The sequence below is a fragment of the Pseudophryne corroboree genome, chromosome 5, assembly GCF_028390025.1.
Source record: "Pseudophryne corroboree isolate aPseCor3 chromosome 5, aPseCor3.hap2, whole genome shotgun sequence".
Taxonomy (NCBI): domain Eukaryota; kingdom Metazoa; phylum Chordata; class Amphibia; order Anura; family Myobatrachidae; genus Pseudophryne; species Pseudophryne corroboree.
Genome location: NC_086448.1, coordinates 488,000,253 through 488,072,341, shown reverse-complemented (window position 1 = coordinate 488,072,341; position 72,089 = coordinate 488,000,253).

Genomic DNA, 72,089 nt, shown 5'->3' with positions numbered 1-72,089 from the left:
AAATAAAAGTCACTGGATGTAATATTCAGCAAAATAGATGCTACAGTACCAACAGCTATGAAAATTAACAGTGACATAGAGCTTCAGGGTCTAAAATAATTGTATGCATTGGGTGTCAGACATCACACAAGTTTGAACTCATTAGCCTTATATACATTTTGATAAAATTTATTAGGTGTAAGAATCAGATAGGCATAAGGGATAAAGAAAAGTGGACTGCAGCATTGGTGGTTGGTAGTTCTTCTAAATTACTGTATATTTAAGTACTGAGATGTGCGACTCGCACTTTTTGTGGTTTTGTGTTTTGGATCAGGATCCATGCTCGTGTTTTGGATCTGGATTGGTTTTGCCAAAACCACCCTTTCAGGAGTTTAGTTTTGGTTTTGGATCTGGATGATTTAAAAAAAAAACACACACAAAAACAGCTAAAATCACAGAATTTGGGGGTAATTTTAAGCCTCCAGTATTATTAACATCAATAACATTAATTTCCACTCATTTCAAGTCAATTCTGAACACCACACACCTCACAATATTGCTTTTAGGCCAAAAGGTTGCACGAGGTAGCTGGATGACTTTGCTAAGTGACAAAAGAGTGTGGCACAAACACCTGGCCCATCTAGGAGTGGCACTGCAGTGTCAGACAGGATGGCAGTTTTAAAAACTAGACCCCAAACAGCACATAATGCAAAGATAAAAAAGAGGTGCAAGATGGAACTGTCCTTTATCTCTTCCACCCACCCTTATGTTGAATAAACAGGACACGCACACTTTAACAACCAAATCATTTCAGCGCCAGGGTCTGCCACACAACTGTGGCTGAAATGATTGGTTCATTTGGACCCCCACAAAACAAGCTGGCAATGCTCCAAAGAGCAAATTATGCAAAGAAAAGAGGTGCAAGCTGGAATTGTCCTTGAGCCCTCCCACTGGGCCCTCCCACTCACCCTTATGTTGTATAAACAGGATACGCACACTTTAACAAACCAATCATTTCAGCAACAGGGTCTGCCACACGACTGTGGCTGAAATGTTTGGTTCGTTTGTGCCCCACCAAAAAAGGAAGCAATTAATCCCCACACCAAAAAAGAAGCAATTAAACTTTCCTTGCACAAACTGGCTTTACAGAGGCAAGATGTCATCCTCATCCTCATCCTCTGATTCCTCACCCCTTTCAGTGTGTACATCCTACTCCTCACAGACTATTAATTCAAATCCACTGGAATCCACCCTGCTTAATTTCTGGAGGCAATTGCTGATAAAGGTCTTCCTGGAGGAATCCATAATTCATTTTGATGAATATCATCTTCTCCACATTTTGTGGAAGTAACCTCCTACACTGACTGCTGATAAGGTTACCGACTGCACTAAACACTCTTTCAGAGTACACACTGGAGGGGGGGGGGGCAACTTAGGTACAATAAAGCCAATTTGTGCAAAGGCCTACAAATTGCCTCTTATTCCAGCCAGTATACATACGAACTGTCTGACATGCTCCACCCTTTTTTCAATGGATACAGCATCGCAACTGCCGACACACTTGGACTCTCCTTTGGGATTGTTACCATCTTAGAATGCACAGTTCTTTGCTGTGCTTTTGCCAGCTTAACTGTTAACATTTTTCTTGCAGGAGGATGAGGGCTTCCATTGTCATGTAAAGCTGAACCACTAGTCATGAACATAGGCCAGGGCCTTAGCCGTTCCTTGCCACTCTGTGTCGTAAATGGCATATTGGCAAGTTTACGTTTTTCCGCAGACCATTTAAATTTATTTTTTGAGTCATTTTACTGAACTTTGGCTTTTTGGATTTTACATGCTATCTACTATGTCATTGGGCATCGGCCTTGGCAGACGAAGTTGATGGCATTTCATCATCCATGTCATGACTAGTCGCAGCAGCTTCAGCAGTAGGAGGAAGTAGTTCTTGATCTTTCCCTATTTAATCCGCCAAATTTTTGTTCTCCATTATTTTTCTGGAGTTATATAATAATATGCGGCAAAGGGGAGCGTACCTCTACATCACACAGGGCAAACCTTGTAAAAATTAAATATTAATAATCCCTTTATTTGGAGTAAATAAAATACAGCACAGGACAGCACCACTGGACTTATACGGCAGTACCATTAGACAGGACTTATACGACAGTACCCCTGAATTTATATGGCAGTATCCCTGGACTTATACGGCACTACACCTGGACTTATACGGCAGCAGCCCATGACTTATACAGTAGTACCACTGGAGTTATACGGCAGTATCACTGGACTGGACTTATACGGTAGTACCACTGGACTTAAACGGCGGTACCCCTGGACTTAGATGGCAGTACCCCTGGATTTATATGGCAGTACCCCTGGACTTATATGGCAGTACCACTGGACTGGATTTATATGGCAGTACCACTGGACTTATACGGCAGTACCCCTGGACTGGACTTATACTCCAGTACCACTGGACTGGACTAATATGGCAGTACCACTGGACTTATATGACAGTACCTCTGGACTTATATGGCAGTACCACTTGGCTTATACAGCAGTACCACTGGACTGTACTTATACGGGAGTACCACTGGACTTATAAGGCAGTATCACTGGACTGGACTTTTTCGGCAGTACCAGTGGACTTATACGGCAGTAACACAGGACTGGACTTATATAGCAGTACCACTGGACTTATATGGCAGTACCCCAGGGCTTATACCGCAGTACCACTGGGCTGGACTTATATGGCAGTACTACTGGACTTATATGGCAGTACCACTGGACTTATATGGCAGTACCCCAGGGCTTATACCGCAGTACCACTGGGCTGGACTTATATGGCAGTACTACTGGACTTATACGGCAGTACCACTGAACTTATAGGGAAGTACCACTGGACTTACACCACACTACCACTGGACTGGACTTATACGGCAGTACCACTAGACTTATATGGCAGTACCCCTGGACTTATACGGTAATACCACTGGACTTATATGGCTGTACCCCTGGGCTTATACGGCAGTACCACTGGGCTAGACTTATACGGCAGTACTACTGGACTTATACAGCATTACCACTGAACTTATAGGGAAGTACCACTGGACTTATACCACAGTACCACTGGACTGGACTTATACGGCAGTACCACTAGACTTATACGGCAGTACCCCTGGACTTATGCAGCAGTACCACTGGACTTATATGGCAGTACCACTCAGAGCTGGCCATAGCCAATTTGGTGTCCTAGGCAAAAATTTTGCTGGTGCCCCCTAACACCACCGCTAATTCTGCATCTGACCCAGCAACACTCAGGCAGTGGGGCCCACTGGGGGGTTACCCTGTGTCCCTGGGCCAGTTCAACCCTGCGTAATGTTCCACAGTAATGCCCATAATACACATAATACCACACAGTAATGCACCTTACATATATACCCCACATTATTAATGCCCATAATACACAAAATTCCACATAATAATGCACCTTACACATATGAACCACATTAGTAATGCTAGTAGCTTTTTTTTTTAATAAAACTTACTTTTGCTTGCTGGTATGCTTGCAGTCAGTGTGTGCCCCCATGCAGCTCCCTAGATCCGTGACTGCGTTTTGTGAGATGGGGGTGGCAGGATGGGTGAGTGCTTGCACTCACACATTAAAGGGGCACCCGTACAAGGAATGTGATCTCACAGGGTATGCTGCCCTTTGCAAGCCTCATCCTTTATTTTAGCTTGCTGATTGGACGCAGATGGCAGCAAAGTCCAGATACTGCCATACTTGCTAGTCATACAAAAAGACCAGTTTCAAACATGTAGCAACTGTCCATTCTCTTCACTGTTCAGTGTGTTTGCTGGTGTCTTACTCCTGGCAACTGCATGCCCTTTATTTTACACTGTGGGAGCAATATGATCTGCTCTCCGGTCTGAAAGTCACGCTGCACTGACGTTTTATATAGAAATAGTAAAACGCAACCTACTGACCACGTTACAGTTCTGGATGGCAAGGGAATTTTATGGCATGGACTGACTGAGAAATAAAGTGTGGGGATAACACTGTCCACGTTATATCCCTGCAGACACCTGGTGTTTGCACAGGAATAAGGGACACAGGATAGCAGGGTTCCCCTCCTCCATGTGCACAAGCAGTATAGGTAATGTCAGATTTATGTGGAGCAGTCTTCCACAATACACATGTTGTATCATAAGGAGCCATCCAGTAATAACCTTATATAGTCAGTGAAAATGTCACAGGTCGAGGAAATGCAGTTACTGGGCTTCTGCTGTCTAAGGTCTCACAAGTCATGGCATTCAAGCATGTTGGAAGGAGTTCAAGGGACAGTGTGCATTCTATTTGACAAATGTAAACAGCAGTGTATACAAGTACTGATTGAATACATTTAATGAGTAACAGATAGTTTGCAGACTGTCCCTCCCATCATAAGATACTTCAGGGACATTCTTGAATGCCCCTAGATATGCTTGGATGCCCTAGGCAAATGCCTAGCCTGCCTTTAGGTAAGGCCGGCTCTGGTACCACTGGACTGGACTTATACGGCAGTACCTCTGGACATATACGGCAGTTCTCCTGGACTTATACGGCAGTTCCACTGGACTTATATGGAAGTACCACTGGACTTATATGGCAGTACCCCTGGACTTATATGGCTGTACCACTGGACTTATATGGCTGTACCACTGGACTTATACGGCAGTAACCCTGTACTTATATGGCAGTATCCCTGGACTTATACAGCTGTACCACACTGGACTTATATGGAAGTACCACTGGACTTATATGGAAGTACCACTGGACTTATATGGCAGTACCCCTGGGCTTATACGGCTGTACCCCTGGACTGATACGACAGTACCCCTGGACTTATACGGCAGTACAACTTGACTGGACTTATATGGTAGTATCACTGGACTTATACAGCAGCACCACTGGACTGAACTTATATGGCAGTACCCCTGGACTTATACGGCAGTACCACTGGACTTATATGGCATTACCACTGGACTTATACGGCAGAACCACTGGACTGGATATATATGGCAGTACCACTGGACTTATATGGCAGTACCACTGGACTTATACGTCAGTACTACTGGACTTACACAGCATTACCACTGGACTTATATGGCAGTACCCCTGGACTTATACGGCAGTACCCCTGGACTTATACGGCACTACCCCTGGACTTATACAGCAGTACCACTGGACTTATGGCAGCACAGGACACCCCCACTGGACTTATGACAGAACAGGACACCACCACTGGACTGATGCAGCACAACACAGCACCACTCAACTGGACTAATACAGCAGCACCACTGGACTTATGGTAGCACAGGACACTACCACTGGACTGATGCAGCACAAGACAGCACCACTGGACTGAAGTTATACAGCAGTACTGGACTTATGGCAGCACAGGACACCACCACTGTTACTGGACTGATGTAGCACAAGTCACCACCACTGGACTTAAGCAGCACAAGACAGCACTGGAATGACACAAAAGAGCAGGTTGCCACCCCACATGCCACACCACTTTCCCACACAGACACTGTGGAGACATATCTTGTGTGGTGCTCTGTTACCTGTACTCTATTTCTGTTATTTATTTACTGTAATGTAATGTTTTGTCCCCTGTACTGTCCTTTGTACGGCGCTGCGAAACACATGTGGCGCCTTATAAATAAAATTTAATAATAATAATAATAATAATAATAATAATATCTTCTCGCTACACTCTCCAGGACTGGAGTGAAAATGGTGATGATGCGCTGCTCCTTATATGGAATCCAAAACCCGCGAGAATCCGACAGCGGGATGATGACTTTTGCCTCGTTCTGGTTTCCGAGTCTGGTGGGAAAACCCATGCCAGGCTCGGATCCAGGCTCGGGACGTGATGTACGGTAGGGTTCCAGTCTCTGGGAACCGAACCCGCCCATCACTGGTACTGATTGATTTGTCTTTGTGCATTTCTACATCTATTTCTTTTCGTTGATTTAAGGTTTTTGTGTCTTTCCCTTTTGTGTCTGTACAGTTAGTCTGTCCTATTTTTTTTGTGTGTGACTGCTGTATACCAGGCTCTCTTTGTGGTATATTTATTGTTGTCCTTTTAATTATTATTCATATGTGAAACTACAAAATGATAAGTGATTACAAAATGATGGTCATTTTAAATATGTCTACATTAGAGGAGGAGACATAGAAGGAGGAGGTGGAGGCTGTGGCAAATGAGAAGGAACAGGAGGCAGAGGAGAAGGAGGAGGTTGTTGCAGTGGTGAAGGAGGAGGCTGTGGTGGTGTCAGAGGAGAAGATGATTGTGACAAAGGAAGTGGTGGTAATAGTGGGTGAGTAGGATGATGGTGGTGGAGGTGGAGGTGGTTGTGACTGTGATGGAGTATGTGATTGTGGCAGACAAGTATGAGCAGAGGAGGAGAATGCTAGGAGCATGCCCCTCCCCCATCCAACTAAGTTAACCATCTTCCATATGTGCTTTGGGTTTTATAGAGGGGCACAATGGTTAGCATTGCTCATTTACAGTATATAACAATGCTTTCTTTTTTAAAGTCAAATACAAAGAGGAACTAGCCTCAACAGAGGAGACATCAATTTACCCACCAAAGTACAGATGTGTCCTCATAAAACTTCCCTGAATGCGCCATGTGACATGACACACCGGGCTTGAGTGATCTGATAAGTACCATACGACTCTGTGATCTAGCATCTTTTTGTATCTTTTTACCCAAAGATGCATCTTAGTCATAAAGCATTTGGCTAGGATGCACCAGCAGACTGTGCTTTCTCATTTTATGTGACAATAGTATATCTGTGTGCAACTGAGTCTGTATACGTAGCCAGTGCTTAAAGTGGTCCTAGAGAGGTGTTGGAACTCACCCCCCACACACACACCGCCTGTGTGCCTGCAGCACATGCCACAAATAGTGGCGTGGTCTCAAAAAGAAAAGGTCATGGTCACCCAATAGTATCTTCAATTCAAATTATGCTGCACAGTAGCACAATCTTATTCACATTACACTACATAGTAGTGTCCCCTATTCATGTTATGACACACATTATTGCCCCTTATACACAAAGCCCACAGTAATAGTACCCCAAATACACGTAATGCCCACAGTAGTAGTGCCACTTATGCAATCCCCACTGTAGTGGTAGTGCCCACAGCGGTAGTGCCCCCTATATAGAGCCCATACTACTGTTGCCACTTATGCAGTGCCCCCAGTAGTAGAGGCCCTTATGTCCACAGAAGTGATGCCCCTTATAAAGTGCCCCCTATGCAATGCTCTCATTAGTAGTGCCCCCAGTAGTAATGCCCCCATGCAGTATTGCCCCCAATAGATATGCCCCCTGTAGACGTGTCCCTTTTAGTTATGCCTCTTGTAGAAATGCCCCAGTTGATATGCCCCTTTTAGTTATGGCCCTTGTAGAAATGCCCCATGTGGATATGTCACCTTTAGTTATGCCCCTTGAAGAAATGCCCCCAGTATATATGCCCCCTTTAGTTATGCCCCTTGTAAAAATGCCCCTAGTTGATATGCCCCCTTTAGTTATGCCCGTTGTAGAAATGCCCCCAGTGGATATGCCCACTTTAGCTTTGCCCCTTGTAGAAATGCCCCAGTTGATATATTCCATTTAGTTATACCCCTTGTAGAAATGCCCCCAGTTGATAAGTCCCATGTAGTTTTGCCCCTTGTAGAAATGCCCCCAGTGGATATGCCCCCTTTAGTATGCCCCTTGTAGAACTGCCCCTAATTGATATGCCCCTTGTAGAAATTCCCCAGTTGATATGCCGTCTTTAGTGATGCCCCTTGTAGAAATGCCCCCAGTGGATATGCCCACTTTAGTTATGCCCCTTGTAGAAATGTCCCCAGTTAATATGCCCCTTTAGATATGCCCCTTGTAGAAAGTCCCTATTTGATATGCCCACTTTAGTTATGCCCCTTGAAGAAATGCCCCCAGTTGATATGTGCTCTTTAGTTATGTTCCCCGTATAAATTCCCCAGTTGATATGCTCCCTTTAGTTTTGCCCCTTGTAAAAATGCCCACAGTTGATATGCCCCCTTTAGTTATACCCCTTGTAGAAATGCCCCCAGTTGATATGCCCCTTTAGTTATGCCCCTTGTAGAAATGCCCCCAGTTTATATGCCCCCTTTAGTTATGCCTAGAGATGAGCGGGTTCGGTTCGTCGAGATCCGACCCCCCCCCCCCCCCCGAACTTCACCTATTTTACACGGGTCAGAGGCAGCCTCAGATCTTCCCGCCTTGCTCTGTTAACCCAAACGCGGCCGAACATCATCATCCCGCTGTCGGATTCTCGCAAGATTCGTATTCTATATAAAGAGCCGCGCGTCGCCGCCATTTTCACTCGTGCATTGGAGATTGAACGGAGAGGACGTGGCTATGAAATCTGCCTGAATAGATCCATATCTGTGCTCAGTGTGCTGCAAATATCTGTGCTCAGTGTGCTGCAAATATCTACGTTATCTGCCTGAAAAGTTCCATATCTGTGCTCAGTGTGCTGCAATTAACTGTGTTCAGTGTGCTGCATTTTGGAGACGAATAGTATATAGTTGTACAGTACAGTAGGCCATTGTTGTATCTTGCAGCTCTGTGTCACTGCAAGTATCCATTCCATATCTGTGCTGCATTTTTGTGAGCAGTATATATAGTAGTACAGTGCAGCATTTTGGTGACCAACAGTATATAGTTGAACAGAACAGTAGGCCATTGCTGTATCTTGCAGCTCCGTGTCACTGCAAGTATCAATTCCATATCTGTGCTGCATTTTTGTGAGCAGTATATATAGTAGTACAGTGCAGCATTTTGGTGACCAACAGTATATAGTTGTACAGTACAGTAGTCCATTGCTGTATCTTGCAGCTCCGTGTCACTGCAAGCATACCTTTCAACATGACCCTCTCCAGGAGGGACAGAATGCTCTGCTTCTAGACTTCCCTCTTAATGTATGATTGTCATCACCTGTGGTGAAACATCTTTCTTATCCATTAACCTGTTCACCACAGGTACCGGCAATCATACATTAACAGAAAAGTCAAGAAGCTGAGCGTTGTGTCCCTCCTGGAGAGGGTCATGTTGGGAGGTATGCTGCAAGTATCCATTCCATATCTGTGCTGCATTTTTGTGAGCAGTATATATAGTAGTACAGTGCAGCATTTTGGTGACCAACAGTATATAGTTGTACAGTACAGTAGGCCATTGCTGTATCTTGCAGCTCAGTGTCACTGCAAGTATCCATTCCATATCTGTGCTGCATTATTGTGAGCAGTATATATAGTAGTACAGTGCAGCATTTTGGTGACCAACAGTATATAGTTGTACAGTACAGTAGGCCATTGCTGTATCTTGCAGCTCTGTGTCACTGCAAGTATCCATTCCATATCTGTGTTGCATTTTTGTGAGAAGTATATATAGTAGTACAGTGCAGCATTTTGGTGACCAACAGTAAATAGTTGTATAGTACAGTAGGCCATTGCTGTATCTTGCAGCTCCGTGTCACTGCAAGTATCAATTCCATATCTCTGCTGCATTTTTGTGAGCAGTTTATATAGTAGTACAGTGCAGCATTTTGGTGACCAACAGTATATAGTTGTACAGTACAGTAGGCCATTGCTGTATCTTGCAGCTCCGTGTCACTGCAAGTATCCATTCCATATCTCTGCTGCATTTTTGTGAGCAGTATATATAGCAGTACAGTGCAGCATTTTGGTGACCAACTGTATATAGTTGTACAGTACAGTAGGCCACTGCTGTATCTTGCAGCTCCGTGTCACTGCAAGTGTCCATTCCATACCTGTGCTGCATTTTTGTGAGCAGTATATATAGTAGTACAGTGCAGCATTTTGGTGACCAACAGTAATTAGTTGTACAGTACAGTAGGCCATTGCGTATCTTGCAGCTCTGTTTCACTGCAAGTATCCATTCCATATCTGTGCTGCATTTTTGTGAGCAGTATATATAGTGTACAGTGCAGCATTTTGGTGACCAACAGTATATAGTTGTACAGTACAGTAGGCCATTGCTGTATCTTGCAGCTCCGTGTCACTGCAAGTAGCCATTCCATATCTGTGCTGCATTTTTGTGAGCAGTATATATAGTAGTACAGTGCAGCAATTAGGTGACCAACAGTATATAGTTGTACAGTACAGTAGGCCATTTCTGTATCTTGCAGCTCCGTGTCACTGCAAGTATCCATTCCATATCTATGCTGCATTTTTGTGAGCAGTATATATAGTAGTATAGTACAGCATTTAGGTGACCAACAGTATATAGTTGTACAGTACAGTAGGCCTTTGCTGTATCTTGCAGCTCTGTGTCTGCAAGTATCCATTCCATATCTGTGCTGCATTTTTGTGAGCAGTATATATAGTGTACAGTGCAGCATTTTGGTTACCAACAGTATATAGTTGTATAGTACAGTAGGCCATTGCTATTGAGATAATAATATTACTGGCATAGAATTCCACACATTAAAAAATGGAGAACAAAAATGTGGAGGGTGAAATAGGAAAGATCAAGATCCACTTCCACCTAGTGCTGAAGCTGCTGCCACTAGTCATGGCAGAGATGATTCAATGCCATCAACGTCGTCTGCCAAGGCCAATGCCCAGTGTCATAGTAGAGAGCATGTAAAATCCAAAAAACTAAAGTTCAGTAAAAAGCCCCAAAAATCTAAATTAAAAGCTTCTGAGGAGAAGCTAAACTTGCCAATATGTCATTTACGACACGGAGTGGCAAGGAACGGCTGAGGCCCTGGCCTATGTTCATGGCTAGTGGTTCGGCTTCACATGAGGATGGAAGCACCCATTCATCCGCTAGAAAACTGAAAAGAGTTAAGATGGAAAAAGCACAGCAAAGAACTGTGCGTTCTTCTAAATCACAAATCCCCAAGGAGAGTCCAATTGTGTCGGTTGCAATGCCTGACCTTCCCAACACTGGACGGGAAGAGGTGGCTCCTTCCACCATTTGAACGCCCCCTGCAAGTGCTGGAAGGAGCACCTACAGTCCAGTTCCTGATAGTCAAATTGAAGATGTCAATGTTGAAGTACACCAGGATGAGGATATGGGTGTAGCTGGCACTGAGGAGGAAATTGACAAGGAGGATTCTGATGGTGAGGTGGTTTGTTTAAGTCAGGCACCCGGGGAGACACCTGTTGTCCATGGGATGAATATGGCCATTGACATGCCTGGTCAAATTACAAAAAAAAATCATCTCTTCGGTGTGGAATTATTTTAACAGAAATGCGGACAACAGGTGTCAAGCTCTGTGTTGCCTTTGTCAAGCTGTAATAATTAGGGGTAAGGACGTTAACCACCTAGGAACATCCTCTCTTATACGTCACCTGGAGCGCATTCATAAGAAGTCATTGACAAGTTCAAAAACTTTGGGTGACAGCGGAAGCAGTCCACTGACAACTAAATCCCTTCCTCTTGTACCCAAGCTCCTGCAAACCACACCGCCACCTCCCTCAGTGTGAATTTCCTCCTTAGACAGGAACACCAATATTCCTGCAGGCCATGTCACTGGCAAGTCTGACGAGTCCTCTCCTAGCTGGGATTCCTCCGATGGATCCTTGAGTGTAACGCCTACTGCTGCTGGCGCTGCTGTTGTTGCTGCTGGGAGTCGATCGTCATCCCAGAGGGGAAGTCAGAAAACCACTTGTACTACTTCCAGTAAGCAATTGACTGTCCAACAGTCCTTTGCGAGGAAGATGAAATATCATAGCAGTCATCCTGTTGCAAAGCGGATAACTCAGGCCTTGGCAGCTGTGTTTGTGTTAGACGTGTGTCTGGTATCCACTGTTAGTTCACAGGGACTTAGACAATTTCTTGAGGTAGTGTCCCCCCGGTATCAAATGCCATCTAGGTTCCACTTCACTAGGCAGGCGATAACGAGATTTTACAATTATTATCAGTGATTTATAATTAATTATTAATTACAGTGATCTTGCCAAATGATTCCAGTGATTTTGTCATTTTCTTCCAGTGATTTGGACCAATAATAACATTGATTAGAACGAATAATTCCTGTGATTTTGTCATTTTCTTCCAGTGATTTGGACCAATAATTCCATTGATTAGAACAAATAATTCCTGTGATTTTGTCATTTTCTTCCAGTGATTTGGACCAATAATACCATTGATTAGAACGAATAATTCCTGTGATATTGAGGTGTTTGTGTCGCTTAGCGTAGCCATCCAGAGACCACAGTGCACCTCTTATTCTCTTTTCTTTGCATCATGTGCTGTTTGGGGACAATTTTTTTAAGTGCCATCCTGTGTGACACTGCAGTGCCACTCCTAGATGGGCCAGGTGTTTGTTCCGCCCTCTTGGGTCGCTTAGCTTAGTCATCCAGCGACCTCGTTGCAAATTTTAGGACTAAAAATAATATTGTGAGGTGTGAGGTGTTCAGAATAAACTGGAAATGAGTGGAAATTATGGTTATTGAGGTTAATAATACTATAGGATCAAAATTACCCCCGAATTCTATGATTTAAGCTGTTTTTGAGGGGTTTTTGAAAAAAAACACCCGAATCCAAAACACACCCGAATCAGGGAGGTTTTGCCAAAATGCGTCCGAATCCAAAACACGGCCGCGGAACCGAATCTAAAACCAAAACACAAAACCCGAAAAAATTTCCGGTGTACATCTCTAGTTATGCCCCTTATAGAAACGCCCACAGTTGATATGCCTTTTAGTTATGCCTCTTGTAGAAATGCCTCCAGTTGATATGCCCCCCTTAAGTTTTGCCCCTCCAATAGTGCCGCTTACACACAAAAAAAACCACACAATATACTCACCTTCAGACCGCTGCAGTCCACTCCTTCCTTGCTGCCCACTCTTCGGAACTATGTGAGCGATGTCATGACGTCTCTCCCATAGCGCACATCCGCACACTGCAAAAGCTGGAAACTGGAGCTCATTAGCAAGCTCCTGCCTCTGGCTTGCAGTGTGGAGAGGGATCAGGGCGCCCGCAGGTAACACAATCTCAGTGGGCGCCCGGCATCTCCCTGCGGTGCTGGGCACATATTGGGTTAGGTGAGCCGGAGGAGGCGGAACTGCGTTCCATCTCCAAATGGAACTGACGGAACACAATTCTGCCCTATTCCAGCTCACTTTAACCTCTGTATGTAGCACACTTGTAAAAAAAGGCAGTGCTGCTGCATCATAGCACCTCATATACAGATTTAAGACTCTGTCACACCCACAGTTTACAAGGCATGGTGTAACCTTGTACATGAGTGCCCCTTTAAAAAAAAATCAGAGTTTTGGTTGGCGTCCCGCACGGTCGCGGAACTCAGACTTTGGGGCTAATTCAGAGTTGATCGCAGCTGCAAATTTGTTAGCAGTTGGGCAGAACCATGTGCACTGCAGGGGGGCAGATATAACATGTGCCGAGAGAGTTATACTTGGGTGGGTTATATTGTTTCTGTGCAGGTCTAAGTACTTGCTGCTTTATTTTTACACTGCAATTTAGATTTCAGTTAGAACACACCACACAAAAATCTAACTCTCTCTGCACATGTTACATCTGCAGTGCACATGGGGGGTCATTCCGAGTTTATCGTAGCTGTGCTAAATTTAGCACAGCTACGATCTTCTTCCCTGACATACGGGGGGACGCCCAGCACAGGGCTTGCCTGCCCCGCATGTCAGTCTGGCCCCCCCTCGCAGAAGTGCAAAGGCATCGCACAGCGGAGATGCCTTTGCACTTCAAGTAGCTCCCGGCCCGCGCAGCTTTAGCGTGCTGGCCGGGAGCTACTCATCGCTCCCTGGCCCGCAGTGGCTGCCAGTGCCAGATTAATGTCCACATGGGCCTGGAGCTGAAATTTATGAAGGGCCTACTGTATGCCGCCACAAGGGGTGGGACAATTGCTGCGGCAGAATGACTGATATTGGGGTGTAGCCAGTACTGTGGGTATGGCTATCCCTATGGAGGGCATATGCTGTTGCACTCCTTCAACCACTTTATACTGGCGTTATAATAAGAAAAAATTGTTTTACTGTGAAAGGGTGAGAACTGTATTGTCTGCCCTTTCTTGAGTGCTAAAATAGTTTACATTTATAAAAAAATAAAAATAAAATCAGGTTTAGCTTACTGCATTGCATACAGTATGTGCCCATGTAAGCTGGTTTGGTTTCTTAGTTATACTTTTTAATTAAAATATACAAATACAATTTTAAATAAAAAATATTTAAGATGGTTAAAAAAACTCAAAAAATTTTTATATCTATTTTTAAGAAAAAAAATTAAACTGTCAATGCCATCCTGAGATAGCGCTAATAAAACAGTTCAGTTCCCAGGGGTAACTTTTATGGAGACTTTTGTGTATATTATTATTATTATAACTTTTTTTGTATTACCTTTTATGTCTATGGCAAAAAAAACATAAAAATCTACCCCTTGTACCTCAAAATCGCACTCTATGAAAATGTTCTTCATTTTCAACCTTTGTATGATTAAATATTTAGTATAATACGTATAATACAGACAGCATCTTAGTGACCACCACATAATACAGAGCATTACAGTGACTGTCATATAATATGGAGAGCATCTGTGACTACCATAAAACACAGATAACGCATTGACTGCCAAATAATACAGAGAACATCACAATGCTGCAGCACCAACCACATTGTGCAGGGTGGGGAAGGTTAGCACATATAAACAGACTGGTTGACTCGTTATCCCGGGGATTGGCACTGCATGTCTCACAGCTGCTGTGTGACACCTGGGACTCTTTTTTTTTTTTAGTCACCGCAGGTTCCATGAAGTGGCTGGCTAGGGTGAGTGGGCAGTGCTCCTCTGTTTACCACTGGGCGCTGGGATACATTAATGGTGCCTTAAGTAACAGCGCAAGAGCTCTGTTGGTGCTACCCCACATGGCCCACCCATGATGGGCACACCGGCAGACTTTCACTAACTCTCCCCCTTTTCCCCCACAATGTGCACACTGTGCACCTGGCAGTGGTGTAATGTGTATAAGCGGCTCTGCTGTGGTGTAACGTGCATAAGCGGTTCTACTGTGGCGTAACGTGTATAAGCGGCTCTACTGTGGTGTAACGTGTATAAGCGGCTCCTCTGGGGTGTAACGTGTATAAGCGGCTCTACTGTGGTGTAACGTGTATAAGCGGTTCTACTGTGGCGTAACGTGTATAAGCGGCTCTACTGTGGTGTAACGTGTATAAGCGGTTCTACTGTGGTGTAACGTGTATAAGCGGTTCTACTGTGGTGTAACGTGTATAAGCGGCTCCTCTGGGGTGTAACGTGTATAAGCGGCTCTACTGTGGTGTAACGTGTATAAGCGGTTCTACTGTGGCGTAACGTGTATAAGCGGCTCTACTGTGGTGTAATGTGTATAAGTGGTTCTACTGTGGTGTAACGTGTATAAGCAGCTCCTCTGGGGTGTAACGTGTATAAGCGGCTCTACTGTGGTGTAACGTGTATAAGCGGTTCTACTGTGGCGTAACGTGTATAAGCGGCTCTACTGTGGTGTAACGTGTATAAGCGGTTCTACTGTGGTGTAACGTGTATAAGCAGCTCCTCTGTGGTGTAATGTGTATAAGCGGCTTTACTGTGGTGTAACATGTATAAGCGGCTCCTCTGTGGTGTAACGTATATAAGTGGCTCTACTGTGGTGTAATGTGTATAAGCGGTTCTGCTGTGGTGTAACGTGTATAAGCGGCTCTACTGTGGTGTAACGTGTATAAGCAGCTCCTCTGTGGTGTAACGTGTATAAGCGGTTCTACTGTGGTGTAACGTGTATAAGCGGTTCTACTGTGGCGTAACGTGTATAAGCGGCTCTACTGTGGTGTAACGTGTATAAGCGGTTCTACTGTGGCGTAACGTGTATAAGCGGCTCTACTGTGGTGTAACGTGTATAAGCGGTTCTACTGTGGTGTAACGTGTATAAGCAGCTCCTCTGTGGTGTAATGTGTATAAGCGGCTCTACTGTGGTGTAACGTGTATAAGCGGCTCTACTGTGGTGTAACGTGTATAAACGGTTCTACTGTGGTGTAATGTGTATAAGCGGCTCTACTGTGGTGTAACATGTATAAGCGGCTCCTCTGTGGTGTAACGTGTATAAGCGGCTCTACTGTGGTGTAACATGTATAAGCGGTTCTACTGTTGTGTAACGTGTATAAGTGGCTCTACTGGGGTGTAATGTGTATAAGCGGCTCTTCTGGGGTATAACGTATATAAACAGCTCTACAGGAAGGGATACGGTTAGGCTGCGGGGGAGGTTAGGGATAGGCTACAGAGAGGGTTGGGCTGCGGGTGGGAGGTTAGGGTTAGATTGCAGGGATAGAGGGTTAGGGTTAGGAACTCAGCATGGAGGGATAGGTTTAGCCTGTGGGGAGGGAGGGTTAGAGGGTTAGAATACTCACCTAGCAGGTGTTGGGATTCTGCGCATCGGGATGCCGCTGTTGGCATTCTGACCACCGGCATCCCAACCAAACATATATATATATATATATATACATATATATTAGTGCTGGGCAACGATTAAAATTTTTAATCGCAATTAATCGCAGGATTTCATGCGATTAATAGCGATTAATCGTATTGTTAGCCGACTAAAGGCAATAATGAATTCAAAAGTGGTGTATTGCGCACTTTTAGTACTTCTATATGAACAGTGCAATAACATTAAACAACACTGCAATAACATTTGATTTGCAGTTTTCCCTTAACACAGTAGCATTTAAAAAACGTTAAAAACTAAAATTAAAAATAAAATATGTTTTCTGAGAATCTAAATCTGTTTTCTTTCCCAGATTTTTGTTCCCACCAGATTGGACAGATATATTTTAGGTGTGTAACCTATTTACTCCTCTGCACCAAGCCAGATGCTAAGACACACAAGGTTATTTTCATTTTCAGATGATAAAGAAACTCTCTTCTTCTGTACAATATGACCAGCAAGAGAAAACAACCTTTCACAGGGTACTGATGTTGCAGGTGTGGCCAAGTACTTCTGTGCTAAAAAAAAGTAAAAACTAAATGCTAAAGAGCAGCTATAAGGGAATCCTATGCCTTTGTTAGGGCCCTGTATAAAAACCAGTACTCACAGAGATATTGTGAAGGTGTCTCAGTCTCAAGAGGTTATGGCGGCTGGCGGCTTCCTCTTCTCCGGTGGCATCCGGTGGCTTCCTCTTCTCCGGCGACATCCAGCGGCTTCTCCATCAAGGGGGTCAGATGAATTACTGCTTCCGGCGGCTTCTTCCGCTACTGCTTCCGGCGCAGCAGCGTTAACGGCGTTAAGAATATTATCGCCGTTATTGCCTTATGGCGTTAACGCGTTAATAACGTGTTATCTTGCCCAGCACTAATATATATATATATATATATATATATATATATATTGGTCGAAGTGGGGGTATAGAAAATTGAAAGGGGTAAAGTTTCAACTCCAGGGTGTACTGTGGCGCAAAGGGGTGTAGCCAATCACAATGGGTGTGTCTTTAAGGGGCACTGGATGAAAGGGAGGACACATGGTGGAGGAAAGACTGAGGGGGACGGGGGGACATTGGGGGACGCAGGGTGGGAGAGGGACACACTGGGGATTTGGACACTGGGTAGGCAGGGGGATGCAGGGTGGGAGAGGGACATACTGAGGATTGGGACACTGCGTGTGAGAGGACACAGGGTGGGATAGGGACATATTGTGGATTGGGTCACCTGTGGGAGAGGACGCAGGGTGGTAGAGGGACATATTGGGGATTGGGTTACCGAGTGGGAGAGGACGCAGGGTGGGAGAGGGACATATTGGGGTTTGGGACACTGGGTGTGAGAGGACGCAGTGTGGGAGAGGGACGTACTGGGGATTGGGACACCATGTGGGAGGGGGGATGCAGGGTGGGAGAGGGACATACTGGGGATTGGGACACTGGGTGTGAGAGAACGCAGGTTGGGAGAGGGAGATACTGAGGATTGGGACACTGGGTTGGAGAGGACACAGGGTGGGAGAGGGACATATTGGGGATTGGGACACCGGGTGGGAGGGAGGATGCAGGGTGGGAGAGGGACATACTGGGGATTGGGACACTGGGTGGGAGAGGAACATATTGGGGATTGGGATACTGGGTGTCACAGGACTCAGTGTGGGAGAGGGACATATTGGGCACCAGGACCCTGGGTGTGAGAGGACGCAGGGTGGGAGAGGGACATATTGGGCATTGTGACACTGGGTGTGAGAGGACGCAGGGTGGTAAAGGGACATATTGGGCATTGGGATACTGGGTGTGAGAGAGGGTGTGAGAGAACGCAGTGTGGTAGAGGAACATATTGGGGATTGGGACACTGGGTGTGAGAGGACGCAGTGTGGGAGAGGGACGTACTGGGGATTGGGACACCATGTGGGAGGGGGGATGCAGGGTGGGAGAGGGACATACTGGGGATTGGGACACTGGGTGTGAGAGGACGCAGGTTGGGAGAGGGAGATACTGAGGATTTGGACACTGGGTTGGAGAGGACACAGGGTGGGAGAGGGACATATTGGGGATTGGGACACCGGGTGGGAGGGAGGATGCAGGGTGGGAGAGGGACATACTGGGGATTGGGACACTGGGTGGGAGAGGAACATATTGGGGATTGGGATACTGGGTGTCACAGGATGCAGTGTGGGAGAGGGACATATTGGGCACTAGGACCCTGGGTGTGAGAGGACGCAGGGTGGGAGAGGGACATATTGGGCATTGTGACACTGGGTGTGAGAGGACGCAGGGTGGTAAAGGGACATATTGGGCATTGGGACACTGGGTGTGAGAGAGGGTGTGAGAGAACGCAGTGTGGTAGAGGAACATATTGGGGATTGGGACACTGGGTGGGAGAGGAACATATTGGGGATTGGGACACTGGGTGGGAGAGGAACATATTGGGGATTGGGACACTGGGTGGGAGAGGATGCATGGTGGGAGAGGGACATATTGGATATTGGGACACTGGGCTGAAGTGGAGAAGCAAGGTGGCAGAGGGACATATTGGGGATTGGGACACTGGGTGGGAGAGGACGCAGGGTGGGAGAGGAACATATTTAGCATTCTGATTTAACATTAAAGCCTACCAGTCCTTGATGGGCACCCTGCGTGGCTCCAGCGGCGGCAGGTGCAGGAACCAGGTGCACGTCTGGCAGCAGCTGAGACAAGATCTGGATGCACCCCACGTGGGTGCCCGGCGAGGCTTCGACAGCGACAGGGAGAGCCGGGTGCACGCCATGATGGCATCCGGTGGGGCTCCGGCAGGGAAGGAAGCAGCATACTGTAAGTGCAGCAGGCTGGCCACTTCTTCGCTTACCTCTTTTTTATTCAATAAAAAACCTGACTTCTGGTGCAGTGGAAACGAAGTACCGGTGTGTGTACATAATATATATATATATTTATATAAAAATATGTATATATATACACACACACACACACACACACACACACACACACACACTTTAAGCAATAGGAGGAGCCCCCTTGTGTAAAAGCCAGAGGCCCCCCTGGGGACTTAATCCTGCTCTGCACTGTTTGGCTGCATGTTTAAAGCTTTGGAGGAACAGGACTGACAGCAGCTGAAGTGGCAGGAATTCAGATGACCCGAGAGAACAAAGCTACTGACTGTCCAGGGGGGCGGAGCTAATCAAACATGTGGGCGGAACTGCCGGCTTTCCGGGGGAAGGGGGCTGGCTCCAGGCTCAGTGTGTGGAAGGAGTGGAGGAGGGGGCGGAGCTTATTATCCGGGGACAGAGCCTTGGATGACATGGGAACAGAACGTCAGACAATCTGAAGGAGCAAAGCTCCCGGCAGGCGTGGATGGGGGCAGAGCTTATCGTGGTCTGGGCGGAGCTTAGCCCAGCTCGGTGTTTGAGTTGCAGGTAACACGGGGGTAACAGGGGATGTGCACACTGCTGAGGGGATAGGTGGAGCCTTGGCCGGGAGGGAGGCGTATGCTGTTGATTAGTGGTGACAGGAGAAAAGTATTTCTCCTGTCACTGCTGGGCTGGCTGGTTGCACTGCAGGGGATCCCATGGGCCGATTTTCAATGGGGGGCCTGGAGCTGCAGCTCCATCCGCCCCATTGTTAATCTGGCTCTGGTGGCTGCGTGTCACGCTTGATGTCACGCAGCCGCTGCGGCCCGCCCCCCGTTTGGTCCGCCCCCTCCCGTCCAGCGATCGCCTCTGCCTGTCAATCAGGCAGAGGCTCGTATCCCTGCTACGGCCTTCGGCCGTCTGGCATGCGTCAGCACACTACGGCGCCGGCGAATGCGCAGCAGGGACCCATTCGCTCTGCTGCATTAAAACGCAGCGAGTGAACAGGTCAGAATGACCCCCATGGTTTTGCCCAACTGCTAGCAAATTTGTTGCTGCAATCATCTCTGAATTACCCCCTTTATTAAATCACACCCAGTATTGAAAAACTGGTTCTACACAATGTAGCCTCTTAATATACAATGGCCCTCATTCCGAGTTGTTCGCTCGTTGCCGAGTTTCTCTATATTGCTATTAGTCGCATACTGCGCATGCGCAAGGTTCGCAGAGCGCATGCGCTTAGTTATTTTACTCAAAAGTTAGGTATTTTAGATTTTTCATCGTTCTGGTGATCGGAGTGTGATTGACAGGAAGTGGGTGTTTCTGGGCGGAAACTGCCCGTTTTATGGGTGTGTGCGGAAAAACGCTGCCATTTCTGGGAAAAACGCTGGAGTGGCTGGAGAAACGGGGGAGTGTCTGGGCAAACGCTGGGTGTGTTTGTGACGTCAAACCAGGAACGAAACTGACTGAACTGATCGCAGTGGCAGAGTAAGTCCCGAGCTACTCAGAAACTGCAAAAAAAATTCTATTCGCAATTATGCGAATCTTTCATTCACAATTCTGCTAAGCTAAGATTCACTCCCAGTAGGCGGCGGCTTAGCGTGTGCAATGCTGCTAAAAGCAGCTAGCGAGCGAACAACTCGGAATGAGGGCCAATATCGTGTCCCAGATGGACATACAGTACACCAGTTCTTCCGGAGTTACAGTATCCTGTCTCAGATGCTTTTGACTTTAGGTTAGGGATTACAATGTCGTATCTTGAAATGCATTATATATCCTTTCACATCAAGCAGCTCACTTTGATCTTGTATTTAGTGGAGCACACCTGAGACTCTTGAATCACTTATAACGGACACTTCAGCAGTATATACAATGGTTATCTGAAGATTGGCAAGTTTACAACTGTATCCTTTAATAAGGCTCCAACACTACAAAACCTCAATTTGTCAGAGGGGAGGATCGATCTTGTCTCCAGGCATGCAGCTAACCTCTCTAGCCAGACTACCTTGTTTTAAGTTCACAACATTTTACGAACAAACAGCATGGTTTAAAACAATTCAGTTTTCATTCAGCTAGATTGAAAGATTCACCTGTGCTGCCGGCATGCCGTTATACTCTCCAGTGAAACTGACATGTCAATCATCTCATTGAGCACTGTGGTAATTGTTGAAAGGGTAATATATTATAATACTGTGTTTGATTGTGTAAAGTAACAATATTATTGGGTGTTTAGCCTTATATATGAATTTATGGATATATGCCTCAGATATTTAGTTAATCAATTAGTCACTGTTAACACAGGCTTTACTATTTTTTTATATTTTTAAATGTTATATTAAATGAAATAACCTATTTTTCAATTATTGTATACTTTATCTACACGCCATTATTGAAGATAAATATAAAATATATGTATACATATTTTAGAAACTTGCAGTACTGTTAATGTCTTATTATAGAGTTATCTGTATAGACACACAGCACCGGAAATACTGTAGTCTTTCTGCTGTATTCCTCTATTGGGGAGTTATTGATACTTTTTCCCACTTCCATATGTTATTTTTACATCTAAATATAATTTATATATTCTATTTTTAAGGCCTTCAGCCTTACAGCAGGCTAAATCATGCCTAAACCTGTAAGAGGCTGATATACTGTAAGATGTGTTATTGCATAGCTCAGAGTCTTACTACCTGGGGAAACAGGCAGCAAACCTGTTATGAGACACTGTATTTTAGTAACTGTAAGTTATGCCTGTGTTGGTGGCAGTGCCAGATTAAGGTCCACATGGGCCCGGAGCTGAGATTTAAAAAGGGCCTAATACGTGACATTGCAGGTAGTGTGAACAGCGCCATAGAGAAGTTCTCCCGGTAGGGTAGGAGAGTGTGGTGACATACTATATCACTGTACTACCTCCCCACACTACATACTGTAACTAAGCTACCTCCCCAAGCTACATCATTATGCTATGTCCCCACATTACAGTTCTGTGCTACTTCCTCACACTACATCCTCGCACTGCTTTACATCACATCACTATGGACTTTCAGCATGGGTTGTAGTTTTGCAAAAGAACTCATAACTAGTAACTACAACCCTTTACACTGACGTGCAGGGGTATGCCCAGCACAGGGCAAGTCCGCCCCACATGCCGGGTCCTGCAACCCCCCTTTAAATTGCAAGCGCATCTCTAAACAGTGATGCGCCCTCATGATTAGAGTTACACCCTGCATTTGCAGCTGCAAAGGCAGACAGAGAGCCGGCAACTTTTGGGTCGCAGCGGCTGCGTGTGACGTTACGCAGCCGCCACGGCCCGCCCCACAAACGGTCCAGATACGCATGTGTTGTCCGGACTGTGCCCCCCAAATGCGTCAATGCCTCGTCACCACCCCCTCCCACAGGACTTAAGCTGTGATCTCAGTTTACGACCCTGCACATGCACGCACTAGCGTTAGTGCATGCACACATGTGCTGAAATCGCCTAATAGCGATTTCAGCATGATAGCAGCTGATGCTGAATCAGCCCCTATATCACTATGATACTTATTCACACTACATCAGTGCACTACATCCCTGCAGTATATTACTATGCTACTGCCCAACACTACATCTCCACAATATTTTGCTGCATTACCTCTGCAGACTACATTCCCACACTACATATTCTTCTCCACACTACATTTCTGCACTACGTACTGTGCTGCCTTCCCGCACCACCGTACTATGCTGCCTTTCCACAGTACATAGCAGCACTATACTTCCTCCTCACTCTGCATGACTACACTATCTACCCACACTACATCACTCAGTGCCCCCCATACACACACACACACACACACACACACACACACACACACACACACACACACATTACATAACGGCAATAACACCCCACACTATGTCACTGCATTACACTCCAATAATCCTTCCTCCCATTTAGTGATGAGTGGGTTCGGTTTCTCGGAATCCGAACCCGCCGAATTTCAGCTTTGTTTACACGGGGCCGAGCAGGCTCGGATCCTCCCGCCTTGCTCGGTTAACCCGAGCGCGCCCGAACATCATCATCCCGCTGTCGGATTCTCGCGAGGCTCGGATTCTATCGCGAGACTCGGATTCTATATAAGGAGCCGCGCGTCGCCGCCATTTTCACACGTGCATTGAGATTGATAGGGAGAGGACGTGGCTGGCGTCCTCTCCGTTTATAGAGAAGAGAGTAGAGAGTTAGAGACACTATTTACTAATTTTGGGGAGCATATTAGGACTGGAGTACTACTACTTGCTGATAGTGTGACCAGTGACCATTGACCACCAGTTTAATTAATCCGTTCTCTGCCTGAAAAAAAACGATACACAGTGTGACACAGTCACATACCATATCTGTGCTCAGCCTCAGTGTGCTGCATCATCATATGTAATACTGTATATCTGACTGTGCTGAGTGCTCACTGCTCACACAGCTTAATTGTGGGGGAGACTGGGGAGCAGTTAGAGCAGGAGAATATAAATAATATATTTTAAGTACAGTGCACACTTTTGCTGCCAGAGTGCCACACTGCCAGTGTGACTGACCAGTGACCACACTGACCACCAGTATATTGTGATTGTCTGCTTAGGACGGAGTACTACTTGCTGATAGTGTGACCAGTGACCAGTGACCACCACCAGTTTAATTAATCCGTTCTCTGCCTGAAAAAAAACGATACACAGTGTGACACAGTCACATACCATATCTGTGCTCAGCCCAGTGTGCTGCATCATATGTAATACTGTATATCATTATCTGACTGTGCTGAGTGCTCACTGCTCACACAGCTTAATTGTGGGGGAGACTGGGGAGCAGTTACAGCAGGAGTACATATTTTAAGTACAGTGCACACTTTTGCTGCCAGAGTGCCACTGCCAGTGTGACTGACCAGTGACCACTGACCACCAGTATATTGTGATTGTCTGCTGACCACCAGTATATTGTGATTGTCTGCCTGAAAAAGTTAAATACTCGTCGTGTGGTGTTTTTATAAACGCATTCTGCAGACAGTGTCCAGCAGGTCCGTCATTACATAATATATACCTGTCCGGCTGCAGTACTAGTGTGATATATATATATATTTTAATTTTATCTCATTATCATCCAGTCTATATTAGCAGCAGACACAGTACGGTAGTCCACGGCTGTAGCTACCTCTGTGTCGGCAGTCGCTCGTCCATCCATAATTGTATACCACCTACCCGTGGTTTTTTTTTTTTCTATCTTCTTGATACTAGTAGCTTACTTTAGGAGTCTGCAGTGCTGACAGACAGTGTCCAGCAGGTCCGTCATTACATAATATATACCTGTCCGGCTGCAGTACTAGTGTGATATATATATTTTTTAATTTTATCTCATTATCATCCAGTCTATATTAGCAGCAGACACAGTACGGTAGTCCACGGCTGTAGCTACCTCTGTGTCGGCAGTCGCTCGTCCATCCATAATTGTATACCACCTACCCGTGGTTTTTTTTTTTTCTATCTTCTTGATACTAGTAGCTTACTTTAGGAGTCTGCAGTGCTGACAGACAGTGTCCAGCAGGTCCGTCATTACATAATATATACTTGTCCGGCTGCAGTACTAGTGTGATATATATATATATATTTTAATTTTATCTCATTATCATCCAGTCTATATTAGCAGCAGACACAGTATGGTAGTCCACGGCTGTAGCTACCTCTGTGTCGGCAGTCGCTCGTCCATCCATAATTGTATACCACCTACCCGTGGTTTTTTTATTTTTCTATCTTCTTGATACTAGTAGCTTACTTTAGGAGTCTGCAGTGCTGACAGACAGTGTCCAGCAGGTCCGTCATTACATAATATATACCTGTCCGGCTGCAGTACTAGTGTGATATATATATATATATTTTAATTTTATCTCATTATCATCCAGTCTATATTAGCAGCAGACACAGTACGGTAGTCCACGGCTGTAGCTACCTCTGTGTCGGCAGTCGCTCGTCATCCATAAGTATACTAGTATCCATCCATCTCCATTGTTTACCTGAGGTGCCTTTTAGTTGTGCCTATTAAAATATGGAGAACAAAAATGTTGAGGTTCCAAAAATAGGGAAAGATTAAGATCCACTTCCACCTCGTGCTGAAGCTGCTGCCACTAGTCATGGCCGAGACGATGAAATTCCATCAACGTCGTCTGCCAAGGCCGATGCCCAATGTCATAGTACAGAGCATGTAAAATCCAAAACACCAAATATCAGTAAAAAAAGGACTAAAAAATCTAAAATAAAATTGTCGGAGGAGAAGCGTAAACTTGCCAATATGCCATTTACCACACGGAGTGGCAAGGAACGGCTGAGGCCCTGGCCTATGTTCATGGCTAGTGGTTCAGCTTCACATGAGGATGGAAGCACTCAGCCTCTCGCTAGAAAAATGAAAAGACTCAAGCTGGCAAAAGCACCGCAAAGAACTGTGCGTTCTTTGAAATCCCAAATCCACAAGGAGAGTCCAATTGTGTCGGTTGCGATGCCTGACCTTCCCAACACTGGACGTGAAGAGCATGCGCCTTCCACCATTTGCACGCCCCCTGCAAGTGCTGGAAGGAGCACCCGCAGTCCAGTTCCTGATAGTCAGATTGAAGATGTCAGTGTTGAAGTACACCAGGAAGAGGAGGATATGGGTGTTGCTGGCGCTGGGGAGGAAATTGACAAGGAGGATTCTGATGGTGAGGTGGTTTGTTTAAGTCAGGCACCCGGGGAGACACCTGTTGTCCGTGGGAGGAATATGGCCATTGACATGCCTGGTGAAAATACCAAAAAAATCAGCTCTTCGGTGTGGAAGTATTTCAACAGAAATGCGGACAACATTTGTCAAGCCGTGTGTTGCCTTTGTCAAGCTGTAATAAGTAGGGGTAAGGACGTTAACCACCTCGGAACATCCTCCCTTATACGTCACCTGCAGCGCATTCATAATAAGTCAGTGACAAGTTCAAAAACTTTGGGCGACAGCGGAAGCAGTCCACTGACCAGTAAATCCCTTCCTCTTGTAACCAAGCTCACGCAAACCACCCCACCAACTCCCTCAGTGTCAATTTCCTCCTTCCCCAGGAATGCCAATAGTCCTGCAGGCCATGTCACTGGCAATTATGACGAGTCCTCTCCTGCCTGGGATTCCTCCGATGCATCCTTGCATGTAACGCCTACTGCTGCTGGCGCTGCTGTTGTTGCTGCTGGGAGTCGATGGTCATCCCAGAGGGGAAGTCGTACTCGTAAGACCAATTTTACTACTTCCACCAAGCAATTGACTGTCCAACAGTCCTTTGCGAGGAAGATGAAATATCACAGCAGTCATCCTGCTACAAAGCGGATAACTGATGCCTTGGCATCCTGGGCGGTGAGAAACGTGGTTCCGGTATCCATCATTACTGCAGAGGCAACTAGAGACTTGTTGGAGGTACTGTGTCCCCGGTACCAAATACCATCTAGGTTCCATTTCTCTAGGCAGGCGATACCGAAAATGTGGCCTTACACTGGGAATTAACCCAGATATATATATGTCATTATTTATGGGGTGGGTGTGGGGTGCAGTGGCCCCTGTGTCGGTATGGGTGGGCTGCTGCAGGTCGGCACACCCTAACACTTTATTAACACTTATTATTTTTCCTATCACTTTGTATACATTATTTTAATCACACCACTTACATAGCACTTCTGTGCTTCTTATTAACCCCTATTAATTTTTACCTGTGTGCTGACCTGGGGTGGCCGACCTGTGCCGACATTGTGGGGTCCTGCGCCCCAGGCCCATACCTAGTATTAGGGACCCCCAGTGACGGAGAAGCCTTGTCGATCGGCCTGGGGGCTTAACCCTATATCTGCAGATATACGCAACTAAGATCTCCGTATTATCTGATTATTATATAGTAATATTATTCACTCGGTGTGCATTAGGGAACATAGTTTTTTTTTCCTACACAGAATTACCCCTCCCCTTTTAGCACCTGAGTGACATTACAATCTGATTGAGCAGCTTCCCACCTTGTGTATTGTATATAGAGAGGCACAAATGGGTCAGCATTAGGAGGGATTGCTGACTCTAGTAGTGCCATAGGGGAAGTCAGGGGTATCCCCAGGTAAGCTGGCTCTCAGATGCTGTAGGTGCCATTACCATGTGGCCTTACACTGGGAATTTAACCCAGATATATATATGTCATTATTTATGGGGTGGGTGTGGGGTGCAGTGGCCCCTGTGTCGGTATGGGTGGGCTGCTGCAGGTCGGCACACCCTAACACTTTATTAACACTTATTATTTTTCCTATCACTTTGTATACATTATTTTAATCACACCACTTACATAGCACTTCTGTGCTTCTTATTAACCCCTATTAATTTTCACCTGTGTGCTGACCTGGGGTGGCCGACCTGTGCCGACATTGTGGGGTCCTGCGCCCCAGGCCCATACCTAGTATTAGGGACCCCCAGTGACGGAGAAGCCTTGTCGATCGGCCTGGGGGCTTAACCCTATATCTGCAGATATACGCAACTAAGATCTCCGTATTATCTGATTATTATATAGTAATATTATTCACTCGGTGTGCATTAGGGAACATAGTTTTTTTTCCTACACAGAATTACCCCTCCCCTTTTAGCACCTGAGTGACATTACAATCTGATTGAGCAGCTTCCCACCTTGTGTATTGTATATAGAGAGGCACAAATGGGTCAGCATTAGGAGGGATTGCTGACTCTAGTAGTGCCATAGGGGAAGTCAGGGGTATCCCCAGGTAAGCTGGCTCTCAGATGCTGTAGGTGCCATTACCATGTGGCCTTACACTGGGAATTTAACCCAGATATATATATGTCATTATTTATGGGGTGGGTGTGGGGTGCAGTGGCCCCTGTGTCGGTATGGGTGGGCTGCTGCAGGTCGGCACACCCTAACACTTTATTAACACTTATTATTTTTCCTATCACTTTGTATACATTATTTTAATCACACCACTTACATAGCACTTCTGTGCTTCTTATTAACCCCTATTAATTTTCACCTGTGTGCTGACCTGGGGTGGCCGACCTGTGCCGACATTGTGGGGTCCTGCGCCCCAGGCCCATACCTAGTATTAGGGACCCCCAGTGACGGAGAAGCCTTGTCGATCGGCCTGGGGGCTTAACCCTATATCTGCAGATATACGCAACTAAGATCTCCGTATTATCTGATTATTATATAGTAATATTATTCACTCGGTGTGCATTAGGGAACATAGTTTTTTTTTCCTACACAGAATTACCCCTCCCCTTTTAGCACCTGAGTGACATTACAATCTGATTGAGCAGCTTCCCACCTTGTGTATTGTATATAGAGAGGCACAAATGGGTCAGCATTAGGAGGGATTGCTGACTCTAGTAGTGCCATAGGGGAAGTCAGGGGTATCCCCAGGTAAGCTGGCTCTCAGATGCTGTAGGTGCCATTACCATGTGGCCTTACACTGGGAATTTAACCCAGATATATATATGTCATTATTTATGGGGTGGGTGTGGGGTGCAGTGGCCCCTGTGTCGGTATGGGTGGGCTGCTGCAGGTCGGCACACCCTAACACTTTATTAACACTTATTATTTTTCCTATCACTTTGTATACATTATTTTAATCACACCACTTACATAGCACTTCTGTGCTTCTTATTAACCCCTATTAATTTTCACCTGTGTGCTGACCTGGGGTGGCCGACCTGTGCCGACATTGTGGGGTCCTGCGCCCCAGGCCCATACCTAGTATTAGGGACCCCCAGTGACGGAGAAGCCTTGTCGATCGGCCTGGGGGCTTAACCCTATATCTGCAGATATACGCAACTAAGATCTCCGTATTATCTGATTATTATATAGTAATATTATTCACTCGGTGTGCATTAGGGAACATAGTTTTTTTTCCGATACCGAAAATGTACACAGACCTCAGAAAAAGACTCACCAGTGTCCTAAAAAATGCAGTTGTACCCAATGTCCACTTAACCACGGACATGTGGACAAGTGGAGCAGGGCAGGGTCAGGACTATATGACTGTGACAGCCCACTGGGTAGATGTATGGACTCCCGCCGCAAGAACAGCAGCGGCGGCACCAGTAGCAGCATCTCGCAAACGCCAACTCTTTCCTAGGCAGGCTACGCTTTGTATCACCGGTTTCCAGAATACGCACACAGCTGAAAACCTCTTACGGCAACTGAGGAATATCATCGCGGAATGGCTTACCCCAATTGGACTCTCCTGTGGATTTGTGGCATCGGACAACGCCAGCAATATTGTGTGTGCATTAAATCTGGGCAAATTCCAGCACGTCCCATGTTTTGCACATACCTTGAATTTGGTGGTGCAGAATTATTTAAAAAACGAGAGGGGCGTGCAAGAGATGCTGTCTGTGGCCAGAAGAATTGCGGGACACTTTCGGCGTACAGGCACCACGTACAGAAGACTGGAGCAACACCAAAAACGCCTGAACCTGCCCTGCCATCATCTGAAGCAAGAAGTGGTAACGAGGTGGAATTCAACCCTCTATATGCTTCAGAGGTTGGAGGAGCAGCAAAAGGCCATTCAAGCCTATACAACTGAGCACGATACAGGAGGTGGAATGCACCTGTCTCAAGCGCAGTGGAGAATGATTTCAACGTTGTGCAAGGTTCTGCAACCTTTTGAACTTGCCACACGTGAAGTCAGTTCAGACACTTCCAGCCTGAGTCAGGTCATTCCCCTCATCAGGCTTTTGCAGAAGAAGCTGGAGACATTGAAGGAGGAGCTAACACAGAGCGATTCCGCTAGGCATGTGGGACTTGTGGATGGAGCCCTTAATTCGCTTAACAAGGATTCACGGGTGGTCAATCTGTTGAAATCAGAGCACTACATTTTGGCCACCGTGCTCGATCCTAGATTTAAAACCTACCTTGGATCTCTCTTTCCGGCAGACACAAGTCTGCTGGGGTTCAAAGACCTGCTGGTGAGAAAATTGTCAAGTCAAGCGGAACGCGACCTGTCAACATCTCCTCCTTCACATTCTCCCGCAACTGGGGGTGCGAGGAAAAGGCTCAGAATTCCGAGCCCACCCGCTGGCGGTGATGCAGGGCAGTCTGGAGCGACTGCTGATGCTGACATCTGGTCCGGACTGAAGGACCTGCCAACGATTACGGATACGGACATGTCGTCTACTGGCACTGCATATGATTCTCTCCCCATTGAAAGAATGGTGGAGGATTATATGAGTGACCGCATCCAAGTAGGCACGTCAGACAGTCCGTACTTATACTGGCAGGAAAAAGAGGCAATTTGGAGGCCCTTGCACAAACTGGCTTTATTCTACCTAAGTTGCCCTCCCACAAGTGTGTACTCCGAAAGAGTGTTTAGTGCCGCCGCTCACCTTGTCAGCAATCGGCGTACGAGGTTACTTCCAGAAAATGTGGAGAAGATGATGTTCATTAAAATGAATTATAATCAATTCCTCCGTGGAGACATTGACCAGCAGCAATTGCCTCCACAAAGTACACAGGGAGCTGAGATGGTGGATTCCAGTGGGGATGAATTGATAATCTGTGAGGAGGGGGATGTACACGGTGATATATCGGAGGATGATGATGAGGTGGACATCTTGCCTCTGTAGAGCCAGTTTGTGCAAGGAGAGATTAATTGCTTCTTTTTTGGTGGGGGTCCAAACCAACCCGTCATTTCAGTCACAGTCATGTGGCAGACCCTGTCACTGAAATGATGGGTTGGTTAAAGTGTGCATGTCCTGTTTATACAACATAAGGGTGGGTGGGAGGGCCCAAGGACAATTCCATCTTGCACCTCTTTTTTCTTTAATTTTTCTTTGCGTCATGTGCTGTTTGGGGAGTATTTTTTTGAAGGGCCATCCTGCGTGACACTGCAGTGCCACTCCTAGATGGGCCAGGTGTTTGTGTCGGCCACTAGGGTCGCTTAGCTTACTCACACAGCTACCTCATTGCGCCTCTTTTTTTTCTTCTTTGCGTCATGTGCTGTTTGGGGAGTGTTTTTTGAAGGGCCATCCTGCGTGACACTGCAGTGCCACTCCTAGATGGGCCAGGTGTTTGTGTCGGCCACTAGGGTCGCTTAGCTTACTCACACAGCTACCTCATTGCGCCTCTTTTTTTCTTTGCGTCATGTGCTGTTTGGGGAGTAGTTTTTTGAAGGGCCAGCCTGCGTGACACTGCAGTGCCACTCCTAGATGGGCCAGGTGTTTGTGTCGGCCACTAGGGTCGCTTAGCTTACTCACACAGCTACCTCATTGCGCCTTTTTTTTTCTTTGCGTCATGTGCTGTTTGGGGGGTGTTTTTTGGAAGGGCCATCCTGCGTGACACTGCAGTGCCACTCCTAGATGGGCCAGGTGTTTGTGTCGGCCACTTGGGTCGTTGAGCTTAGTCACACAGCTACCTCATTGCGCCTCTTTTTTTCTTTGCATCATGTGCTGTTTGGGGAGTGTTTTTTGGAAGGGCCATCCTGCGTGACACTGCAGTGCCACTCCTAGATGGGCCAGGTGTTTGTGTCGGCCACTTGGGTCGCTGAGCTTAGTCACACAGCTACCTCATTGCGCCTCTTTTTTTCTTTGCGTCATGTGCTGTTTGGGGAGTGTTTTTTGGAAGGGCCATCCTGCGTGACACTGCAGTGCCACTCCTAGATGGGCCAGGTGTTTGTGTCGGCCACTTGGGTCGCTGAGCTTAGTCACACAGCTACCTCATTGCGCCTCTTTTTTTCTTTGCGTCATGTGCTGTTTGGGGAGTGTTTTTTGGAAGGGCCATCCTGCGTGACACTGCAGTGCCACTCCTAGATGGGCCAGGTGTTTGTGTCGGCCACTTGGGTCGTTGAGCTTAGTCACACAGCTACCTCATTGCGCCTCTTTTTTTCTTTGCGTCATGTGCTGTTTGGGGAGTGTTTTTTGGAAGGGCCATCCTGCGTGACACTGCAGTGCCACTCCTAGATGGGCCAGGTGTTTGTGTCGGCCACTTGGGTCGCTTAGCTTAGTCATCCAGCGACCTCGGTGCAAATTTTAGGACTAAAAATAATATTGTGAGGTGTTCAGAATAGACTGAAAATGAGTGGAAATTATGGTTTTTGAGGTTAATAATACTTTGGGATCAAAATGACCCCCAAATTCTATGATTTAAGCTGTTTTTTAGGGTTTTTTGAAAAAAACACCCGAATCCAAAACACACCCGAATCCGACAAAAAAAATTCGGTGAGGTTTTGCCAAAACGCGTTCGAACCCAAAACACGGCCGCGGAACCGAACCCAAAACCAAAACACAAAACCCGAAAAATTTCAAGTGCACATCCCTACTCAGTAGAGAGAGCACCACTTTCTGTCAAACTCAAGTGACAGGTCGACACGCCCACAATTATGCAAATCAAGCCTTAACCACGCCCACAATTATGCAAACCACGCCTAACCACGCCCCTAATTATGCAAGTCACACCCTAATCACGTCCCTAATTATGCAAATCACGCCCTAATCACGCCCCTAATCACTCCTCCGACACTCCCACTTTCCCTCCCCTTCTGATGTTGTTTTATAGGAAATAAGCTTACAAAAGGAGTTATAAGCGTAGTTTAACCATTGAAAACCCTCCTGTTTATTAACTGTTAGATGATGCAGCAATGTATATTATTTCCAGTTGATTTGTGTGTTGTTAACTCTTAGTTGCACCAGTAAATGCTATATCCAATTGATTTTATAAAATAAGCCTGCAAGCTATGAGCTTTTTCACAGATAGCTGACTTATTAATGGACACAGCTGTATGTGTGCATTAAGAGTTCACTATATGTGTATTTTAAGCTATGGTGTTTGTGACAGATTAGTAAACTAATGACCGGTACAAATAGACGTGTCATTTGTTTTAATTAGTAGTTGACATAGATGTCTAGGATGTCCTTACGTTGTTTACGTTGTTACAGACGGATTAGTTAATACAATATTGTACAATACACATAGACGTGTAATTTGTTTTAATTAAGCGTAGACACAGCGGTCTAGGTGGTCCTTATGTTTTTTATATTTAGAGCTATTTGACTGTTGCAAACAAGAAAGCTGCATGGTAATTAAGTTCTGTTATAGCTAATTGTCATGCAAACAGTACACATAGACAAACCTGTTTGCTTTAATTAGGATTTGACATTGAGGTCTAGGTGGTCCTTATGTTTTTTTATATTTAGAGCTATTTGACTGTTGCAAACAGACAAGAAAGTTGCAGGGGTAATTAAGTTCTGTTACTAGGTATATGATAATTTGTAAGACTGGGGAATTTGCTTGTGACCGAAGGTTGAACTTTGATTGCAAGCAGACATGACCAGACTTGTCTGGTCATTAATTAAGGTCTATCAAGAGTGCTATGAGAACACGAGTTTGTAATTGACCGGTTGTCGGATGTAAAATGACATACACGCTATGGATAATGATATATTATCAATTAGCAGCGGTTGGTGGTTAAGAGATATAGAGAGAGAACCATTTTAACTGCGCTGCAGTAACACGACTGGTAATAAGCATAATACTTAATTGACGGTTTATAGATGCTAACCAGTATTGATAGAGCCTAATGGGTATATAAAATAATACATACAGTATAACAAGTAGTACAAATCGGTAAAATCATTCTGCGTCATATAGGAACTAAACTGTTTTAATCATTTGACGAGCGAGATATTTTAAACATTAATGCCGTTTCACATTTGAAATGCTGTAGCTACATTAACAATACTTGACAGACATACGTATTAAACTAAATGTTGCTAAAATATAGCAGCAAGATGGCGCTAAGCATGTATATATATATATATATATATATATACTAATATCGTTTGTAAAAACACAGCGTGTTTATATTCAAAATGTTGGCATTGCTTTATGGAAGATAAAGCCGTATAAATTAATTGTATAACATAATTAGGTGTAAAATGATGTGTTTATTAATAAATAAGCTGTTTTTTTTAAACCCTATTTGTACATGATTGTCTCGATGCGTAGGAATAGCACGGTATTGATAGCTTTGGATAACCAGTTTCATCATACAGCGGGCTTAGTTATTATTCATGCATATTAGCATTTCCCTATTTACTTTCAAAACACTTACTAAAAATAATAAACAATTAGGTGTAAAACATATTTGATTCCCCCTTACTCATTCTGCCGGAGACTACCTGAAATAGTAGCAATCTACATGATCCCCTGAATAGTTACTCAATCTCCCTGACAAAAAGTAAATTAAAAAATCAGCGATACATACATTCATTCTGCGTCATATAGGAACTAAACTGTTTTTATCATTTGACGAGCGAAATATTTTAAACATTAATGCCGTTTCACATTTGAAATGCTGTGGCTACATTAACAATACTTGACAGACATACGTATTAAACCTAAATGTTGCTAAAATATAGCAGCAAGATGGCGCTAAGCATGTATATATATATATATATATATATATATATATACTAATATCGTTTGTAAAAACACAGCGTGTTTATATTCAAAATGTTGGCATTGCTTTATGGAAGATAAAGCCGTATAAATTAATTGTATAACATAATCAGGTGTAAAATTATGTGTTTATTAATAAATAAGCTGTTTTTTGAAAATCGATTTGTACATACCCCCTATAGCTCCACCCGAAGGGTCTGAGTTTTGCATGTGTCAACAACATTTCAGCTTTATAAGGAGAGTCCTGTAACCATTCCATAACAGCGTTGAAATCTATCACACAGAAGATACTGAGTCATTGCAACACAAAAAAGTGCACTTTTTCTTGCAAACTTGGTGTTTTTTTAATGCAAACATCAGCAGCCATTTTCTCAGTCTGGATAAGGAGGGGTGGTACTGGCTTTGTTCTGCATGCTGATGCTAATAATAATAATAATAATAATAATAATCAGTTTTATACATTGATAAATGCACCACACTGCATTTGTCAGGAAGTATTAACAGTACCATGTCCCAGTTGGGGGTTTGGTGTCCCCGTCCTCCTCTAGGCTGGAGAATAGGCCGTTGGTAGAACGCGAGCATTATTGATTGTCTCGATGCATAGGAATGGCACGGTATTGGTAGCTTTGGATAACCAGTTTCATCATACAGCGGGCTTAGTTATTATTCATGCATATTAGCATTTCCCTATTTACTTTCAAAACACTTACTTAAAATAATAAACAATTAGGTGTAAAACATATTTGATTCCCCCTTACTCATTCTGCCGGGGACTACCTGAAATAGTAGCAATCTTCCTGATTCTCAGCATAGTCCCTCAATCTCCCTGACAAAAAATAAACAAAAAATCAGCGATACATGCATTCAAAAGGGATCAGCTGCGACATTTCCCTGTATTGGTTATAAGGTACAATGATCCCTATGGTTGGGATTCCGGCGTTGGTATTTCTACCGCCAGGATTCCGGCCGGCGGCATTTAGTACTGATCCCCCCCCATTGGTACATGCATTTTAAATGAGGTTTTATCGTGCCCACTTACAGTATATGGAACATCATGTAATAAACAATACACAAAGAAATACTGCAAAATAGCAGTGTCTTTTCTTCAGCAAGTAGATCATGCTAACTTTGGTTATTATTTACATTTGGATGTAAGTCATTTATATGACACGACTCTCAGATGTAACAGTACGCGCCCGCGTTGATATGTGTTAATTTCACAATATCACTGAAATGCTTTTTCAAAAGTAGGAAAGTATGATGTAAAATGAAATATTTGTTGTCTACACATGGCAGTGGTATCTACAGCTCCCACACACTGCTGTGTTTAGCATTCTGGGATATTCCGTGTTGATAGACCCCATTTGAATTTGCTAACAGTATTAGCATTGGAAGCCCTGAAAAAAAAAAAAAAAAAAAATGTGTATATCGCTGCATACATACTACATATTACTGTGTATTACAAGGTGTATAAAAATGCTTACACCAACAATGTTGTCAGGCTGTGCTTAGTCAATCGGTAATACGTTGGCAGTTGTTTACTCTAACTCTATATCCCTAGCACACTGTTACCAGCCTACCTCATGTTCCCTGCGCTGTTTGCGCTTTCTCAAACTGGTTAATATTGATACAGACTGTTACACCTTTACACGCCGGAATAAATGTGAGATTTTGTATGTTACACAGGTTTAATTCGTGTTTTTTTACAGACAATTCAATTTAAAACATGTTTCAAACGTAGCCGATTATGCCTAGTCATGGATCGGTTTTAATTATTTCTGCAAAATGATGTATGTTGGCTTTAATAAAAGCAGTTGTCTTAACTGACCGATCTATGTATTTTGGTAGGCCTTTCATATACGGCTCAACAACTTCTTTAATAATGTCATGTTTACATTTAGCACTGTGGCTCACACCTTTAATGGGTTTTAACAAATATCCGGTATTTACAACCCAATGTTCTCAACATCTTACCGTATCTTACCCCATCAACGCATAAAATTGTATTTCAGCGTATTGGTCTACTTGTTCTGTATTTTGAATTACAACAGCTATGTCGGTCGTCCGTGATAAAAATATTGGGTGTTGCTGCTACACAATCAACCGCTGTAGTATTACCGGGGATTCCTGCAACAAATATTAACATTTCACCAGAACTATTCTGCTGTTCTTGTGTCATTGTCTCTATTTTGCTGTTACAGCGGCCACGTTACTAACGCTTGATACAGTTTGTAACGCAATCCTAATCCGTTGAGGCGCATCATCTTCGGAATACGACAATTTCTTTTAAGATCGGTAAAATATTGAATTATAATCTTTGTCGTTCATTCTTGGTCGATGCGGTCTGTGTTTGTTCGGGTTGATACAGTCGTGATGTATCCCCATAACCAACGGCCTAGCATTTTTCTTTAGGCTATGTCCGATCGAGGGCGTTGCAAATTGTTCATTCGCCGTTTCAGCGACTATTGTGCGAATTGTTGTTTTGCCCAATTATGCCAGGACAGTGCATTAGCGCATCTGTAGCATTGCAACTTGGTAAGCTAATGTGATTGATTGATATATATAAATGGTATTGAATGTGAATTAAAAAAACAAAAACAAATCAACTCTAGGGAACAGGTTATATAATAGGTAGCATGTATCACCATACCAAGGTTGTTATAATCTCCAGGGCAATTCCACTGGATATTTATCCTATAATTTGGGTATAATTTTTAAACACATAATACTATGTGATCATGTGCAATCTGCCTATCTACACCAGTATTATGTGTTCCGGAATCATAATATATATGATAAATATATAGCGTTTAAATAAGATACAGTATTCTCACACTGACATACATATGAAAACCGATAATAAGCAGTTCCGGCTGCTGTAATCCTTTACATGATGATTTTGGTATGTACACATGTACTACAGGTCACTACAAAGATATGAATCATTATATATAAGATCGCTAAACAAAACAAAAGAGATCTGTAATGATTTTTGACTAACTAGTTAACTCAGTGTACAGTAATCATATAGGTCCCCGTTGTCATATAGATATGTGCTTGGCATAAATATTTCCAAACGTTCCTAAATCTAAGATGTTTCATGCATGTTGTACCACTAAATATTGTAAATAGAATATCAACATGACAGATGATATAACTGAATTTATCATGATGAATCTTATATATTCCTATATTTTACTAATGTAATACCATTATGGGGTATAATTTTTCAACAAATATTACTATGTGATCATGAGCAATCTTCCTATCTACACCAGTATTATGTGTTCCAGAGTCATAATATATTTGATAAATATATATCGTTTAAATAAGACACAGATGAGTTAAATTTAATAGTAACAATACTCATATGTTATGTTGGTAATAATGTAACGGGCTATTTTAACATAACAGATCGTATTTAGGAAAATGATGACATGATATGCCTAGTGACCCAATAGTTATTAAAACCTTTTACTGTAAATATAATGTTTGTGCATGCATACCCCATGAGATATGTACTACTATTAAGCACAAAAAAGCATATTGGCATTCTACTCTAACATTTAGAGTAAAAGATTAGAATGGATCAAGGTTCAGCGGCCTCTTTGACAATCCATGTTATGGATATGAAGTAAACCCACCATTAATAAGCATTAAAAAGGATACCAAGAATATGATTTTGACATATGGTCCCTGATTTTCAAATAAAGGCTGTGTAGTGTATCTCCTTATTTAATCCTAATGGAGTCATAGTATTCAACAGGCAAATGTATCTAGATTTTTTTTCTTTAGTAACTACTTAGTAATGTTACAAACACTTATCCCTAGCTCAACCTATTCTAGATCATACATTTTCACCTTTTTGGGATTACTAGTGTGGAATCGTTGAAAGTGTCTCGCCAAACTTGTAATTTTCTTCATGTTGCTTATATCTCTTTGTGTATTTTTAATGATATATACATGATCCAATATTCATTTTTAAAAAGCATCTTAGTCATGCCGTTATATTTATAAACACATGAGCCTATTAAACAGTAAATTACACCAAATGTGTGGAGCAGTTAATGAAGCTTTTTATTTCTGTTTTATTGTTATTTCTGTCAGAGAACTTCTGAGTGATATGAATATATTGGCATGCTTGACATTGTCCACAGGGATAACAGACAGATAATGGTGGATTTTTCCTCTGATGATTGGAAAAGTGACTTCTAAACAAATTATCCCGTAAATTTGTTGATATCTTCCAGATGATCTGTATGTTCTTATCAAATTCTTTCTTCAGATCATCATCCATGTTGAGTATATATCGGTATTTGTGTAATGACGCATTGATGTGTATCTATTCTTTACAGTATGTAACGCTGTATCTTATTTGGCATAAGGTGGGTTCTCTTGTCTTGGGTATAAGTAAGGATATACTTGAGGTTTTATTGGTGGCATTATAAGCTTTCTGTAGGTTCTGTTTTTCATAGACCATCTTAGTGTGTATCTTTAACTCCTATTGCTCTTTTTCTGTAAATTTCAACATCCGATCAATTTCTTCTGGTTTGGATATATTCTCCTTTTGGAATTGATCTCAGAGTGGCGGGATAATGGGAACTGATGTGATGTAAAATGCTGTTGGCGGACGTGGCCTTACGGAAAACATCGGTGCTGATTTATCCAACAGCTGTTTTGGAAATCTTCAAGTCATGAAAAGTATTACTATTGTGACTTATATCCGATGTAAGTTTAAGTACTAAGTTGCTATTATTAAGAAGTTGAATAATTTTTCTAGAAAGGATGCTATTAACACTCTACGGGAGCGGGCAGAGGAAGGTGAGGAATCCACCTCAGATGTTATAGATTAATCCAGATCAATCCTACAAAAAATCGAACTTTTTCCCTAGCCCTCAAATATGAACCCAAGTACAACTATTCACTGAACTATTCTCCAACCAGCGCATTAATTAATATGATATTTAATCTACACAGAGTGCAAAAGAGACACAAATTAAATATGTAGCAGATAGCATAACTGTATTATTAAGCAAAATGTAGATACAGACCAATAATTATTATGTTATTTAATCAACATAATAATTATTGGTCTGTATCTACATTTTGCTTAATAATACAGTTATGCTATCTGCTACATATTTAATTTGTGTCTCTTTTGCACTCTGTGTAGATTAAATATCATATTAATTAATGCGCTGGTTGGAGAATAGTTCAGTGAATAGTTGTACTTGGGTTCATATTTGAGGGCTAGGGAAAAAGTTCGATTTTTTGTAGGATTGATCTGGATTAATCTAAAACATCTGAGGTGGATTCCTCACCTTCCTCTGCCCGCTCCCGTAGAGTGTTAATAGCATCCTTTCTAGAAAAATTATTCAACTTCTTAATAATAGCAACTTAGTACTTAAACTTACATCGGATATAAGTCACAATAGTAATACTTTTCATGACTTGAAGATTTCCAAAACAGCTGTTGGATAAATCAGCACCGATGTTTTCCGTAAGGCCACGTCCGCCAACAGCATTTTACATCACATCAGTTCCCATTATCCCACCACTCTGAGATCAATTCCAAAAGGAGAATATATCCAAACCAGAAGAAATTGATCGGATGTTGAAATTTACAGAAAAAGAGCAATAGGAGTTAAAGATACACACTAAGATGGTCTATGAAAAACAGAACCTACAGAAAGCTTATAATGCCACCAATAAAACCTCAAGTATATCCTTACTTATACCCAAGACAAGAGAACCCACCTTATGCCAAATAAGATACAGCGTTACATACTGTAAAGAATAGATACACATCAATGCGTCATTACACAAATACCGATATATACTCAACATGGATGATGATCTGAAGAAAGAATTTGATAAGAACATACAGATCATCTGGAAGATATCAACAAATTTACGGGATAATTTGTTTAGAAGTCACTTTTCCAATCATCAGAGGAAAAATCCACCATTATCTGTCTGTTATCCCTGTGGACAATGTCAAGCATGCCAATATATTCATATCACTCAGAAGTTCTCTGACAGAAATAACAATAAAACAGAAATAAAAAGCTTCATTAACTGCTCCACACATTTGGTGTAATTTACTGTTTAATAGGCTCATGTGTTTATAAATATAACAGCATGACTAAGATGCTTTTTAAAAATGAATATTGGATCATGTATATATCATTAAAAATACACAAAGAGATATAAGCAACATGAAGAAAATTACAAGTTTGGCGAGACACTTTCAACGATTCCACGCTAGTAATCCCAAAAAGGTGAAAATGTATGATCTAGAATAGGTTGAGCTAGGGATAAGTGTTTGTAACATTACTAAGTAGTTACTAAAGAAAAAAAATCTAGATACATTTGCCTGTTGAATACTATGACTCCATTAGGATTAAATAAGGAGATACACTACACAGCCTTTATTTGAAAATCTGGGACCATATGTCAAAATCATATTCTTGGTATCCTTTTTAATGCTTATTAATGGTGGGTTTACTTCATATCCATAACATGGATTGTCAAAGAGGCCGCTGAACCTTGATCCATTCTAATCTTTTACTCTAAATGTTAGAGTAGAATGCCAATATGCTTTTTTGTGCTTAATAGTAGTACATATCTCATGGGGTATGCATGCACAAACATTATATTTACAGTAAAAGGTTTTAATAACTATTGGGTCACTAGGCATATCATGTCATCATTTTCCTAAATACGATCTGTTATGTTAAAATAGCCCGTTACATTATTACCAACATAACATATGAGTATTGTTACTATTAAATTTAACTCATCTGTGTCTTATTTAAACGATATATATTTATCAAATATATTATGACTCTGGAACACATAATACTGGTGTAGATAGGAAGATTGCTCATGATCACATAGTAATATTTGTTGAAAAATTATACCCCATAATGGTATTACATTAGTAAAATATAGGAATATATAAGATTCATCATGATAAATTCAGTTATATCATCTGTCATGTTGATATTCTATTTACAATATTTAGTGGTACAACATGCATGAAACATCTTAGATTTAGGAACGTTTGGAAATATTTATGCCAAGCACATATCTATATGACAACGGGGACCTATATGATTACTGTACACTGAGTTAACTAGTTAGTCAAAAATCATTACAGATCTCTTTTGTTTTGTTTAGCGATCTTATATATCATGATTCATATCTTTGTAGTGACCTGTAGTACATGTGTACATACCAAAATCATCATGTAAAGGATTACAGCAGCCGGAACTGCTTATTATCGGTTTTCATATGTATGTCAGTGTGAGAATACTGTATCTTATTTAAACGCTATATATTTATCATATATATTATGATTCCGGAACACATAATACTGGTGTAGATAGGCAGATTGCACATGATCACATAGTATTATGTGTTTAAAAAATTATACCCAAATTATAGGATAAATATCCAGTGGAATTGCCCTGGAGATTATAACAACCTTGGTATGGTGATACATGCTACCTATTATATAACCTGTTCCCTAGAGTTGATTTGTTTTTGTTTTTTTAATTCACATTCAATACCATTCATATATATCAATCAATCACATTAGCTTACCAAGTTGCAATGCTACAGATGCGCTAATGCACTGTCCTGGCATAATTGGGCAAAACAACAATTCGCACAATAGTCGCTGAAACGGCGAATGAACAATTTGCAATGCCCTCGATCGGACATAGCCTAAAGAAAAATGCTAGGCCGTTGGTTATGGGGATACATCACGACTGTATCAACCCGAACAAACACAGACCGCATCGACCAAGAATGAACGACAAAGATTATAATTCAATATTTTACCGATCTTAAAAGAAATTGTCGTATTCCGAAGATGATGCGCCTCAACGGATTAGGATTGCGTTACAAACTGTATCAAGCGTTAGTAACGTGGCCGCTGTAACAGCAAAATAGAGACAATGACACAAGAACAGCAGAATAGTTCTGGTGAAATGTTAATATTTGTTGCAGGAATCCCCGGTAATACTACAGCGGTTGATTGTGTAGCAGCAACACCCAATATTTTTATCACGGACGACCGACATAGCTGTTGTAATTCAAAATACAGAACAAGTAGACCAATACGCTGAAATACAATTTTATGCGTTGGTGGGGTAAGATACGGTAAGATGTTGAGAACATTGGGTTGTAAATACCGGATATTTGTTAAAACCCATTAAAGGTGTGAGCCACAGTGCTAAATGTAAACATGACATTATTAAAGAAGTTGTTGAGCCGTATATGAAAGGCCTACCAAAATACATAGATCGGTCAGTTAAGACAACTGCTTTTATTAAAGCCAACATACATCATTTTGCAGAAATAATTAAAACCGATCCATGACTAGGCATAATCGGCTACGTTTGAAACATGTTTTAAATTGAATTGTCTGTAAAAAACCACGAATTAAACCTGTGTAACATACAAAATCTCACATTTATTCCGGCGTGTAAAGGTGTAACAGTCTGTATCAATATTAACCAGTTTGAGAAAGCGCAAACAGCGCAGGGAACATGAGGTAGGCTGGTAACAGTGCGCTAGGGATATAGAGTTAGAGTAAACAACTGCCAACGTATTACCGATTGACTAAGCACAGCCTGACAACATTGTTGGTGTAAGCATTTTTATACACCTTGTAATACACAGTAATATGTAGTATGTATGCAGCGATATACACATTTTTTTTTTTTTTTTTTTTCAGGGCTTCCAATGCTAATACTGTTAGCAAATTCAAATGGGGTCTATCAACACGGAATATCCCAGAATACTAAACACAGCAGTGTGTGGGAGCTGTAGATACCACTGCCATGTGTAGACAACAAATATTTCATTTTACATCATACTTTCCTACTTTTGAAAAAGCATTTCAGTGATATTGTGAAATTAACACATATCAACGCGGGCGCGTACTGTTACATCTGAGAGTCGTGTCATATAAATGACTTACATCCAAATGTAAATAATAACCAAAGTTAGCATGATCTACTTGCTGAAGAAAAGACACTGCTATTTTGCAGTATTTCTTTGTGTATTGTTTATTACATGATGTTCCATATACTGTAAGTGGGCACGATAAAACCTCATTTAAAATGCATGTACCAATGGGGGGGGGGGGATCAGTACTAAATGCCGCCGGCCGGAATCCTGGCGGTAGAAATACCAACGCCGGAATCCCAACCATAGGGATCATTGTACCTTATAACCAATACAGGGAAATGTCGCAGCTGATCCCTTTTGAATGCATGTATCGCTGATTTTTTGTTTATTTTTTGTCAGGGAGATTGAGGGACTATGCTGAGAATCAGGAAGATTGCTACTATTTCAGGTAGTCCCCGGCAGAATGAGTAAGGGGGAATCAAATATGTTTTACACCTAATTGTTTATTATTTTAAGTAAGTGTTTTGAAAGTAAATAGGGAAATGCTAATATGCATGAATAATAACTAAGCCCGCTGTATGATGAAACTGGTTATCCAAAGCTACCAATACCGTGCCATTCCTATGCATCGGGACAATCAATAATGCTCGCGTTCTACCAACGGCCTATTCTCCAGCCTAGAGGAGGACGGGGACACCAAACCCCCAACTGGGACATGGTACTGTTAATACTTCCTGACAAATGCAGTGTGGTGCATTTATCAATGTATAAAACTGATTATTATTATTATTATTATTATTATTATTAGCATCAGCATGCAGAACAAAGCCAGTACCACCCCTCCTTATCCAGACTGAGAAAATGGCTGCTGATGTTTGCATTAAAAAAACACCAAGTTTGCAAGAAAAAGTGCACTTTTTTGTGTTGCAATGACTCAGTATCTTCTGTGTGATAGATTTCAACGCTGTTATGGAATGGTTACAGGACTCTCCTTATAAAGCTGAAATGTTGTTGACACATGCAAAACTCAGACCCTTCGGGTGGAGCTATAGGGGGTATGTACAAATCGATTTTCAAAAAACAGCTTATTTATTAATAAACACATAATTTTACACCTGATTATGTTATACAATTAATTTATACGGCTTTATCTTCCATAAAGCAATGCCAACATTTTGAATATAAACACGCTGTGTTTTTACAAACGATATTAGTATATATATATATATATATATATATATATATATATACATGCTTAGCGCCATCTTGCTGCTATATTTTAGCAACATTTAGGTTTAATACGTATGTCTGTCAAGTATTGTTAATGTAGCCACAGCATTTCAAATGTGAAACGGCATTAATGTTTAAAATATTTCGCTCGTCAAATGATAAAAACAGTTTAGTTCCTATATGACGCAGAATGAATGTATGTATCGCTGATTTTTTAATTTACTTTTTGTCAGGGAGATTGAGTAACTATTCAGGGGATCATGTAGATTGCTACTATTTCAGGTAGTCTCCGGCAGAATGAGTAAGGGGGAATCAAATATGTTTTACACCTAATTGTTTATTATTTTTAGTAAGTGTTTTGAAAGTAAATAGGGAAATGCTAATATGCATGAATAATAACTAAGCCCGCTGTATGATGAAACTGGTTATCCAAAGCTATCAATACCGTGCTATTCCTACGCATCGAGACAATCATGTACAAATAGGGTTTAAAAAAAACAGCTTATTTATTAATAAACACATCATTTTACACCTAATTATGTTATACAATTAATTTATACGGCTTTATCTTCCATAAAGCAATGCCAACATTTTGAATATAAACACGCTGTGTTTTTACAAACGATATTAGTATATATATATATATATATATATATATATATATACATGCTTAGCGCCATCTTGCTGCTATATTTTAGCAACATTTAGTTTAATACGTATGTCTGTCAAGTATTGTTAATGTAGCTACAGCATTTCAAATGTGAAACGGCATTAATGTTTAAAATATCTCGCTCGTCAAATGATTAAAACAGTTTAGTTCCTATATGATGCAGAATGATTTTACCGATTTGTACTACTTGTTATACTGTATGTATTATTTTATATACCCATTAGGCTCTATCAATACTGGTTAGCATCTATAAACCGTCAATTAAGTATTATGCTTATTACCAGTCGTGTTACTGCAGCGCAGTTAAAATGGTTCTCTCTCTATATCTCTTAACCACCAACCGCTGCTAATTGATAATATATCATTATCCATAGCGTGTATGTCATTTTACATCCGACAACCGGTCAATTACAAACTCGTGTTCTCATAGCACTCTTGATAGACCTTAATTAATGACCAGACAAGTCTGGTCATGTCTGCTTGCAATCAAAGTTCAACCTTCGGTCACTAGCAAATTCCCCAGTCTTACAAATTATCATATACCTAGTAACAGAACTTAATTACCCCTGCAACTTTCTTGTCTGTTTGCAACAGTCAAATAGCTCTAAATATAAAAAAACATAAGGACCACCTAGACCTCAATGTCAAATCCTAATTAAAGCAAACAGGTTTGTCTATGTGTACTGTTTGCATGACAATTAGCTATAACAGAACTTAATTACCATGCAGCTTTCTTGTTTGCAACAGTCAAATAGCTCTAAATATAAAAAACATAAGGACCACCTAGACCGCTGTGTCTACGCTTAATTAAAACAAATTACACGTCTATGTGTATTGTACAATATTGTATTAACTAATCCGTCTGTAACAACGTAAACAACGTAAGGACATCCTAGACATCTATGTCAACTACTAATTAAAACAAATGACACGTCTATTTGTACCGGTCATTAGTTTACTAATCTGTCACAAACACCATAGCTTAAAATACACATATAGTGAACTCTTAATGCACACATACAGCTGTGTCCATTAATAAGTCTGCTATCTGTGAAAAAGCTCATAGCTTGCAGGCTTATTTTATAAATCAATTGGATATAGCATTTACTGGTGCAACTAAGAGTTAACAACACACAAATCAACTGGAAATAATATACATTGCTGCATCATCTAACAGTTAATAAACAGGAGGGTTTTCAATGGTTAAACTACGCTTATAACTCCTTTTGTAAGCTTATTTCCTATAAAACAACATCAGAAGGGGAGGGAAAGTGGGAGTGTCGTAGGAGTGATTAGGGGCGTGATTAGGGCGTGATTTGCATAATTAGGGGCGTGATTATAACATTATTTGCATAATTAGGGGCGTGGTTAGGCGTGGTTTGCCTAATTGTGGGTGTGGTTAAGGCTTGATTTGCATAATTGTGGGCGTGTCGACCTGTCACTTGAGTTTGACAGAAAGTGGTGCTCTCTCTACTCTACTCCCATTACACATTACATTAGAACAGAACCAGCCTCCACCGGGTATTTACCTGTAAGGAGGGTCTCTCTGTCTTTCCTCGGGTCACTGCATGGTGCATGTATAGAAGCTCTGCATCCAGAGAATAAAAATTAGAGGGAAGCAGTCTCACACAGGACAGGGGGAAGGAGGGGCGGGCCTGTGAATGGTAATGGGTGGAACAGGAGAAAAGAGGAAGGCAGGAGGGAGCGGGCCTGGTTCTGTTCTCCCCTTAATGATTAGGGTGCCCAATTGACTATATACACTGTAGATATTATGGGATAAGTCACAATTATTAGCTTTATGTATTTGGTGATGTTGCTGGACTACCTGTGTTTGTGCTCCATTTGGATGGTGCACAGGTGCTCTGTAATTGTGACTGGAGGCACTTACGGTAATGTGTTCCATTGTAACTGAAATGCATACTGTAATGACGCACAACTGAAGAAGTGGTCACACCTGCCAACTGGAACGCACGCCGCTAAGCATGGGAAGCCAGCAGACAGATGTTTTTTTAAGATGCTGCGTGGGTAGAGATAGGGTGATACCACCTGATGCTGCTATGTCATTTTGAAAGCACTTAACTCTGTGTTTGCTCTGCTAAGATTGAAAAAGCTCATGAGTTGACCAAAAAATGTTGTAATTACCCTGCAAGACCTTGTAAGTCTTATGGTTTAAAATATTACATTTATAAACTTTTGGGGAGCACCTACCTAATTTGGAATTTTATATTTATATATATATATATATATATATATATATATATTGCACAGACTGCTCAGCACACATCTCTCACACCGCTCAGCACACAGCACGTTGTGTGCTGAGCACGGTTGGGATGGGGGTGGCACTCATTTTACCCAGTGGTGACATATTGGTTAAGACTAATGTATCTGTTTTGGGTCCATAAGCTAGAAGTAGCAGCAAGAGCAATTTAGGGTGCTTTAGATGCACATGCACTACAGATGTGTCCACATACACTTTTCCTATATCCTGCCATGTATGAACAGCTTGGCATGCCATAGACCCAGAGATTTAGCCATGCTTTGTAATTTATTTTAAATTTGCTTCTTTAATATGCTACTTTATACATATTTTATTATGGAAACAAAAATGTAAAAATAAATCCATTCGCTACTTGTAGAAAACCGCTTAGCCATATTAAGCAGGGTGTGCCAAATTGAGCAAAATAGAAAAGGTATATGTGGACATGAGCGCCAGATGGAATGACATAATTTGAGGTTGTTGCTGTCTGAGGAGGTGGTCCTGGGCTGCAGCATCCATTCACTGGGTGTAATGTGGTTCATAAGGTAAACGTTGTTGTTTGTTCTTTTGATGTCCTGATGAAAGTCCTGATGATTAAATTGCATTGAAACATTGACGGCACACAGGAAGTGCGGACACATGGTGAGCGTTGTTTTTATATTTTTACACCTTGCTTGTTTGATATTGTGTGGTCTCTGAGAAAAGTCTCAGTGAAGCCAGCCTGAAATGTCAGCATCAAACTGTAAGGCTACCCATCTCCTTTTTTCATGGTATAAGAACTGTGAGTGCCACCCTCTATTTCAACTATATTTGCTCCCTGAACTCTGGGAGGGCACCAAGGCAAGTCAGGTGGATGATGGGTGAAGTGCTGGACTGAAATTGTGTGTATGTGTTTTGGTTTTGCCAAAACCATCCTTTCGTGTTTTGGTTTTAGATCTGGATGATTAAAAAACAAAACATAAAAACAGCTAAAATCACAGAATTTGGGGGTAATTTTGCTCCTATGGTATTAACCTCAATAACAATCATTTCCACTCATTTCCAGTCTATTCTGAACAACTCACAATATTGTTTTTAGGCCAAAAGGTTGCACCGAGGTTGCTGGATGACTAAGCTAATCGACACAAATGGATAACACAAACACCTGGCCCATCTAGGAGTGGCACTGCAGTGGCAGACAGGAGGGCAGATATAAAAAAAGGCCCCAAACAGCACATCATGCAAAGAAGAAAAAGAATTGCAATGAGGTAGTTGTATGACTAAGCCAAGCGACACAAACAATTGTCCCATCTAGGTGTGGCACTGCAGTGGCAGACAGGATGGCACTTTTCAAAAACTAGGCCCAAAACAGCACATCATGCAAAGATGTGGAAGAGGTGCAATGAGGTAGCTGTGTGACTAAGCCAAGTGACACATACAATTGGACCATCTAGGAGTGGCACTGCAGTGGCAGACAGGAGGTCAGATATAAAAAAGGCACCTAACAGCACATGATGCAAAGAAGAAAAAGAGGTGCACTGAGGTTGCTGTATGACTAAGCTAAGCGACACAACTACCTGGTCCATCTAGTAGTGTCACGCTGTGGCTGAATGTCGAGAGTGGGCCGCAATTGTTTGGTCCACTGACAGCATCTCCAGCATGCTCCAGTCATTTTTAAAAAATTCTGCAATTGGTGGACTTATACGGCAGTACCCCAGGATTAATACGCGGTACCCCTGGACTCATACGGCAGTGTCAGACAGGATGGCACATTTCAAAAACTAGGCCCCAAACAGCACCTCATGGAAAGATATCAAAGAGGTGCAATGAGGTAGCTGTTTGACTAAGCCAAGCAACACAAACAATTCCAACTGGAATTATACGTCCAAATCACTGTAATTCATTGGCAAGATCACTGTAATTATTAATTATACATCCAAATCACTGGAATTAATTGGAAAAATCACTGTAATTAATAAATACACGTCCAAATTACTGGAATTAATTGGTAAAATCACTGGAATTATACGTCCAAATCACTGGAATTAATTGGCAAAATCACTGTAATTAATAAGTATACATCTAAATCACTGGAATTAATTGGCAAAATCACTGGAATTATACGTCAAAATCACTGGAATTAATTGGTAAGATCACTGTAATTAATAAGTATACGTCCAAATCACTGGAATTAATTGGCAAAATCACTGGAATTAATAATTATATGTACAAATATCTGGAATTAATTGGCAAAATCAATGTAATTAATAATTATACGTCCAAATCACTGGAATTAATTTGCAAAATCACTGAAATTATACGTCCAAATCACTGGAATTAATTGGCAAAATCACTGAAATTATACGTCAAAATCACTGGAATTAATTGGCAAGATCACTGTAATTAATAATTATATGTCAAAATCAGTGGAATTAATTGGCAAAATCACTGTAATTATATTTCCAAATCACTGTAATTAATTGGCAAAATCACTGTAATTAATAATTTTACATCCAAATCACTGTAATTAATTGGCAAAATCACTATAATTATGCGTCCAAATCAATGGAATTAATTGGCAAAATCACTGTAATTAATAATTATACATCCAAATCACTGGAATTAATTGGCAAAATCACTGTAATTATATGTCCAAATCACTGGAATTAAATCGCAAAATCTCGCTATCGCCTGTCTAGTGAACTGGAATCTAGATGGTATTTGGTACTGGTGACACAATACCTCCATAAATTGTCTAAATCCCACTGCACTAATGGCAGATAACGAACGCACATCTAACACCAACATAAGTGTCAAGGCCTCAGTTATGAGGGCTTCCATTGTCATGTGAAGCTGAACCACTAGTCATGAACATAGGCCAGGGACACAGCCGTACCTTGCCACTCCGTGTCGTAAATGGCATTTTGGCAAGTTTACGTTTCTCCTCAGACCATTTAAATTTATTTTTGTGGGTCTTTTTACTGAACTTTGGCTTTTTGGATTTTACATGCCCTCTAATATCACAATGGGCATCGGCCTTGGCAGATGATGTTGATGGCATTTCATCATCTATGTCATGGCTAGTGGCAGCAGCTTCAGCACTAGGAGGAAGTGGTTCTTGATCTCTCCCTATTTTATCCTCCAAATTTTTGTTCTCTTTTATTTTTCTGGCGTTATATAACACAATATGCGGCACAAGAGAGCGTACCCCTAAACCTCACAGGGCAAACACCAAAAATGATTTGAATTAAATATTAATAACCCCTTTATTTTGAGTAAATAATATACAGCACAGGACAGCACCACTGAATTTATATGGCAGCACCACTGGACTGGATTTATACGGAATTATATGGATTTAAATGAAATTATACGGCAGGATAACTGGAACTATATGGCAGTATCACAGGAAGTATATGGCAGTAGCAAAGGAATTATATGCCAGTATTCTGAGAATTATACAGCAATATCACAGGAATTATACGCCAGTATCACGGGAATTATACACCAGGATTCCGAGAATTATATGGCAGTATCACAGAAATTATATGCCAGTATCACGGGAATTATACGCCAGTATCACAGGAATTATACGACAGTATCGCGAGAATTATATGGCAGTATCACAGGAAATATACGCCAGTATCACTGGAATTATATGGCAGTATCTTAGGAATTATGTGCCAGTATCATGGGAATTATATGGCAGTATCACAGGAATTTTACGCTAGTATTCCAAGAATTATATGGCAATATCATGGTAATTATATGCCAGTATCATGGGAATTATATGGCAGTAACACTGGATATATGACAGCAGAGGACACCACCACTGTCACTGGTCACTGGACTGATGCTGCACAAGACACTTCCCCTGGTCTAATGCAGGACAACACAGCACCACTGAAAGGGATTTATACAGCTACACTGGATATATTGCAGCAGAGGACACCACCACTGTGACTGGTCACTGGACTGATGCTGCACAAGACACTACCCCTGGTCTTATGCAGGACAACACATCACCACTGAAAGGGACCTATACAGCTACACTGGATTTATGGCAGCAGAGGACACCACCACTGTGACTGGTCACTGGACTGATGCTGCACAAGACACTTCCCCTGGTCTTATGCAGGACAACACATCCCCACTGAAAGGGACCTATACAGCTACACTGGATATATGGCAGCAGAGGACACCACCACTGTGACTGGTCACTGGACTGATGCTGTACAAGACACTACCCCTGATCTGATGAAAGACAACCCAGCAAAAATGCAAGGGACTTATACAGCAGCCAGCAGCACTGGGGACATATAGCAGCAGAGGAAACCAACACTGTGACTGGCTTGACTGATGCAGCATAAGACACTGACTACACTGGACTTGACTGAGCAGCACAACACAGCACTAGACTTGCCAACCCACTTTCCCGCCCCCACACAGACACTGAGGACAGAGACATGTCCTCTCACTACACTCTCTGAGACTGGAGTGAAAATGGCCGTGACACGCGGCTCCTTATATTGGATCCAAATCCCTCGAGAATACGACAGCAGGATGATGATGTTTTGTCTCGTTCGGGTGTCCGAGTCAGGCGGGAAAACCCGAGCCTGACTCGGAACCGGGCTCAGAGTGTGAAGTCCGGTAGGGTTTGGTTCTCTGAGAACTGAACTCGCTCATCTCTAATATATATACAGTATATATATATATATATATATATATATATATAGATAGCGCAGGTCCGGCACTCCTTGCCTCTCAGTAAGCTGCATCGGTGCCTTCACGGAAATTGAATGTATAGCATGCAGAGGTGTGGCACTCAGATTGAAATAAAGGATGCTAGGTCGGTGGAATGTTCATCAACGTTTCAATATATTACATATTGTCGTCAGGATAATCAAAAGTACAAAACAAACATACCTTATATAGGCAAACACCACATGTGAATGGAGGCACCGGGGCCGGGACCGCTCCCCCTCCCCGCTGCAACACTGTTCAGGTGACGTCATCAACATGAGTCGTACACCTGTCAGGTGAAAATTAACCCATCACCATACTACACTTAACCTATTAAAAATAGCGAGCATTCACAAAAACAAGCTTTTAAACATAATCATGTACTGACATAATGTTTAAAAATAGAAACAAATTACTTTAGTTCTGAATTACCATAAACACAGGCAAATGGATATTTTTCTCTCACTTCATGTCTAAACATATAAGCAACAACAATATGTATATAACTGCAGTTAATCCATTATTGTATATCGTAATCAGAAACTGACCTTTAACCATGCATGAGATCGGTCAACTCAGCTTTTAAAATGTGAGGCCCGGTGGATTTACCGGCTTAATGTTATTTACCCGAAAGGGTTAAATGATAAAGTTTCTTATGCCACCCTACGGTAATCATACCATCAGAGTGGGTGGGCTGTTGTAACATTGATCTGCTCTTTTTGGACGTATGTTTTATTGGGTTAGATAGTTTGGCTACCTGTGCATCTTGGAATCTAAAAAATATATAGACTATTTTTGTTATGCAAATTAGGTCTTTTGTCATTTACCTTAAATGTGAGTTTAATGCATGGTTAAAGGTCAGTTTCTGATTACGATATACAATAATGGATTAACTGCAGTTATATACATATTGTTGTTCCTTATATGTTTATAGAAAAAGGAGAGTGATCCCAACAAAGAAATAGGGATCTGAGAAAAAGCCTCTTTGTGGGGGCACTCTTTCAAAAAATATTTATTTAATATTTATTGTTTAAAAATTACATTTTATTTCAATAGTTAAAAATAATATGTATAGAGAAAGGGCAACAAGATACCTATTGGTATAGCCCTAATAGACAGTCAACTAAAGTTCAATGGTGATTTGTAATATAGTATGGTCCTCCAAACTAACAATATATCTCAAGAGAAAAATAATTTGTAGCAACCTCTGTGTACAGTAGTGTATTTTAGAGTGCAGGTAATAATCCCTACACTCTTGACACAGGATGCAATTTAATTGAATCTTTATTGGAGGTAATTAATAAATCCAATGCTAGGTGAAAATTTCTAAGCAAATAAATAGTGTATTAAGTAGGCAATAACAACCATAACCATAGAATACTTGTTAGTATCTTAATGAGATATAACACAATAATGTTTTTGTTACAAAACAGGTGCCAGGAGTGACAAATCCCACAACAGGAACTTGTAACTGGCTATCACTAGATGGAAAAAATTATTATATCAAATTTTCTGGCTCATACATATAATAACTCTAAGTGACCACATTTGCTTAAACAGGTGTAATATAACACAATAGTATTTTTGTTACAAAAACGGGTGCCAGAAATAATAAATCCCACAACAGGAATTTGTAACTGGCAATCACTAGATAGAATAAATTGTATCAAATTTTCTGGCTCTTACATATAATGAATCTAAGTGACCACATCTGCCTAAACAAGTGTAATAATTGAAAGAAAAGTATCCGTGCCGTTAACCCGCTAACTTCTGCTGCCTTCCCATGTGTGAAAATTAACACAGTGAATGGGAGGTGAGAGAGCCAGCGGCCGGGACGGGTATGAAGGAAGATAGTGGCGTTACTTGCTGTTGCCGGGAAACAAGTAGGGGTTATCCTGATAGCATGATGTCATTGCAGGAAAAAACCCACTCCCGTCCCGCAATGAGTGCGCGCCGAAATACCTTACGAAATGAGAAGATCCTGCTGTTTCATGCATGAAACGCTGTCCTTGCTTGGACGCGTCTCTGAGGTTGTGCCTACGAGTCCGGGTCCGTGAACTGTGCACGGGTTACCCGGAAGGGACGTTGTGATGACGTCAAATTATGCTGGAAGCTGACGTACGTTTCACCCTAGCCGGGCTTGTTCACATTGAATCATTTACCTTAAATGTGAGTTTAATGCATGGTTAAAGGTCAGTTTCTGATTACGATATACAATAATGGATTAACTGCAGTTACATACATATTGTTGTTCCTTATATGTTTAGACATGAAGTGAGAGAAAAATATCCATTTGCCTGTGTTTATGGTAATTCGGAACTAAAGTAATTTGTTTCTATTTTTAAACATTATGTCAGTACATGATTATGTTTAAAAGCTTGTTTTTGTGAATGCTCGCAATTTTTAATAGGTTAATTGTAGTATGGTGATGGGTTAATTTTCACCTGACAGGTGTACGACTCATGTTGATAACGTCACCTGAACAGTGTGGCAGCGGGGAGGGGGAGCGGTCCCGGCCCCGGTGCCTCCATTCACATGTGGTGTTTGCATATATAAAGTATGTTTGTTTTGTACTTTTGATTATCCTGACGACAATATTTAATATATTGAAACGTTGATGAACATTCCAACGACCTAGCGTCCTTTATTTCAGTCTGAGTGCCGCACCTCTGCATGCTATATATATATATATATATATATATATATATGCAAACAATGTCCGGCACTCCACTAAACGGTTTGTACTGCGCCCGGTGCCCTCACAGCCAAAATAGAGACAGATATGCAATAGTATCAGGCGGCACTCACGGCATTGTGGATACTGATAAATAAACGGTCAGACTCCATGTCAGTCTATCAACGTTTCAATTTCATTTAAAAATTGTCGTCAGGATACAAACAGACATGAAAATTCTCACCTTATATCCCCACCGCTGTGTGTGCGTCTCCCGCCAGCTCCGGCGCCAATCCAGGAAGCCGAAGCTGAGCGCTATTGGATGACGTCAGACCTGAGCGCCCTCACGGCCGCTCTGAAACCCATCACCATGGCAACAATACACATATCCCCGTGCTGAAATTAATTTACAAAGGAAAAAACAGCTAATCATCTTCATACTGACTAATTACAAATACATATAGCGTCTAAACCGCTAGTCATAGTCAATAAAGTATATATAGAAGACATCACAGTTTTATAATGCTTAATAGCCCTAGTCGTCAGATTAGACCATATAAAGCACAAAATTAGCATTCAATTAACAGAACCTGTACAATTCAGGCCACTAGATCAACAATTATATAGCTTCAGTATATGTATCAAAATATTAATACATTGATATAAATATGCAAAAAACATTTGTACTATTATTTATTTAAAGCATGATAAAGGAAGTTTCTCATTTAACCCTCGTGGGGACAGCACATCAAGTTTAAAAATCCACCTAGCCTCACACCTTAATAGAGCTGCCCCCCTGTCTCCCCCTCTCATAGACAGAGGGATGTGATCTATCATGCGGTACTTTATACTCGCTATACTATGTTTTAATGCGGCAAAATGCTTGGCTACTGGTTGATCACTTGTACCAGTAGTGAGAGCCTGTCTGATAGCCGAGCGAGGTAATGTCATCCTCTCCTTGAACTTTCTAATGGTTTTCCCCACATAAGAGAGCCCACATGGGCATATAATCTGATATACAATGTGGGTACTCTCACACGTTAACCGATGATGGATTTTAATCTTGGTTCCCAGATGGGGATGACAGAACGTGTCACCACTAATTAGGTACTTGCATGTGGTACATGGGCATTTGAAGCAACCTGGTTTACCTCTTGATAAGAAATTTTTTGATGGTGCAACCCCTCTTCCTGTGATATCCGTTTTAACTAAGATATCTCTCAGATTGCTGGACCTAGAAAAACAAGGCATTAAATCCATCGTGCCCAAACCTAGATTTTCATCTGTCTTAATAAGATGCCAATGTTTTTTGGTAATTTGGCTGACTGTTTCCGATCGTGAGTGAAATTGATTAACCCAGGGGAATTTAAGATTACCTGTGGTCCTTGCTTTCTTAATTAGTAGGTCCTTCCTGTCTAAAGCCATTACTCTGTTCTTATCGGACAATAACTTAGATCGTTTATATCCCCTGGCTACAAATTTAGAGATCAGGTCATCAATTTGAACGGCAGCTGTATCTGCATCGTCATTGATCCTTCTCACTCTGATCATCTGAGAATATGGCAAGCCATATTTCAGATTCCTAGGGTGACAACTCTTCCAATGTAGGAAGGTATTGCGATCAGTAGGTTTAGTAAAAACCGTAGTAGTGATCCTGCCCTCCATAAGAGAGATTTTAACGTCAAGGAAATCAATTACCTGTCGGTCCATCTTATAAGTAAATTTAACCGGACTCGAGGACTCATTGTGTTGGTCCATAATAGATTTAAAGCTTGCATCTGTACCTCTCCACACAAGCATAAGGTCATCAATAAATCTAGTGTAAAATACAATATTAGTGGCAATCTCCGGATTTTTGAAAAATATCTCGTGTTCAGCTGCAAACATGAAGATATTAGCATATGCCAGAGCAACTGCGGAACCCATCGCACACCCTTTGGTTTGCAAATAAAAATTTCCATCAAAAAGAAAATAATTTTTGGTGAGGATGAGTTCCAGCAGTTGCCCAATAATTTCAATGTGAGTTCTATCGAGAGAGCTACATTCCAGCAAGAATTTTTGTACTGTATCCAAGCCCTCAGCATGAGGGATAACAGTGTATAAACTACACACATCTGCTGTAATTAACCATACATCATTAGAGACAGTACCTAACTCGATTAATTTATTGAGGAGTGCTGTGGTGTCCAATAAATAATTAGGATGCGCCTGTACAAAAGGTTGTAAAATGGAATCTAATAAAGTTGAAGTGGGTTGAAATAAGGACCCACGGGCCGCAATAATGGGCCTGCCAGGTGGAGGATCTAAACCCTTATGAATTTTTGGCAGACTGTACAATAATGGAACCACTGGAAACTCTGGAATGAGGACCTCAAAACACTCCTCAGTAATAAGTGAAGCATCTAATGCCAATAACAGGGTTTCCCTAAGATTTCGAGAGAAACCGACAGTAGGGTCACCCCTGAGTTTTGTGTAAACACCGGGTTCTGCCAACTGTCGCTGTAACTCAGTTCTGTAATCACTCAGGTCCTGAAGAACGACCGCTCCGCCCTTGTCGGCCGGTCGGATAATCAAATTCTCTTTGCTGGATAAGGATTTCAGTGCTCTACGTTCTTGTGGGTTAAGGTTAGGTGCTAGCGAGGCAGGTTCTTGCATTGCGTTTGTCACCTGCTGATCAATGTTACGCATAAAAGTTTTAATACTGGAATTGTTAGATAAAGGATCAAAAGAAGATGGCTTTTTGAATTGCATCAAACTGGGGAGAATAGATGGTTCAATATTCCTATCAGTTTGATTTTGTAAAAAGAACTCCTTTAATTTTAATTTCCGTTGAAGTTGGTATTTCTCAATATTCCATCTCAAATGGTCAAAGTCTCTAGATGGTACGAATGAAAAACCTTTTGAGAGTACACTCTTCTCACTTCGTGTCAATTCCACACTAGATAGATTAAAGATTATTTTTTCTTGTTGGCAACGGGTGGTTTTCTTCCACGTTTGGCTGCGTCTGAACTGTCCGCCTCGTCGGGTAGGACGTATTTGCGGGCACCGGTACGCGTTGTCACACCTAAAGGGAGGTTAGGACCTCTACGGCGATTACGATTACGTCGGGGTTCAGAGTCGCTGGCCGTACTTGTGTTTTCAGCAGAGGTCTCTGTGTCTAAAGCTGTTCTCGGATACCGTTGTCTACGAAAGAAGGGGCGCTTAATTTCACCTTCCTTGTTCCCAGAGAGCCACCTATAGACCTGATGATTATCATAGTCTTTTTCCACTTTCAGGAATTTCTCCCGTTTGTATTTAATAAGGTCTTGCTTATAGGTGGCTAGCTGATTGCTTAGTTTACTCAGCCACTCATTGTCTTTATCGGCCTCTAGTAACGGTATATGCGTAACCTCTAATGCTGAGATTTTCTTTTTAATAGATTCCACCTCTTTGTTTGAGTGCTCGATAACCAATAGCATTAAGTCTGCCGAGCATTTATTGAGGATGGAAATCCATTTACGGCAGAAGGCAGGATCCCACCTGCCTATAGTAGGACAGTTACGCACTCTGAAACCCCTTGGTATTTTTTTAGAACGAAAGTAATCGCTAAGTGTGATAGCATGAAGTGTGAAATCAATTTCCTTTTTCTTTAATCGAAGTAAATCTCTGAAAATCACATCAGTGGGAAGTGTCTCAATTTGGTCAAACAACTGTTCCTTATGTAGAATGGTATCAGTCTCTGTCTCAGAGTAACTGAAGTATTCTTGCAAAGGTATTGATAAAGGGTTAAACGTTTCATTTTCACCAGCATTATATTCCGCCATATTGGTAACAATGTAGTGATTGATACCAAATAATGAAAAAATGAAAAAACAGTTGATTAAGCAGTAAAGAGTTGATATAATAGTCCAAAATCATTCATGCTCTGTATATATTGAAAACCAGAAGCAACACCTGAGATATGCAAAACCACCTTCGTGAAAAAAGCATAAAAAACAGCAAGTCCTGAGGTACAACATAAGAATCACTACTGGAAAATTAATGAATCTAATTGATGGTTGCCGTGACTTAGACCACCCCAGCAAACTGGAACGTCCTGTATAAATATACAAACAATGTCCGGCACTCCACTAAACGGTTTGTACTGCGCCCGGTGCCCTCACAGCCAAAATAGAGACTGATATGCAATAGTATCAGGCGGCACTCACGGCATTGTGGATACTGATAAATAAACGGTCAGACTCCGTGTCAGTCTATCAACGTTTCAATTTCATTTAAAAATTGTCGTCAGGATACAAACAGACATGAAAATTCTCACCTTATATCCCCACCGCTGTGTGTGCGTCTCCCGCCAGCTCCGGCGCCAATCCAGGAAGCCGAAGCTGAGCGCTATTGGATGATGTCAGACCTGAGCGCCCTCACGGCCGCTCTGAAACCCATCACCATGGCAACAATGGCCCTCATTCCGAGTTGATCGGTCGCAAGGCGAATTTAGCAGAGTTACACACGCTAAGCCGCCGCCTACTGGGAGTGAATCTTAGCTTCTTAAAATTGCGACCGATGTATTCGCAATAATGCGATTACTAACTACTTAGCAGTTTCAGAGTAGCTCCAGACTTACTCTGCCTGTGCGATCATTTCAGTGCTTGTCGTTCCTGGTTGACGTCACAAACACACCCAGCGTTCGCCCAGGCACTCCCACCGTTTCTCCGGCCACTCCTGCGTTTTTTCCGGAAACGGTAGCGTTTTCAGCCACACGCCCCTGAAACGCCGTGTTTCCGCCCAGTAACACCCATTTCCTGTCAATCACATTACGATCGCCGGAGCGAAGAAAAAGCCGTGAGTAAAAATACTTTCTTCATAGTAAAGTTACTTGGCGCAGTCGCAGTGCGAACATTGCGCATGCGTACTAAGCGGATTTTCACTGTGATGCGATGAAAAATACCGAGCGAACAACTCGGAATGAGGGCCAATACACATATCCCCGTGCTGAAATTAATTTACAAAGGAAAAAACAGCTAATCATCTTCATACTGACTAATTACAAATACATATAGCATCTAAACTGCTAGTCATAGTCAATAAAGTATATATAGAAGACATCACAGTTTTATAATGCTTAATAGCCCTAGTCGTCAGATTAGACCATATAAAGCACAAAATTAGCATTCAATTAACAGAACCTGTACAATTCAGGCCACTAGATCAACAATTATATAGCTTCAGTATATGTATCAAAATATTAATATATTGATATAAATATGCAAAAAACATTCGTACTATTATTTACTTAAAGCATGATAAAGGAAGTTTCTCATTTAACCCTCGTGGGGACAGCACATCAAGTTTAAAAATCCACCTAGCCTCACACCTTAATATGAGAGGGGGAGACAGGGGGGCAGCTCTATTATGGTGTGAGGCTAGGTGGATTTTTAAACTTGATGTGCTGTCCCCACGAGGGTTAAATGAGAAACTTCCTTTATCATGCTTTAAATAAATAATAGTACGAATGTTTTTTGCATATTTATATCAATATATTAATATTTTGATACATATACTGAAGCTATATAATTGTTGATCTAGTGGCCTGAATTGTACAAGTTCTGTTAATTGAATGCTAATTTTGTGCTTTATATGGTCTAATCTGACGACTAGGGCTATTAAGCATTATAAAACTGTGATGTTTTCTATATATACTTTATTGACTATGACTAGCGGTTTAGACGCTATATGTATTTGTAATTAGTCAGTATGAAGATGATTAGCTGTTTTTTCCTTTGTAAATTAATTTCAGCACGGGGATATGTGTATTGTTGCCATGGTGATGGGTTTCAGAGCGGCCGTGAGGGCGCTCAGGTCTGACGTCATCCAATAGCGCTCAGCTTTGGCTTCCTGGATTGGCGCCGGAGCTGGCGGGAGACGCACACACAGCGGTGGGGATATAAGGTGAGAATTTTCATGTCTGTTTGTATCCTGACGACAATTTTTAAATGAAATTGAAACGTTGATAGACTGACACGGAGTCTGACCGTTTATTTATCAGTATCCACAATGCCGTGAGTGCCGCCTGATACTATTGCATATCTGTCTCTATTTTGGCTGTGAGGGCACCGGGCGCAGTACAAACCGTTTAGTGGAGTGCCGGACATTGTTTGTATATTTATACAGGACGTTCCAGTTTGCTGGGGTGGCCTAAGTCACGGCAACCATCAATTAGATTCATTAATTTTCCAGTAGTGATTCTTATGTTGTACCTCAGGACTTGCTGTTTTTTATGCTTTTTTCACGAAGGTGGTTTTGCATATCTCAGGTGTTGCTTCTGGTTTTCAATATATACAGAGCATGAATGATTTTGGACTATTATATCAACTCTTTACTGCTTAATCAACTGTTTTTTCATTTTTTCATTATTTGGTATCAATCACTACATTGTTACCAATATGACGGAATATAATGCTGGTGAAAATGAAACTTTTAACCCTTTATCAATACCTTTGCAAGAATACTTCAGTTACTCTGAGACAGAGACTGATACCATTCTACATAAGGAACAGTTGTTTGACCAAATTGAGACACTTCCCACTGATGTGATTTTCAGAGATTTACTTCGATTAAAGAAAAAGGAAATTGATTTCACACTTCATGCTATCACACTTAGCGATTACTTTCGTTCTAAAAAAATACCAAGGGGTTTCAGAGTGCGTAACTGTCCTACTATAGGCAGGTGGGATCCTGCCTTCTGCCGTAAATGGATTTCCATCCTCAATAAATGCTCGGCAGACTTAATGCTATTGGTTATCGAGCACTCAAACAAAGAGGTGGAATCTATTAAAAAGAAAATCTCAGCATTAGAGGTTACGCATATACCGTTACTAGAGGCCGATAAAGACAATGAGTGGCTGAGTAAACTAAGCAATCAGCTAGCCACCTATAAGCAAGACCTTATTAAATACAAACGGGAGAAATTCCTGAAAGTGGAAAAAGACTATGATAATCATCAGGTCTATAGGTGGCTCTCTGGGAACAAGGAAGGTGAAATTAAGCGCCCCTTCTTTCGTAGACAACGGTATCCGAGAACAGCTTTAGACACAGAGACCTCTGCTGAAAACACAAGTACGGCCAGCGACTCTGAACCCCGACGTAATCGTAATCGCCGTAGAGGTCCTAACCTCCCTTTAGGTGTGACAACGCGTACCGGTGCCCGCAAAGACGTCCTACCCGATGAGGCGGACAGTTCAGACGCAGCCAAACGTGGAAGAAAACCACCCGTTGCCAACAAGTAAAAATAATCTTTAATCTATCTAGTGTGGAATTGACACGAAGTGAGAAGAGTGTACTCTCAAAAGGTTTTTCATTCGTACCATCTAGAGACTTTGACCATTTGAGATGGAATATTGAGAAATACCAACTTCAACGGAAATTAAAATTAAAGGAGTTCTTTTTACAAAATCAAACTGATAGGAATATTGAACCATCTATTCCCCCCAGTTTGATGCAATTCAAAAAGCCATCTTCTTTTGATCCTTTATCTAACAATTCCAGTATTAAAACTTTTATGCGTATCATTGATCAGCAGGTGACAAACGCAATGCAAGAACCTGCCTCGCTAGCACCTAACCTTAACCCACAAGAACGTAGAGCACTGAAATCCTTATCCAGCAATGAGAATTTGATTATCCGACCGGCCGACAAGGGCGGAGCGGTCGTTCTTCAGGACCTGAGTGATTACAGAACTGAGTTACAGCGACAGTTGGCAGAACCCGGTGTTTACACAAAACTCAGGGGTGACCCTACTGTCGGTTTCTCTCGAAATCTTAGGGAAACCCTGTTATTGGCATTGGATGCTTCACTTATTACTGAGGAGTGTTTTGAGGTCCTCATTCCAGAGTTTCCAGTGGTTCCATTATTGTACAGTCTGCCAAAAATTCATAAGGGTTTAGATCCTCCACCTGGCAGGCCCATTATTGCGGCCCGTGGGTCCTTATTTCAACCCACTTCAACTTTATTAGATTCCATTTTACAACCTTTTGTACAGGCGCATCCTAATTATTTATTGGACACCACAGCACTCCTCAATAAATTAATCGAGTTAGGTACTGTCTCTAATGATGTATGGTTAATTACAGCAGATGTGTGTAGTTTATACACTGTTATCCCTCATGCTGAGGGCTTGGATACAGTACAAAAATTCTTGCTGGAATGTAGCTCTCTCGATAGAACTCACATTGAAATTATTGGGCAACTGCTGGAACTCATCCTCACCAAAAATTATTTTCTTTTTGATGGAAATTTTTATTTGCAAACCAAAGGGTGTGCGATGGGTTCCGCAGTTGCTCCGGCATATGCTAATATCTTCATGTTTGCAGCTGAACACGAGATATTTTTCAAAAATCCGGAGATTGCCACTAATATTGTATTTTACACTAGATTTATTGATGACCTTATGCTTGTGTGGAGAGGTACAGAGGCAAGCTTTAAATCTATTATGGACCAACACAATGAGTCCTCGAGTCCGGTAAAATTTACTTATAAGATGGACCGACAGGTAATTGATTTCCTTGACGTTAAAATCTCTCTTATGGAGGGCAGGATCACTACTACGGTTTTTACTAAACCTACTGATCGCAATACCTTCCTACATTGGAAGAGTTGTCACCCTAGGAATCTGAAATATGGCTTGCCATATTCTCAGATGATCAGAGTGAGAAGGATCAATGACGATGCAGATACAGCTGCCGTTCAAATTGATGACCTGATCTCTAAATTTGTAGCCAGGGGATATAAACGATCTAAGTTATTGTCGGATAAGAACAGAGTAATGGCCTTAGACAGGAAGGACCTACTAATTAAGAAAGCAAGGACCACAGGTAATCTTAAATTCCCCTGGGTTAATCAATTTCACTCACGATCGGAAACAGTCAGCCAAATTACCAAAAAACATTGGCATCTTATTAAGACAGATGAAAATCTAGGTTTGGGCACGATGGATTTAATGCCTTGTTTTTCTAGGTCCAGCAATCTGAGAGATATCTTAGTTAAAACGGATATCACAGGAAGAGGGGTTGCACCATCAAAAAATTTCTTATCAAGAGGTAAACCAGGTTGCTTCAAATGCCCATGTACCACATGCAAGTACCTAATTAGTGGTGACACGTTCTGTCATCCCCATCTGGGAACCAAGATTAAAATCCATCATCGGTTAACGTGTGAGAGTACCCACGTTGTATATCAGATTATATGCCCATGTGGGCTCTCTTATGTGGGGAAAACCATTAGAAAGTTCAAGGAGAGGATGACATTACATCGCTCGGCTATCAGACAGGCTCTCACTACTGGTACAAGTGATCAACCAGTAGCCAAGCATTTTGCCGCATTAAAACATAGTATAGCGAGTATAAAGTACCGCATGATAGATCACATCCCTCTGTCTATGAGAGGGGGAGACAGGGGGGCAGCTCTATTAAGGTGTGAGGCTAGGTGGATTTTTAAACTTGATGTGCTGTCCCCACGAGGGTTAAATGAGAAACTTCCTTTATCATGCTTTAAATAAATAATAGTACGAATGTTTTTTGCATATTTATATCAATATATTAATATTTTGATACATATACTGAAGCTATATAATTGTTGATCTAGTGGCCTGAATTGTACAGGTTCTGTTAATTGAATGCTAATTTTGTGCTTTATATGGTCTAATCTGACGACTAGGGCTATTAAGCATTATAAAACTGTGATGTTTTCTATATATACTTTATTGACTATGACTAGCGGTTTAGACGCTATATGTATTTGTAATTAGTCAGTATGAAGATGATTAGCTGTTTTTTCCTTTGTAAATTAATTTCAGCACGGGGATATGTGTATTGTTGCCATGGTGATGGGTTTCAGAGCGGCCGTGAGGGCGCTCAGGTCTGACGTCATCCAGTAGCGCTCAGCTTTGGCTTCCTGGATTGGCGCCGGAGCTGGCGGGAGTCGCACACACAGCGGTGGGGATATAAGGTGAGAATTTTCATGTCTGTTTGTATCCTGACGACAATTTTTAAATGAAATTGAAACGTTGATAGACTGACACGGAGTCTGACCCTTTATTTATCAGTATCCACAATGCCGTGAGTGCCGCCTGATACTATTGCATATATATATATATATATATATATATATAGTCCATGGTGGCAGCCCGGCACTCCATTGTCCCCGTAGGGGTATCTCTCCGGTGCCCTCCTAGGGGTATGGCGGCCCCAATATACAGAATGGAGAGGGACGGCGGCACTCAGAGTCTTTCACTCCCAAGTAAATCAAAGCAAAAAGTGCATTTATTGGTCAACGTTTTGGGGGACGGACCCCCTTCCTCAGGACACTGCAAACTAGTGACAATACAAAGAAAAACAACTTAAATACCTTACCTATCCCGGGTACCTGCGTCTGCATCCACGTCCCCGTCGTCCAGTGTGTGGAGCCCGCACTTCCGGCAGCGTGTGGCATGCGGCGTCCGGAAGTCGCGTCATCCCGCTACACGGACCCATTGGTGACGTGGCTGCAAACAGAGGGAAGCCGGTAACAATGGAGACGCGACGCAGCATGGCATTGCTGCGCCGCCTCACGTGACACATACAACATACACAGATAATATAACAAACGTAATACAAGTGCTTGCATAAGTGAATGAAGTTAAAAATCAAATGTTCTGCAGTATATTAAAACACAAAATAATCGTGTGAACAATAAATGTGAATGGCTTAAATATTATTGCACAGGTTAACAACTGATATCAGCCCAAAATGACCACTGGTGGAACACATATGATCCTATCAAAAGAGAACTGATTAAAAAAGAACCAATTAAAAAACTTGTGTACAACAAATCAATTAATCTGGACATCATTAAATATGTGGAGAGAACAGTTCCTGATTAACCCCTGTTTTATTAGCTATCTAGACCTACGTCAGAGACCTACTCTATCTCTGGTCAAGGCCGAGGAGTTACTTGAAACTTGTTTTAACTGTATACTTTTTATAGGAAAATTTGCTTTTTTTGAGGAAATATGTAATTAACTGTAGAAAACGTTATAAGCACAATGCTAAAAAAATCATTATAAGCACAATGCTGTAAAAAATCCTAGAACACAGTGATTGAACAAAAATGGTTATGCAGAAAAAAAAATTATTATTATTTCTGCTGGGAAAACTGGGAAAAAACATCGCAAAGATAATCAGTTACTGGTGCCCAGCCCAACTACAGAAAACACTGTAAATTAAGTTGTTCATTAAGGCCTCTAGGGTGGATGGTGTCTAATTTAAAAATCCACCGGGCTTCCAATTGTAGCAATTGGGCCGCTCTGTCCCCACCACGGGGGGAAGCCGGGACATGATCCACAATCTTGTATCTAATGGCTGCCAGACTATGCCGCATCTGAATGAAATGGCGGGCGACCGGTTGGTCGCTTTTGCCGGTGTTGAGGGCGGCCCTAATGGCAGACCTGTGTAGGGCCATGCGTTTCTTAAAAAGGCATTGTGTCTTGCCTACATAATATAGGCTGCAGGGACAGACTGCAGCCTATATTATGTAGGCAAGACACAATGCCTTTTTAAGGAACGCATGGCCCTACACAGGTCTGTCATTAGGGCCGCCCTCAACACCGGCAAAAGCGACCAACCGGTCGCCCGCCATTTCATTCAGATGCGGCATAGTCTGGCAGCCATTAGATACAAGATTGTGGATCATGTCCCGGCTTCCCCCCGTGGTGGGGACAGAGCGGCCCAATTGCTACAATTGGAAGCCCGGTGGATTTTTAAATTAGACACCATCCACCCTAGAGGCCTTAATGAACAACTTAATTTACAGTGTTTTCTGTAGTTGGGCTGGGCACCGGTAACTGATCATCTTTGCGATGTTTTTTCCCAGTTTTCCCAGCAGAAATAATAATAACATTTTTTTCTGCATAACCATTTTTGTTCAATCACTGTGTTCTAGGATTTTTTACAGCATTGTGCTTATAATGATCTTTTTAGCATTGTGCTTATAACGTTTTCTACAGTTTATTACATATTTCCTCAAAAAAAGCAAATTTTCCTATAAAAAGTATACAGTTAAAACAAGTTTCAAGTAACTCCTCGGCCCTGACCAGAGATAGAGTAGGTCTCTGACGTAGGTCTAGATAGCTAATAAAACAGGGGTTAATCAGGAACTGTTCTCTCCATATATTTAATGATGTCCAGATTAATTGATTTGTTGTACACAAGTTTTTTAATTGGTTCTTTTTTAATCAGTTCTCTTTTGATAAGATCATATGTGTTCCACCAGTGGTCATTTTGGGCTGATATCAGTTGTTAACCTGTGCAATAATATTTAAGCCATTCACATTTATTGTTCACACGATTATTTTGTGTTTTAATATACTGCAGAACATTTGATTTTTAACTTCATTCACTTATGCAAGCACTTGTATTACGTTTGTTATATTATCTGTGTATGTTGTATGTGTCACGTGAGGCGGCGCAGCAATGCCATGCTGCGTCGCGTCTCCATGGTTACCGGCTTCCCTCTGTTTGCAGCCATGTCACCAATGGGTCCGTGTAGCGGGATGACGCGACTTCCAGACGCCGCATGCCACACGCTGCCGGAAGTGCGGGCTCCACACACTGGACGACGGGGACGTGGATGCAGACGCAGGTACCCGGGATAGGTAAGGTATTTAAGTTGTTTTTCTTTGTATTGTCACTAGTTTGCAGTGTTCTGAGGAAGGGGGTCCGTCCCCCGAAACGTTGACCAATAAATGCACTTTTTGCTTTGATTTACTTGGGAGTGAAAGACTCTGAGTGCCGCCGTCCCTCTCCATTCTGTATATATATATATATATATATATATATATATATAAATTAGGGATGAGAGTGTTCGGTTCTCTGAGAACCAAACTCTACTGGACTTTACCATTCGAGTCCGGTTCCGACTCAGGCTTGGGTTTTCCCGCCTGACTCGGAAACCAGAACGAGGCAAAACGTCATCCTCCTGCTGTCGGATTCTCACGGGATTTGGATTCCATATAAGGAGCCGCGCGCCGCGCCCATTTTATTCCAGTTTAGTAGAGTGTAGTGAGAGGACGTGTCTCCGTGCTCAGTGTCTGTGTGGGGGAGGGAAAGTGGGGTGGCGATTCTAGTGCTGTCTTGTGCTGCTCAGCCCAGTGTAGTCAGTGTCTTATGCTGCATCAGTCCAGCCAGTCACAGTGTTGGTGTCCTCTGCTGCTATATGTCCCCAGTACTGCTGGCTGCTATATAAGTTCCTTGCAGTTTTGCTGTGTTGTCTTGCATCAGACCAGGGGTAGTGTCTCTCTTGTGCAGCATCAGTCCAGTGACCAGTCACAGTGGTGGTGTCCTCTGCTGCTATTTGTCCCCAGTGCTGCTGTATAAGTCCCTTGCAGTTTTGCTGTGTTGTCTTGCATCAGAACAGGGATATTGTCTCTCTTGTGCAGCATCAGTCCAGTGACCAGTCACAGTGGTGGTGTCCTCTGCTGCCATATATCCAGTGTTACTGGCATATAATACTAGTGATATTGCTGTATAATTCCCGTAATATTGCCATATAATTCCTGTGATACTGGCGTATAATTACAGTGATATTGCTGAATAAATCTCGGGACTCTGGCGTATAATTCCTGTGATATTGCCTTATAATTCCAGTGATATTGCCATATATATATTATTATAGATATAAATATAGTTATACTTATATTACTATACAAGAGTGCGCAAGATAATGAGCCAATAGAAACAATTTATTAAAATATTAAAAATATTAATCATATAAAAACAACAATGTTGCTAAATATATAGAGCATAATAGTCCACTGACCATCACTGATAATCTGTCAATAAAACCATATTGTCCCATATGATTTGAGATGAAATGTCCAATTATTTCTTACGGACAAGGATTGAATATTGGTATATGAAGTATCCCACTTCAGACTCTACATTGAAAAGCAGAAACACAGTGATTTGAAGGTACCTCTGCAAAAAATGCGTAATCACATATGCATGCTTGTTGTACTTATTTGAAAGCCGCCTGAAAGGAGTATAACTTTAAAGTCTCCTAGCCAGCGTCCTGCTTCTCTTTTCAACCCCCCCACACACACACACATCCGTCCAGACGGCTGAACGCTCACCGCAATTAAAATGATGATGCAGAAGCCGTATCCTATAGCACAAGGAAAACCGGACAGTGCGGGAGCAGCAGTGTAGAGACGATGGCAGATCCCAAGTGTGACAGTGTGCGGACGTTGGCAGGTCCCGGAGGGGAAGCAGACGTGGCTCAATTGCAGCGGAGACGATCGGCTGTGCACCTGAAATCAGGTGTGCAGAGGCGGTCAGGAACGTGGAAAATGTAGCTCCAGCCCTAATTAACGTGTTTCTCTGACCTAAGGGCAGTCGGTTTCATCAGAATAGGTTCCAATGCTTTGGCAGTAGCTGATATTTAAAGAGGTCATTGTCCAATGAAAATTCCTCCCTGGCACTTTCATTATATTGGGAACACATGTATAAATGGATAACTAGTGTGAACCTTATTACATATAATCAAATATATACAACATAGGGTGTGTACACACGGTGAGATCTTTGCTATGTCCTATTTTTACTTGCGATTTCCCTTGAACTCCCCGGAGCCCAGATAGGACAGATTTTGACTAACTTTTCTTGAGATCTGGACTATGTGTGCTTACGATTTTGGCTTATGTGAGATTTTGGCTTATGTGAGATGTCATTGACATGTGAGATGAACTAGATAGGACACCGATCTAGCAAGGATTGACTTGCCTGCACAGCCTATCTTTTCTTGCGATGCCGACCTGGCGGGACCGCGCATCGGGATCGCAAGGTGACTTTCACCTTGCGATCTGCACTAACTTTTCTTACGATTTTGACTATATTGTCAAAATCTTAAGAAAAAATCTCACCGTGTGTACACACCCATAGTGTTTATAATATTAATTACATGGCAATAACCATGAACATTTATTTATAATATACATAAAACACAGATCTATTTATTTCTACCTAAACAATTGTAGCTATCTAAATTAATTCAAATAGTCAGCTCGGAGAGATATATAGCACATAAATTTCATTTCTATTTGTTAAATATACTAATTAAATCCTAAGATTGCTATGAGACTGTGTGGCTCAGCACACTGATCCCCCGAACATACAACCATGCAGGCCTGGGTTCAAGTCCCACTACAGACACCTATCCATTTTTTATGTGTTATTAATAGTTGGTTCTTAAACTTTTTCATTAGTAATAGTAATTTAGGTAAAAAACACCACTACCATTTTTTTATTTATGTATATACCGAAAAAATGAGAGAATGATAATATATAGTGTCAGATACCATATACATACATGTATGTGTACGTGTGCAATTAGCACCCGTACACATACTCATATGTTTATACGGATCACAGAAGTGGCCCTTTAAATGAGACCACGTGCAATACTGTCATATCATATGATATACTCATATAAAGAGAGCAGACCAGAAATCAAAACAAATAAATACCTCATGGATTACCAAGAAGTGAGGAATCAACTACAACATTTTTTCATAAAGCTAATTACCATCCTAAATATTGTAGTCTAGATGGCTACATAACAAATCACTATCATAAACAACATAATATTTAATCTAGTATATTATATTAATGAAATCTTCACCATGTTAGTACACCTATAGATGCACACATACAGCAGCCAAGGGCCATATAATTCCCGTGATACTGGCGTATAATTCCTGTGACATTGCCGTATAATTCTCAGAATACTGGCATATAATTCCTGTGATATTGCCGTATAATTCCTGTGATATTGCTGTATAATTCCAGTGATATTGCCATAGAATTCCCGTGATACTGGCATATAATTCCTGTGATATTGCCGTATAATTCCAGTGATATTACCATATAATTCCGTAATACTGACGTATAGTTCCAGTTATCCTGCCGTATAATTCCATATAAATCCATATAATTCCGTATAAATCCAGTCCAGTGGTACTGCCATATAAGATCAGTGGTGCTGTCCTGTGCTGTATATTATTTACTCCAAATAAAGGGGTTATTAATATTTAATCAAAATAAAATTTACAGGGTTTGCCCTGTGAGGTGTAGGGGTACACTCTCCTGTTCCGCATATTGTGTTATATAACTCCAGAAAAATAATGGAGAACAAAAATTTGGAGGATAAAATAGGGAAATATCAAGAACCACTTCCTCCTAGTGCTGAAGCTGCTGCCACTAGTCATGACATAGATGATAAAATGCCATCAACACCATCTGCCAAGGCCGATGCCCAATGTGATAGTAGAGGGCATGTAAAATCCAAAAAGCCAAAGTTCAGTAAAAAGACCCAAAAAATAAATTTAAATGGTCTGAGGAGAAACGTAAACTTGCCAATATGCCATTTACGACACAGAGTGGCAAGGAATGGCTAAGGCCCTGGTCTATGTTCATGACTAATGGTTCAGCTTCACATGACGATGGAAGCCCTCAACCTCCTGCAAGAAAAATGTTAACAGTTAAGCTGGCAAAAGCACAGCAAAGAACTGTGCATTCTAAGATTTGTATGTATACTGTAATTCCAGTGATTTTGCAGTATAATTCTAATGATTTTGCAGTATAATTCCATGATTAGAAAGTATCATTCCAGTGATTTTGACATATAAATCCAGTGATTTTGCCGTATAATTCCAGTGATTTTTCCATTTAATTCCAGTGATTTGGACGTATAATTCCAATGATTTTGACATATAATTCCAGTAATTTTTCCATTTAATTCCAGTGATTTGGAC